We start from the raw sequence: 53,778 nt of genomic DNA, 5'->3' as shown, positions 1-53,778 counted from the left end.
ACATATTGCATCCCACACGCGATTTCTGTAGGCTCCAAAGGCTAGGTCGTCGTCTCTTTCTGAATCCATTGCATTCTTCAGTCCTGCTTCGGACAGTATTTCAGTCGCCTTACTTTTCCCTATCACTTGGGCCAGTATGGCCTTGATATCTCCGATTGCCAGCAGGTGGCCAGTTTTTTCTTCAAACTTTGTTATCCATTTTTGCCCTCCCTGGCATATGTCTGGGAGTTGGTTTGCTAACCCAGTCATATCCATGAATGACCAGGGCACATAACGCACTTCTCCTCCTTTGGCTATTAAGGGGCACTGGCTCACTTCCGGTTCTTCCATCACAGTCGCTGGTAGGTCTTCTTCTGTCCCATATCTTCGTGGAGCCCTTACCGATCTTCCTGACTTTCTCTGTTTTGTACTCTCCTGCTTCTCTTTTTGGCCTTTCCTGCATCTGCTACTGGGCCAGTTACTTTCCCAGCGCCTGCGATTCTCTTTCTTTTCCAGTTCGGTTAGGTTGTCATCTTCTTGTTGAATTACTTCTTCTATTTGTCGCATTCTTTCTTCCATTTCTGCAGAACCTTTTAGCATATGCATCAATTTCCTCAGTACAGTATGTCTCAACTGTTGTTCCAGTCGGTTGAGTGACTTTACCAGTTCTTCATGCAGCTGTTGATCTTCTTTTCTTCTCAATGCTGTGGCTTCTGGCTCTATGTAGAGTGTTCCCTTCACTCTTCTTTCAACAAGTCCACTTGTATTTCTTTCGCCCCTGTTATCTGGTGTTGTCCTGATTCTGGTGTCTTCTTCTTCTGATAGCTCTCCATCGTCCTTGTTCTGTGGAGTGCTCTCCATTTCTGGGTTTGTTAGCTTGACATTCTTCTTCCATCTCGCTTTTTTGGTGGAGAGACCTATTTCTTTCAGATAATTGTTGCTTTCTTCTCTTAGTCCCTCCAGCTGCAACTTTCTTTTAGCTGTTATGGGTGCATCTTGATCTTCTGTTGTACTGTCCAGATGACTTGCTGATTCCACTCCGTCTTCTTCTCCGGACAGCTTCACTCTTCCAGTTATTGTTCCTTCGATTTTCGTCCATTTCCCATCGTTCTCCTGTACCACCATTTGTGTTACACTTGGATATCGCTTTCTGTGTGTCTGCAGTCCACGATGTGTCGTATAGGGTGGGGGCTTTTCCTCGCTGCACCCGTCTCCCTCTTGTCGTCTCTTTTCTTCCTCTTCTTTCTGTATCACTCTCTGTATTTCTTCTTCTCTTCTCTCTATTTCTTTGCCTTCTTCTTCAAACCAGCTAAGTATTTCTAGCCTCTTTATCCTCTTTCCTCTCATCTTATCATCTTCTTTCCCTACTTTCCAATGTCGCAACATTTCTTTCACTTCTTCACACCTTTTAAGCCTAAATGTCCCTTCCTTAGGCCATTGCAACACTCCCTGTGTCCTGTCATGCCATTTCATCATACACTTTTTAATGTATTTCTCATCTGTTTTGTGTTTAGCTATCACCACTTCTGCCTGTGTTGGCTGACTTGTTTTTATTACTTTTTTGTGACACCCTTGTCGCGTCCTGTGGGCACTGCTTCTTTCTCCTAAGTTTTGGTTGTGTCTTGACCAGACCAAATGTACGTTTATCTGCTTGACAGTTATCGCTGGCCTGACTGGTTTTTTCCTCCTGTATACTTCTGATAATGTGTTTATCTTATCTATCAGTGCAGATACTGCCAATCCTCTTTCCCAATTCACACTCCTTAACTCTACAGTAACTATTGCTGTAAGTCCTGAGCAGTAGTTGTTTTGGATAGGTCGAGCTTGATTTAAGTCTATCGCAGGCTCGTCTTCTTCACTGTCTGGATCCTTTAGGAAATCAAACAAAGGGATGGTGGCCTTAGTAGCACTGGGATCTTCCACCAGTCTCCGTAATATTGGGCTTAGGAGTGTGGGTTCCAAGAGTTTTTTAAGCGTTTGCGTCCAATCAATCTCAGGAAACTCAACCTGTAAATTCAACAAGTTATTCCACTTGGTCAGATACCACAATTTAGCAGCAATTAATTCTTTCGACTGCCACCTTTCAACCCCACACTTATCTTTAAGCGTTCGTTCGTCCCAAAAGTGTGTTCTTATGCCTTTCGTCTCTATAAGTATATCTTGTGGTGCCATCAACTATTTAACTTGTCCGACACAAGACTCTCAACCACCAGAGGGAGCCAACAGTACCCAGTGAGAGTTACTCATCATACTCATAAATCATAAGTTGGGTTTTCCAACAACAGCTGCACAATTGGATGATTAGGAGCTACTGTGCGACAGATTTCTGAGGCTACGCTAACGTTATCACCTTCTTCAATGCCTACACAGCATGGAACCAACATGTGAAGTGTCATTCGGGGCAGTTTTTACTCTATCTTAGTTTATTAAATGTATTTTACAGTATTATATTCAACACGTATTTTGTTTAATCTTTATATTATTTTCACTTTTTCTGCAATCTACTACTGGGGCTCCTTCGGGAGTCCCTTTGCTCGGATTACTTTGAGCACTTAAATGAGTGTTATACAGTTCTATGGACCACTATATGTTAAGCAAGGGCTATTTCTACGGCAGCCAACAGAACTGACAATGCTAGGCGGGGGCACTGGTAATACACCAACACCTACAAAAGCAAATAAGACAATATTCCTATGCTAACACACATTAGGAAATGCACTGGTAATACACTAACACCTACAAAAGCAAATACAACAATATTCCTATGCTAACACACATTAGGAAACACAATGCAGGGAAATCAGCTTAGTCATGCAAAATCACACACAGCAGGGAAATCAGCTTTCTGTCATATAAATTCACACACAATAATCAGACATACATACAGTAATGCAGATCTGCTTTTGTCACACAAAATCACACATACAGCAATGCAAATCAACTTCAGCTCTTTTTACACATAAAATCATACACAGCAATGTAATTCCACTTCAGCGCTCTCTCGCGAGCTTTACACATAAAATCATGCACAGCAATGCAATTCCACTTCAGCGCTCTCTCGCGAGCTTTTTTAACACAATATCTTCACACTGGTCTGACCACACCGTCCTGTGCCTTTCACAGCGGTATTTCAGACCCTTCCAACCATGCAGCCCTGGGGAAGCTGTTTATACAGAGAAGTAAACACTCAGATTACTGTCTCGCTCGACAGTCCACAATGAGCCTTTTCACACACTCCTTTCTGCTCACCTTTGCTTTTTCCTTCTCTATATAAAGACAATGAATCTATTTTTCTCCTCTATTCACCTTTGTGCTGCAACGTACCCCAGCGGTGTCAGGACTCTGCCTGGACTTTGGCCATGTGCCTTTTGTTTATGTTTCATGTTCACGTGACTGCCCCGCCCTTGTCTGTTCCGCCCCGCCTCTGCACACCTGTCCCTCATGTTTATTGATTATTTGTATTATTTAGTTGAGCCGCGTTGCATTGTGCAGCGCGGAATCCTCTTGTCTTCATGTCTGCTGTTGCCCTTGTCCTGTTTTGTGTCTTTTATTTATTAAATCCCTGTTTTTGTTTAGCTGTCCTGCATTTGGGTCCGTTTTTACCCCCGCGTCCGTGACAGAAGGATTCCGCCAGGTCAGGACCCAGCAGGACAGCTTCAGCCTGGACCGGCCGATATGGAGCATTTTTTTTTTCTTATTGGATTTTTTTCCCCTGGACTTTGTGGTTTGGTGAACATCGGTCCGCATTTTTTCGGTGAGGGACGCCGCTCTGCTTCCAGTTTTTCCGCGGGGGGCGCCGCCTCACTTCCTGGTTGCGGGCCGTGTCACCAGCCCGAGCTTTGTTCTGTTTTTTCGGTGTCCTGTGACATCGCCCCGCATCTGTCCGGTGGGGGGCATCGCTTCACATCCAGTTTCCGTGGAGGACGCCGCCCCACTTCCTGTCCGCGGGAGGTGTTGCAGGCCCGTGTTTTACCCCCTGGATTTTTTTTATTTTTTTTTCTGTTTTGTTGAGGATTTTTTTTTCCCCTGCCCTCCCTCCCCTTTTCCTGGTCCTCGAGGGGTGGGTCTGGCTGCGGTGCGTCGGGGGCTGTGCTCGGGCCCTCCTGTTCGGCAGTGGACGTCGCTCGGGCCCTCCTGTTCGGCTGTGGACGTCGCTCGGGCCCTCCTGTTCGGCTGTGGACGTCGCTCGGGCCCTCCTGTTCGGCTATGGACGTCGCTCGGCCCTCCTGTTCAGCTTTGGACGTCGCTCGGCCCTCCTGTTCGGCTGTGGACTTCGCTCGGCCCTCCTGTTCAGCTGTGGACGTCGCTCGGCCACTCTGGCTGCGCCGCCGTGTGCCTTGCTCCCCCCACCTGCCTCACCGTGTGCCTTGCTCCCCCCTCCTGGACCCGTCGGGACTGTCAGGACGGTTTGGTGCGTCAGGAACCGTGCCTTGAGGGGGGGTACTGTCAGGACTCTGACTGGACTTTGGCCATGTGCCTTTTGTTTATGTTTCATGTTCACGTGACTGCTCCGCCCTTGTCTTTTCCGGCCCCGCCTCTGCACACCTGTCCCTCATGTTTATTGATTATTTGTATTATTTAGTTGAGCCGTGTTGCATTGTGCAGCGCGGAATCCTCTTGTCTTCATGCCTGCTGTTGCCCTTGTCCTGTTTTGTGTCTTTTATTTATTAAATCCCAGTTTTTGTTTAGCTGTCCTGCATTTGGGTCCGTTTTTACCCCCGCGTCCGTGACAAGCGGTATCTCGGGAAACCTTAACTCACACTATCTGCCTGTTCAGACCTGTCTTTACTTATAGACAGCGGTAGCCACAGATTAAACAATTACACAATCTGCCCATTCAGACCTGTCTTTACTCAAAGACAGCAGTAGCCACAGATTAAACAATCACACAATCTGCCCGTTCAGACCTGTCTTCACACAAAGACAGCGGTAGCCAAAGATTAAACAATGATCTCAATTCTCGAGAAACGTTACCTAACTCACACACCCTGTCCCGTTCAGACCTGTCTTTACTTCAAAGACAGCGGTATCCACAGGTGAAACAATAATCTCAATGTGCACATACATTTATAACTCGCGATCTCACATATACTTTTCCACCAATCAATGTTTGCAAACTTCACACAGTCTCTCCCAAATCCAGTCTTTATATCTTCATGAAAACGCGCAGTAATTTTGTTTTTATGAATCAATCACAACTTTTAGTAAAATCTTTTGAATCTAATTAATCAAGAATTTCTTGTTAATTTATAAGTTCATTTCTTGATTCTTTATAAGTCAATCAAAACTTTAATAAATCTTTTGTTTTTTTATAAAATCAAACTTCTTACTAGGCTCTTTTAGGAGAGTCACGGAGCTGATCCGTCCCAAAAATGGGGCCGCTCCGGCCGTACAGACCACACAAGACTATAGCAGAAACTTTGATTTAACAGGCGTTCTGATTACCTTTACCTATGATGGCCAAAGTTGTCTGGTCTGGACGGTGGCGCTATGCCTCCCCACATCCGGGGTTCGGGGTCCCCGTGGACTCTCCTGGCTGGCTCGCCAAAACAATGTAGGAGAAAATCGCCTTCACCCTACATTGGCCCAGGCTAGCTCCTGCAATCTGACTATAAATTTAAACAATAATTCTAAGTTGAAATTCAAAGAAGAAATGATCAGCCAAACTCACGAAGACTGGATTCAGTTGAGGTAGGTTTATTGACAGTCGTATAGACAGCAATCAACCAGCTGGTACCAGGAATACAAGTTTGTCCAGTAGACGAGACTTGCACCGAAGCACTGCTGATCACAGCAAGCTTATATACAGTTCTGACATGCCCCCCTTTTCCTCATCATCCAATCATAATACATCTCACATTCTTCATGTGGCTCTCAACGAAGGCGGTCGCATTTTCTCTCCCTCTCCTCCCCTCTACTTTCCCTGCTTTGCTTCTTTCGTCTCGTCTACTGTCTTATACTTTGAGAGACTCTCTCCGCACTGCTCTCCAAACTAAAATATCATGGATTTGATAAACTGGTCTCTCAATGCAATTGACACCATCTTCTCGACGAGAAGCTTGGGTTCGGGGGAACCTGACTGCCCTGCCGGAACGTTTGCAGCTGGCTATACGATGGACGCGTGGGAGAGGTGGCGGGTCGTGTGTCTGGCGGCTCTTTCTGTGGAGGACATTGAAGATATCTACCTATTCGGAACCATGATAACAGGAGTTCTGCTGATTGGATTAGGCATTGCCCTGGTTTATCGAGAGAATCAGAAAACGGTAACAGCTGTTCAAAATCTCCCAAAGCTGTCCGTCATGATCGATGCAGTGGGCAGAGCGGTCAGCACTGAGGCTGGGACTAATAACCGCATTATGGGTAACATCACGATGAAGCTCACTGCTTTGGATACTGTTTTGGTTAACATCATGGAGAAGCTTTGGAAAGAAAATCGGATCGATATGGAGACCAGAATGGACTAAGAGTGTAGTCGTGTAAATTGGAATGCGTCTACTCGCCCCAAGACTAAACAATCCCAATCTTATCTGCTTTCGGCTCCTCTCAACCAGCACTGGCCTCGGCCAAGGCCGCTGTTGGAACAACAATTCCCCCGGCAGAGCACTGCAGCGAGACGCTCTTGCGTTCCTTCCCCCACTTCTACAGACACCTGCTGATTGTTGACTCTCTTTGGGACTAATCAAGGTTGTCTCCATGGCAATTTGCTGTGTATCGCTATGACAATCTTGCGGACTGAGGCACACCAAGATTTGATGCCGGGAGCAACGACTCTCCAGGCCTACACTTACATACATACACACACACACACATACATATATAAAGATATGCACTCACCCCCCACCCCCCATCCCACGCCTTCGCCGCTTTGTACCGCCAGTCTGACAAGCGGGTCTGTGACCAGCGCCGAAAGGCCGCAGGACCTGATGGCTGCTTGCCTGTGCTGGATTACCTCCACCCCCCACTCCCCTCCCCTGTTGCAAGTCATGTGTTTATGGCGTACTGTTTATGTGCTTATGTTGCTGAGGTGTTTTTTTCTTGTTCCCACACTGTACTCCCCACCGGAGGATAGTCTGGGGGTTGTTGTTTTTTTTTTCTCCTCCCTTCCCTCATGTTATGCTGTATCTCTTCTCAATCCCCTGTCTTCCTGTCCTGTCCTCCCCTTGTATTGTATGTATTGTATGTATGGGCAGGTTGATGGCTAATTTCGCTGGTACCTGTGACCAGTGACAATAAAGGCTACTACTACTACTCACGTACGCAGTTTTTGCTCGCTTTTGGAAAAATACCATTATCTCCAGATGGTCAATGTTTACCTATGCATTAGGCTATGCATTAGGCCATCTCAATTCCCATTGTCTTCTAATCGAGCGGCCCCATTCCTATGTCTCTTAGCTCACAGCCTACGTCATCAGGTCATAAAGCTTTTAAGTTGGTTTTCTGTGCTTTTAGACTTTATTCTGCTTCATGAGGTCTTTGTCAACACAACTCACTTTCTCCATGGGTACGTATGGGTTTCTTGTACTTTTGTTCTGTGTGCATTAGCCATTAGTTTACTTATTAACCCAGTGGCCAGAGGCTGTATGTGCTTACTGAGGCCTTATGGACTTGTGATGTGTTCTAGCTTCAATCTCTGCATGGGTCGCCCAACTGTTGGATGAAACCAACCTTTCTACACCATCACCAACTGCTGATCTTCGCACTGAGGTCATCACTCACTACATCCAGGATATGGAGAGTCGTGGTCGACCCAGTGACACATCTGCTGTTAAGGGGGTCGATGTCTCAACACAGACTGCTACAGTTGTTACCAAGTCTACTCAGACTCCTTCAGCCTCATCCACACGCACACAAGCTACTCAAGCTTCATGGCGTGTTAACAAGAAGACTCAATATCCTCCTCATCATGCTGTCAAACCATTTTATATTAAGAGTGACTCTTTTTGATTTTGCATCTTCTTATTAAAACTTTTTTTTTGTGCCTTAATATTGTGTGCACATGTATCCTTTCTGCCTTACTGTGTGTGTGTTTCTGTGTGTCTTTAGCCTATAGGGGTGGTAAATTATTCTCTACCTATGTCTGGGACCTGCTCTCCTCTAATGGCCTTTTACCTTTCATGGCCTGTGCCTAAGACCTGTGTGCGTCTAATGGCCTGTTCATAATGTGACATTTGCCTAAGACCTGCGTGCGTCTAATGGCCTGTGCATAATATAACATTTGACTCTTTATGGAGGCTTCTTCTCCCTCTCTCACCTTTCCCCTAGTTCGTGGTGTATTTAGCATTATTTTATTAAAAAAATTCCCACACATGCCAATCTATTGGCTAAGGAGGTCATGCAAGGAAGCGGAGTGCACAATATATAATACATAAAAGGTCATCAGTGTCACATTACTCCATAGCTTCTACTTGTCTGAAGGAAGTGTGACACTTCCGGAGTGTGTCTAAAACCTGAGCTGCCTTTCATCACACAGAAAGCGAGAGACCATAGAACAGGCACATGACTCCCAGCAATGGCTGCCACATATATCTGAATGTAGAGGGAGATAGACATATAGACATGTAGACATGTGTATAATATATGTAAAGTAAAAGAAAAGAAAATTACAAATAAAAAAATCTTCAAATAATAAAACAATATTAGAATAAGTAAAAGTTATTAAAATGTAAAGATGGTAACAAACCAAGAAACACTCTCCAAGTGTACGCCTGTATTTGTTCTCTGATGCAAATTTGATAAGCCATAACAACGTATAATACACTCTGGTTCTGCCTAGAATAATGCACACCAAAATGACATTTCATGAGTCTTATATACACTTTGTAACATTGCTATTGCAAGTTGCATTTTGCTGTGGATTCTGGCAACCTTGGGCCTTTTTAACATCCAAAATCAAATTTCAACCTCCAAACATTTCTGTCTGCGACACTCAGAGTGCTATTCATGTTTGTTCCTCATCTTTAAAGGTTAACAATTCTATATATGATTATATAGTTGCAGTTAACTTCCTGCAGCTACAAAGTTGTGGTTACATATGACTGAAACTTTGTGGTTTTCAGTAACTAGGGCACAATGTTCTCAATTTCTCTCGTTGTCAAATCTCAACAGCAAGAGTTGAACCACTTCATTTGCAGATTTCACCGTGAATGCTGTAATTCGGCACAAGCCAATCTTGATGCGAGTAAATGTCACAGTGTGCTTTTTTAGATTTCACTGCGGGAAATATAATCATCTAAGTTTACAGTAAAAATAAATAATATTAATCTTATCAATTCTACTATAGGAGAATACATGAATATAAGAAAAACGAAAGCGATTCAGAGTTCTCCTGCACTTCTGAAAATAAAACTTAACGCATTATAATCTTCCTTTCTTTTATAACCTTCTTCCAGCTGTCTAGGTACAGCGTCTGATCCATCATTGTCTTCTTTTAGTCACTCATATTTAAATCTTTCAACTCTTTAACCAACTCTTCAAACTTTTGTATTTTTACATCGATTTTCCTTTGTTTATTTGCCTTACATCTCTCCTTTCTTTTCCTATTTTTCCTTCTCTTTGCACTATCTATGTCCGTCTGTCTTCTGACGGATAAGATAACAATTGGTTGAGGTGAATCTTTGTATTTAAATGGGTTTGTTGGATGAGAACCAGAATTGGAGCCTAGGAAGTTTCCTGCAACTCCATCCTGTACCTGCCAGGGTCTTACAACATGAGCCTACCTGAAAAGAGGGCGCAAACACAGATTGCCCTAATGATTGATGTAGAGGACCGCCAAAGGTAGCCCATGAGTTTCAGGAGGAAGTGTTTCAGCTGTAGAAACACAGCCCTTGTCTTCAGGCAATCTGTGTGCCATGAAGACAGAAGCCCTCCATATAGCATATGGGCAGGACGACGGTCTAGGACCACTTCCCCACTTGAGAGGGAGGTGGTCCTAGACCGTCGTCCTGCCCATAGCATATGGGAGGGCTTCTGTCTTCAGAAGATTGGGATTTGTACCCTAATCTATCCACAAGAACCTGGCTCTTTGAGAAGGAAAAATCACACACTTCACATGGTTGATCCTGAGGCCTACAGACCTCATTTGGGCAAGCACAGCATCTCAATACCTGGCTGCCATGTCCCTTGATGAGCCAAGATGAGCCATCTGCTCAAATTGCCATTGTGTGGAGTACCACACTAACTTAACCTGCAGAATTGTAGGACTTTGATATAAGGTTAGCGTAGTTAAACAGGGCCTTAATGGGAGTGCAGACTTTCTTCTTGCAGCTGATGAAGTGTAGAGATAACTTGTAAGCATCTCTTTAACCCTAGGCATACCCATGTTCATCTTTGCCCACAATGGCTGAATAGGAGTGGCTGAGGAAACACAGGTAGAGTAAGGATTATTCAACAATCAAAACTGCATGGAGATGGAAGGCGGTGTGAAGTTAGGTAGCAATTGTCAAGCTCAGAGTGGACAGCACTATCATTTCATCAGACCAATCTAAGTTAAGCTTAGTAAAAGCACATGTGATCCACTCCAGGGGTCTCATTTATAAAGCGTGCGTACGCACAAAACGGGGCTGGAAACGTGCGTACGCCAGTTTTCGCGCAAAGGTTGTGATCTATAAAAAACAAACTTGACGGGAAAATGTGCGCACCTTTAAGCAAACTTTGAGACGTGCGTACGCACATTCTGGAGACAAAGGGAATTGGCGACACAGATTGTGAGGTCGTGAACTGAAGTTTGATTGTAGAAAATACATGTGAGAAGAACGATTATAAGAATTAATGACATTTAATTTTCACCCCATTTCATACGTTATATCCACATTATCATGAAGATTAAATCCAACAGTGTTATTTGTGCCGATTGTTTTAGGCTATATACATCTAGTAAAATCCAAACGTAATTCAAAATGTATTAAAAATAAAATAATAATAATAATCAGCGCTACTCCATCCAGGGTGTATCCTGCCTTGATGCCCAATGACGCCTGAGAATAGGCACAGGCTCCCCGTGACCCGAGTAGTTCGGATAAGCGGTAGAAGATGAATGAATGAATGAATGAATGAATGAATAATCAGCGCTGCCTTACAGTCACATTGTCCACAACGGGAGCGCAGGAGGAGATGGCGCGACTACATAGCATGAAATACCCTTTTTTTAGAGAACTGCAGAGCACAGTGTAAAAACTAAATATTTTCTTAATGTTTATTTAACATTATTTAACTTAATGTACATATATAATAAAATGTCAAAGTCTGCAAATACAGTCATGAAGCACAATCGCTACTCATCATCGGTCCTAACTATTACGGTGTTCATTACAAAACCGTCATGAAGAAGCATGTGTTCACTATAACATTTACGTCTTAAATTTTCGCCCACAAATTAATTCTCTGATTTTGTCAAGGTGTTAACGATCAGTCTAATTGCTAGAAACATATAAATCCTCCGGTGACCCGGGTATGTAATGCTTCATGATGGCACTGCTGGCACTGTTGGAGGATTACGCCAATGACAGAATAAGGAGAGAACGAGTTTTCAGGGACCATGATGATTTCCTGGCTAATAAGCCGATTTAGATTCCCTAGAGCTGTGCTCTTAGATCTATGTGCTGAATTGGGTCCAGTATTAGAGAGGGCAACACGCCGGAACCATGCCATCCCAGTCCAAATACAAGTCCTCACCACTCTGGGGTTCTTGGCAACCACCTGTTTCCAGCGGGAATTGGCAGACAGGTAAATTGTTTATATAAAAAAAAAACTATAAGTAATCCTCAACTTTGTCTCTAAGACCTTTTTGAATATGAAATAATTCTATTGGAATCAAACATCTCACCCTACAGGTCTGGTATATCACAGCCATCCCTGAGTGCCATAATATCTGTCGTTTTGAATGGTATACTTAATATGGGTAGTCGATACATCAGGTTCCCCTACACTGTGCGAGAACAGGCCGAAATTAAAATGCAATTTGCAGCAATGTCTGGTTTCCCGAATGTAATCGGCGCAATTGACTGCGCTCATGTTGCTATAAGTTCACATCTGAAAATGAATTTGCTTATGTTAATAGAAAGCATGTGCATTCTATTAATGTGCAAATCATACTGTATGTGACTCCAACATGACCCTCACAAACATTGAGGCACGCTGGCCTGGTTCAACACATGATTCCTTTATCTTGACACATAGCAGTGTAGGGCACAGACTAAATGCAGGCGCAGTACGTGATGGCTGGCTTCTTGGTGAGTTTAATGATATTAAAAAGTAGAAACTGTAACAATTTTGTTTTTAATATAATTATAACAATGTTGCTTTTAATATAATTATAACCTGCAGGCGACAGTGGCTACCCCCTGAGACGCTGGCTCCTCAAACCATTTTTAAACCCACAGAGCGCAGAGAAAACTCATTATAACGAGGTCCACTCTCGTGCCCGCGCAGTGATTTGCATTGACTATTTATGGTTAAAAATGGGCGTGTACAGGGCGGGATTTCACGTATGCACATCTGTGGATGATCTGTGATTTATAAAGGGAACATTGTTAGAGGAGTGCGTACGCACGGTTTTATAAATCGGATTTTTTTTGCTGTACGCCATTTTTGGCTTTTGGGCGTACGTAAACTTTTAGTAGGGATCCTACGCACAGTTTTATAAATGAGACCCCAGGAGCTTTTCGAACACCACACAATGTGCTGGCAATTTGACTGGCACTTGATCCTCATTGCCCACATCAAGCTCCTCAGCTTTTCGTTCCTTTTCTTCTGACAGATTGTGAAAGTCTTTATGAAATAAACTAATTTAACAAATGAAGGCAAAAGAACCAAAAATTAGAAAAAAGAAAAATAAACAAAGGACTAAAGCAAGACTAGACCAGTCTAGGCTAAACTCAACATAAAAGCAAGATACTAACAATCAAAATTCAATACCATAACAGTAATTATAATTAATACACACAATACTCACCAACAAAGAAGACAAATAGCAGAACATGTATAGATGAACTAAACATGAAATACAAAAGAGGTGTGCACAAAAGCAGGAAGTGATACAGACAACATAAGACATTCAAACTGTGAGTGAGGATTCCTTCTGGTCTGGGGAAATTGGCCATCATGGATGTGACACTGAGGTGTTTTTTGTTTATACAGTGAAAGCTATTTTATTATTTCACAGGTGAAAATCAATTCTAAATCTACTGTGAGTCTTGAAAAGACAAAATCTTTAATTTAGACCTACTAGAAGCTTGGAGGCTGAATCACTTTAAATGTTTTAATTTCCTATGAAATACTTACTGACAAATAATTAGTTTTGACTTCCTCTGTACAAGTACATAAGTTATTCTATTAAATAGCTCACATAAGGACTGAATAATAACGAGCACTTTGTGCAAGATCCTGGAACACACCAGTCCATACCATACAAAACTAAATTTACATTTAAAATTCAAATTTATTATATAGCCACTGAATAGGGAACATATCAAATACTATACTGATAAGAACAGATACTACACTACAGCAAAAAAAGTTACTTAATTTGCAACACATTCTTTGCCACTCATGATGAAATCCCAGTGTTGTGTTTTGTACAACATTATTTAAAGGTATCAGAATAATATATGTGTTAATGTATGAAGACTTTAGGAACTCCCTGAGTTATTTTTTTTTTTTTCTCAATATGTTAGTTTACTACCTCAGTGTTTGTTTTCTGCCCGTGCTTCTCTGTCACCTAATCGCTAGGTTCACTTCTTACACTATGTATTATAATGTGTGTGTGCTTTCTTAATAAACATGCAGTACACCGTCATGTCTAACGCACATGTTGAACATCCATTTTTATTCTCTTATCTCTAACTTTCGTCTCCTCCACATACTGTACATCATCACTCCGCGCTCTCTAGTGCCTTATGGGTAATGCAGTCCCTATTGCTACAGATATAAATATCAAAAAATGAAAGCTGGATTTTATCATATCATTCATCTTTTGATCTCAAATTTAAAAACAGAATAATTGGTCTGTCTGGCATTGACCTCTCTCTTCAACAAGGTGTTTCTTTCTGCAGAACTCCTGCTATCTGGATGTTTTTTTCTTTATTACACTCTATGAACTGTTGTGTGTAAAAACCACAAAATATCAGAACCCGTATTCAAAATGATTCTAAGAATGATCTCATGAATTTTATCTTAAGAGTGATTCAGTACCAATCTCGGAGCAACTCTGAGCAAGGAAAATACAACAATTTTATCTTGGAGAGGAGGCAAGGCTAAACCCTGTTACTAGGTATGACACATTCTACTTACTAATTTTAACCTTATGAGCCGTTTTAAGGGTTACAATGCTTTATGCATATCTTTTATCTTTACTAGAATCTTCTCTTTAATAAAAAGAGCAACTCTTTGCACTAAGAATCTTTATTAATACGGGCCCTGGCCCACAGCTGTTTTGCTGTGTCTGTGCCCACTGCAGTGTACAGTGTATGTAGTCTTAATGTAGAGACAAAGGGAAGGTGTAATGAGGAGTCGTAGGGCTGATGATCCATTTGCAGCTTTAATAATAATTGTAATCACACAGGCAAGGTCAGGGCAGGCAAACACAATAACGTAGAGCAGGCAGAAATCGTAAACGGGAAAACAGGCAAAAGGTCAGGACAGGCAGCAAACAATTCGTGAAACCAAAAACAGTGCTCGGGAGGCAAGGCAGGTGCTCCAACCGTGACAGAAGGCTTATAATAGACCATATTTTAAAAGGTCTTGATTATTTTTTTTACTGGACAACCAATCACAGTCTTCAAAAGAATGTCTCATACCTAGTAACAGAGTATATCCCGCCTCCTCTCTAAGATAAATTGTCCTTGCTCAGAGTTGCTGAGATTGCTCCTGAATCACTCTTATAAGATTCCTAGTTAGGAATTTTTTAGCTAAGTTAGGAGCTCCTTGAGATCATTCATAGAATCATGATGAAGATGGGCCCTGATATTTTGTGATTTTTACACACAACAGTTACTATAGAGCATAGGTCACTAACAGGCGGACCCCGGTTCGGGTCCGGACCCAGAAGCTGTCCAATACGGACCCAGATCTACAGCCAAAACAAAAATTTATGATTTAAAACTTGACGGGGCGCTTCTATTTTAACCGGCACAGCTTTTGCAATCTTTATGGTAGTGGTAGTGGAAACGCACAGACCAATCAAGTCCGTGCATTCCTGAAGTAAACACTGCGACACAACAGTGCAAGACAGATGAGAGAGAATTAAAGTAAAGTTACACGTGAAAGAAAGATAGCGATACATGTAGAAAACAAAGGGAGAGAAACAGTCGAGTGAGACGGAGAAAGGGAGAGAAACAGACGAGTGAGACGGAGAAAGGGACAGAAACAGACGAGTGAGACGGAGAAAGGGAGAGAAACAGACGAGTGAGACGGAGAAAGGGAGAATATAGAACAAATGCCGCTCTCCAAAAAAAGAAAAGTGGACAGCGAAAACATTTAATCCAGAATGGACAGACTCATTTCTGTTCACACTTCCCACTGGGAGCACTAAAGCAGTGTGTCTCATATGTTCAGAAACCGTGGCACTTATTAAAAGTGGCAATGTGAAACGCCATTATGAGACAAAATATAAAGGTTTTGAACAAACATATCCTCTCAAATCTGAAGACAGCATCCCTGAGACAGCTTTCCCAGGTCTGAGGAAAGTAGCCCTATACATCCTGACCATGTTTGGCTCTACATACAACTGTGAGGCAGCTTTCTCTACAATGAACATAATCCAAACTAAATATGGTTCCAGGGTCACTAATGAGCACCTCCACATGTGTATGAGAGCGGCCCTGACTCCATTCAAGCCCAGGTTTAACATCCTGCCAAGCCAAGCTAGAGCTCAGTTCTCTCACTGAGATATAAAAGGGAAAGTTAAGCACTTTATTTAAACATACACAATTTTCACATTTTATTTATTTTCTCTTCTTTTGAAATGTAGCCCTACTTTTATTTATTTAATGAGAGAACGTTATACATATCTACAATCATACATGTGTTCAGTTCTATGTTACATGACAATAAATATTGTCAAAAAGTTTTTGAATTGTATTGAATTTATTTGATTTTACAGTCAGGTATTGATTGCTTGCAGATGTTGATACGACTACTAGGCTCCTTAAATATATATCACACTAACTAGTTAGACATTATGATCTTCCGGAACTTTTGCTTCAAGAAATTTTCTTTAAATTTTAGTTGAATATCTCTGCAATAAAGAAAAAACATCCAGAGAGCTTTCTAACTCAGATGATTTTTAAAGTCTTTATTAATACAAGCAACGGCCTGTTGGCAGCAGCAATCATGCCACAGTCAAAATCACTGATGAAAACATATTTTTCCTCATTCTGATGGTTCATGATTACCTGAAACTACTGAACCGTATCTTTTTGATACGATCTAATGCTTTGCACAACTGCCACATGATTGGCTGAATACATAATTGCATGAATGAGTAGGTGTACAGCTGTTCCTATTATCCAAGTGCTCCATGAGTTTATATTTATACACATGAAAGTTTTTTTAGACAGAATCACAGGTTTATTGAAAGTTCAATTGGTTACATTGATTTTGATTACAAGGCAATAATGTTGTGATTACTTTAGTATTATACCTTCTATTAACTAAGATCTAAGTTTTGATTTAAATGTAATATTTATATAATAATCATATATGCCAGAAAATACACGTTACATAGACTAACAGTGTTGTATGAATATACTTAAACTGATGATTAATGAAACTGAATTAGATTTTAAAGATGGATTTATAAGAAATCAACATTCACATAAACATCCAGTAAGAAAGAGCAATAAAATTTGGAAAGAAGCAAATTAAAGAAACAGAATCATTAATTTGTGAAGTTTTACATCCAAAGACATAATTCTAATTCTTGTGCTTTTCAGTGTCATTGAAATGCACAGTATTCTCTTTGCTGGTTGGAATTTTAAAAGAGAACGCTAAAGGAAAGACAAGTTGTCAGTTGTTGTCAAGGGATGTACTAATGGCAGGATGAGATGAAAGACTCCAATAGCATTTTAAAATCAAGCCAAAGTTTTCTTTAATCTCCTTTATCCTAATGATTTTTCACTAGTATTTATTTGATACTAAAACACTCCTTCAGACTTTTTTCTGCTGCTTCCTTTGTGATTTTTTTCCACACTGGGGGAATATCTGCAGGTTTTGCCTCATACGCATGTGCAAACTGATCATTATATTTTGCCATAACAAATTTCCAGTAGTCTGAGGCCTCTATGCTGGGATCTGCAGGGATGTTCCAGTCCGGAAAGATCTCCCTGTATTTTTTGTACGGATGATCCTCAAATTGGGTCTCTGGGCATCTGAACTGGACTTCAGTGTTCACATCAGTAGAGCAAATGTTGGTGACTAATTTAGCTGAGTGCACATACCTGTATGAACCAAGTCCTTGAGGTCTGTGTACAGAAGCACAGTGATGTGTATGAGCTTCTCCTCCTGCCTCACATGGTGCTTTGCAGAATGGACACTGTTTCCCGCAGCCAAATACACGCTTGAACAGCTCATCCTGTGGTTTGACTTTGAGTGTTTTCAGTTTTCTCAGAATGTCTTCCTTCTTAAATTTAGTCTTTAGCGATTCTTCCATTTCCTCCACAGACTGCATGAGCCAGTGGGAAAATTGTTCCTGTTTGGCGTTGTTCAAAACTATGACTGCTGCATAATTTGGAATGACAAGTTTTTTTCCAAGCTCTCTGCAAATGTTCTGAATAAATCCCTTAATGCTTTCATTTTCATCTGTCTCTTGTTGTGCTTTTCCGATGGCCTCTTTTATCTCCATAATAGCTCCTTTGAGATGCTGCTCTTCCAGCTCAAAAAGTTTGTTTCCTTTAGAAAATTTGACTTCGATTTGTTTTAATATCCACTTTTTAACAAAGCGTTCATAAGAACTTATGTAGCTCACGTAGTTCTCAAAATTACTGTGATCCAGAAGTTGTTTTAAAATAGAGAACTGGAAAAATGAACGTGTGCTGAATTGAAATGCATGTTCCCCTTGCAGCATTGTGTCAGTAATGTCTAGTCCCAGTGAGTTACAGATGAATGTCTCAACTGCAGGGCTGAGGCAGAGCTGTGCGAATTCTGCAGCCTTCCTCTGACACTGATCACGATTACTGAACAGATCTTTAAAATCAGCACGGTACTTCTCTTTGAAATGCTCGAGACATCGACGTGGGTCGTGCTCTTCAATAAAACAGTCATGCATGGCCTGGAATTCTCTTGCAGAGATAGCACAAATGTGCAGCTTTAGGGACAGTTCAAATTCGTCAGAAACTTTCCATTTCTTTAATGAAGTCAATTTTATATCAATTATATGTAGGATCTCCTGAATGTAGGTGTCATGATAATCTGCTTTTCTTTCTTTCTTGTCATTAATTAAGTGCATACATGCATCAATGACACTGTCTGCCAACTGTTGCAGTCTCACTGTTTGTTCAAATTTATAAACATGCATCATTTCTATAGCTTTTTTAAAAAACGTATCTGCTGTTACAACATATTCCTCTTTGCCGTATTGATCCAGATTCCCGCTGTTTAACCTTTGAGCGACAGAACTTCCTTTTTGTTTCATGTTCAGTCGTAACTGCTTAAAAACACTGTCAGATATGATTCGTCTACGCAAGCCAGTAAAGGACAGCTCTTTAACGGTTTCCTCCCAAATGTTTTCAAAGATGTTGTTAAGCTCTTCTTCAGACATACATTCTGAATTTCTGTTTTTCCGGAGCTCCTTCAGAAGTTTTTGCACTTTATTCTCCATTTTGTCAGTATGTGTTTTTTTTATGTTGTCCAAATTATTCTTACCTTTCCTAATCTCAATAACTGCCTCCAGTTTGTTCAGCACTGAGTTTTCTGTTTCCCTCCTGAGAGATTTTGCACTGTTTACAAAGTCTTCTTTGTACTTTTCCACGAGATAGACATGACCCTCTGTTTGCTCATAGTATTTGTTGAGGTTTTCTAAAATGGTCTTTTCCAATTTATCAAGTTCTGAGGAGGCCTCATCTTTCAGGATCCTCAGTAAATCTTGCAGGTTTGTCTTGTCAGATTTGGATTTCATTATCTCAAAATTAGACACTCTGGTTTCAGCAGATGTTAACCACTTAAACATGTCCTTTTTTAAAGACCATTCCCATTTATGGAATTCAGTGCACAGCTTCATGTATGCATCAGCTACCAAGCTGTTCCTAAAGCTGAAAATGAAATTTTCATATTTTACTGCATTCCATAAGCTTTTTGTCCACTCCAGAAATTCTTCAATGTTGTTGGTAGATATCTTTTTGTTAACAAGAATGTTGGTTATGTTCTTTTTGAAGTCATACACAGCCTCAGAGTAGCCTGCATTCACTGGTGCCATTGGTGGGTTTCCGTGCCAGAGCCCAGGTATATACCAGTTACCAGTCTCTGGATCATACTCCATTACATCAGTAAACTTCTTGTACAGTTCTTTGTTTTCCATCTTGGCTGCTGCCTCGGTCATCTCATTCAGCTGCTCTAAAAGAAGCTTCCGGTCTCTCATGTTTTTGTCATGTGCTGATACATCAGCTACATTCTGATGCACGAATGCACACATGGGTTTTTTGCCCACTTCCTTCATCCTGAGGAATGCATGCACCACAATCTGCAGAATGTCCTTCATTTCTGTGGAGTTCTCCATGGCAATATTGATGATGGTAATATCACTCAGCCCAACAACAAGTGTAGCCAGTTCATTGTCATGTTCATAGCTGTCATCAAGCTGTGCCAGCTCAGGCGATTTCAGTCCCTCAGTGTCAATGATCACTAAATGATCACAGTTAAGTGTTTCTCTGAAGCTGTCAGTGACTTTGATCATCAACATGAACGCTCCTCGTGTGCATCTTCCACTGCTGACTGCAAACTGAACCCCAAACATGGTGTTTAATAGGGTAGACTTTCCTGTGCTCTGCACTCCTAATACTGTGACTACCATGATCTTATTCTTGGGTTGCACTAAAGTATTCAGCTCATTCAGTACGTCACTAATCCACCTTAGGGGTATATTTGAAGCATCTCCATCAACTAGTTCAAGAGGGAATCCATCTAAAAGGAGCTTAGCACAAAGTTTTGGTAAGTGTAGCATTTGTTCTCGTGATTGTATATTTTCTGGAAGGGAGACAGCAGCTTCATACAGCTGACCCATTTCCCTCAAAAAGTGTTCAGTTCCTAAAGCACTGTTTGAGATCTGCTTGTCCAGTATTGCAATCTCCTCCTTCTTCTCTGATGATTGTTGACATTTCTCCTTGTACTTTTCTCTAAGTTTGGACAGATTTTCACGGGATAAATTGTCCAAATACATTCGCATCCATTTCAGGAAGAAGGATCTCTCAAGAGTTGAACTTGACAGTGCACTTATGAAGCAGGACATGGCTTCTGACATTTCATAGCTGCTTTGCTGCTTCCTGAGTTTTATCTTCTGTTCAGTAAGTTCACCTTTATATACCTCAATGTTCTTATCCCCAGCTTTACGAAGCCTACACTCCTCTTTCTCTATTTTTCCCAGTTTCTTCCAGATCTCACCCTGCAAAGGGAGCTGTTCTTCCTTAAACTTTATTGTGTCCTGAATCTTGCTGTTAATATTCTTTGCATTTTCTTTTGCATTTTGGCACTCCTTGTTGTCTTCATCAATCAAAATTCCAAATTCATGTGCAAATGTGGTCATCTTCTCAAGTTGTACTGTCATAGAACTGTTTTTAACAACATCGCTCACAGCAGAACACAAATTTGTGACAAAATCTGCATCATTTTGTTTGGTCTTTAGAATGATGTTGTTTTTTTTCAACTTCAATGCAGCAACTGTTCTTTTCAACAAATCCAGATTGAAGGCTTTGGTGTGTGCATTTCCCACCAAAAACAACTGTCCTTTTACACATGTATTAGTGAGTAGCTGATAATTGATTTCAAAATTATCAAAGAAAACAAAAACTGCTGTAGAAATCTGACACAGGAATGAGTACTGAGTCTCAAATGTACTTATGTCCCCTCTCAGGTTTGCAATAGCCAAAGGTTCTGGGAAGATGTCTATGTTTTTACTTCCACAAGGTAAGTACCAGCTGATCTCCACCATACCATTTGATATTTTTCTTGGGATGTCTCCACAGTCCATTTCACGGTGCACAAATGTGTCATGATATTGCTGTGGATTACTGAGCAGTTTGTTCAAGATTTGAGATTTGGAAATGCTACAGTCTCCAAGTCTTACAAAGGACACCAAAGGTAATTCAGCAAGAACAATCCTGTCTTCCACAAACCCTCTTGGATCAGACAAGGAGTGTGGTCTGTATTTCTTTACAATATCTCTTAAGGCCCAAAGCATGAGCATGCTCTGCTGTGTGTCACAATTAGGAAGCAGTAAAGGCACAGAGAACTGGCACATAGACATTTTGAAGGCAATCTCTTGTTGAAGAAAACTGTCTGAGCAAAGGAAGAGTGCAGTTATGATGTCTAAAGGATTTACTTTATGACTAAGGTCCTGGTTGAGGTCAAGGCTCTCCAGATCTCTATACAAATCCAAATTCAAATCTTCATCGTCAGTATTTGATAGAGCACATTTGACACTTCTTGCAGTGACATTGACCATCATAAGTTTCTTAAGGAAAAGCCATGGTAAATCTGATCGTGTCTGTGCTGGATCATCTGTCACTGTGCTCTTGTTTATCTGTAGTACAGAACTCAGTGAGAGTTTATCAGTGAGGTGTTGTTTCAGCCCCAAGTCCCGAAGAAAGCTCTCAAGATTGCTTGCTATTAAGGACAAAAATAAAAGAAAACATTTCAACCACCCCAATCAAAGGTTTAGGTAAAAACTAGTTGCCATTAAATATTACGATTTGCAAAACATATAAATACTTACAAGTACGAGTATCTAACACAGCTGTCTCACTTCTGCTCCCATTTTTGAGCACTGTTGCAATGTGGAAGGAATATGTTTTTCCTGGAGACAGGTTATCGATAACTAGTGTGTTAGTTTCTGTTTCTTCTTCATAAACAGTTGTACCATTGTGGGAACACAGCACATGATACCTCTTCTCTAAGGAAGCAGGTGGATGCCAGGATAGTGTAACTGATGTAGTACCAATATTCTCAACTGTGATGTTTTCAGGTGGGTTTGGAACTGTAATGAAAACAGAGTTGGAGTTGAAATGGCATGGCAAATTATATGGAGATGTTATTAGACATTTGTCAATATAAAACATTAGACTGGTTATTACTTGTATATGCAGACACTTTGGCTGCAGTACTCTGGTTTCCATTTTCTGAGACTGAAATCACAGTAAAAGTGTACTCGGTGCCTGGGCACAGTCCTGACACTTCAGCATAATGCTGTGAAAGGGTCTGGATGATTGAGGATGTGCTGCTGGAGCACCTCAGCTCAAAGGCTGATATGCTGTTTACACATTTCCACTGAAGTCTAGCAAAATCAGTCCCAATGGACTGCACTGAAATGTCATATGGTGCAGGAATGTCTGTGGAACAAAAATAAAATATTTCAACTCAGCAAACATGATCAACTGTTGTGTTTGTGTCAGAAAGTGATCTAAAGATTTTATAAAAAATACCTTCTGAAGTAGCTGTATCCTCTTTTAGCTGTGGCTCTGCAGACTGCTTTTCAGAAAGATTTCTTTGTAGATCTTCTTCCAAAAAATCTTTGGCATCTTCAAATTGCTTGATTTGGGAATATTTAAACATTTTGAATGATGAGTTTAAACAAATATCTATCAAACATCCTGGCATGCCAATCAGGAAATCAAATAAATAAAAAGCTGAACTCAGTAGATACCTCTTCATCAGAACTCTCCATTATGCATAGAATGATGATCAGTCTTCAGTTGCAAACTGTAAAAACCAAACAAAAATTATATTTGAAGTACTGTATTTAGACACAGGAAAGTCATTTTTATAGATGGCAACATGTATAGAAAACATACCAAAGACTGAAAATGTTCCTTATTACATATTATATGGCAGAATGTTCACAATACATATCATTTTTTTCATTTTAAACAGGTCATAACAGTTGTCATTATCCATGGCATTAGACAGTCAAACTACTGACATTTTAAACAAACACTAAAGCGTGACAGAGAATCTGGACGTTGCCCCTATGGAAGCTGCACAACTGCCAATAGCACACACTGTGTTCTAAACTTTCTGATTTACTTTTGTAAGTGGATTTATGTCTGAAATCTTGAAATTAACTTTGGATTACTCTGTGGATGAGTTTTATATTATATATTATTTATACATTTTTAATAAATAGTGCATCTTTACATGGATTATCCAGATTAGTTAATCTGCCCTGTTACATAAAGTATGATCTGTTAATTCATAAACTAAAGTCAGCAATCTATTTAGTGGAACACTTCAAACTCTTATTATCTATTCACAAAATGTTCTATATGCTTCTTTAATTCAGATAAGGTAACAGGTTCACAGATACCACTATAGTACTGTTACAGTGAACCAAAAGAACACAAGCTGATACAGCACACCATTAACGCATCAAGAGAACCTGTAAGCCACTGTTTGGCTCACCATGGATGACTTCCTCTCGTGGCACCACAAAAGAAAGAAACTTATTATAAATGATACAATGGGATTTCAGATAAAAAGGGATATGAAACTCTGTTTATGGATGAATTCAATTTATAGCATGGCACAGTGCTGATATTAACCTTGCATTTCTGCTCCTTCTACCATAAATTTATTCAGGTGAAAGAGTGAATTCATGATCTGGGAAATTCTGTCTCATCACTCAATAAGACAATTTACTACAACCTCAAATCGAACAGAAAATCTCTAATTACAAAACATGAGCTCTACCAACTTTTTGTGTACTGCGTATGCACAGGAAGCCCCACCTCTTGAGATCTATGATCTATACATTAATTGGATACCATGCCGTGGTACATGAGGGAGAATCCTTTAAAAACTATGAGTGTATGAGGCAAGATGAGGGGAAATTAAATATTAGCTCTCTTAGTTTGCATGGGTCTGGGCACTGTATATTTCTGTAATATGTAGTAAAATTTATGTATGATTTCTTCTAAAGCATCAGCACTTTTTGTTTATATTCTATGCAGTCATGCAGCACAAGAGACCACTGTCTGAAGGAAAATCTACTGCTTTAGAGCACCTTGTTTATTTGTTTTTTTCCCCATCATGGTATTTTTTTCTTCATTATTAAAAATCTAGGTTGCACCTTTTTGAGACATTTACTTGCACACAACAGACATTGAAAATATGTGAAAATATGTTTTAAAACTTGGATAATAAGACTGTGAACTTTTTTTTGTGCCAGCCAAGAACGTCTGCACTGAAATTAACACGAGCACCACAACCAAACTAGGCAAACACATTGAAACATATTTAGAGACATTCGTATGATGTATTTATACCTTGAATGAGCTTTAAATTTTGCATCCACATGCTCTTCTCATGTTTGTGGAGAGTTTGAAGATATTTTTAAATATCTTCAAACTCTCCACAAACATCCTCTTTAGCACTTTAGCAAATGTTCTGCTTTGAGCAGTGCATGTGTTATCATGTACTTTGTAATTTACAGCAAAATACGGTATATTTCTGGAAAATGTGTAGTGGCTTAGTGGTTAGCACGTTACACCTGAGGTAGTTCGGATAAGCGGTAGTGAATGAATGAATGCAGCTTTTGCGTCCAAATGCCCAAGAAGTATTCCGAGGTACTTTTTGCTTTAGTTTTATTCAAATAATTTTTTTTAATTATATGTACTAATCATGACTGTCACAATTAATTACGTTTTACAGCCATTATATTACAGTAACATGTGATATTGATTGTATTCAAATCAGGTCTAGCATAGGCTACACACTGACAACTCCTCCGATCGTATAGTTAGCTGTTAAATGGTCTTAAAGATGAACCAATTTTACTGTAATTTTTTAAATAATACCTCCTCCATATCTGTAAATATAATTATGCCAGAAAGCACTCATTTTTATTCCATTATAAAATGAACATTTCAAATTAATAGTTGATCAAACTGAATTTCACTTTATGTTGAGCTACTCTATGCTCACAATAAAAAAAAACGAATTTTACTGTGGAATTTTGAAGTAATTCCCTTTCAAATTCATTACATTGATTATATCATGGGGGGCACGGTGGTTTAGTGGTTAGCACGTTCGCCTCACACCTCCAGGGTTGGAGGTTCGATTCCCGCCTCCGCCTTGTGTGTGGAGTTTGCATGTTCTCCCTGTGCCTCGGGGGTTTCCTCCGGGTACTCCGGTTTCCTCCCCCGGTCCAAAGACATGCATGGTAGGTTGATTGACATCTCTGGAAAATTGTCCGTAGTGTGTGAGTGTGTGAGTGAATGAGAGTGTGTGTGTGCCCTGTGATGGGTTGGCACTCCGTCCAGGGTGTATCCTGCCTTGATGCCCGATGACACCTGAGATAGGCACAGGCTCCCCGTGACCCGAGGTAGTTCGGATAAGCGGTAGAAAATGAGTGAGTGAGTGAGTGAGTGATTATATCATTAAATCAGTATGATTCAGGGGGGCACGGTGGCTTCGTGGTTAGCACGTTCGCCTCACACCCTCAGGGTCGGGGTTCGATTCCCGCCTCTGCCTTGTGTGTGTGGAGTTTGCATGTTCTCCCCGTGCCTCGGGGGTTCCTCCGGGTACTCCGGTTTCCTCCCCCGGCCCAAAGACATACATGGTAGGTTGATTGGCATCTCTGGAAAATTGTCCCCAGTGTGTGAGTGCGTGAGTGAATGAGTGTGTGTGTGCCCTGCGATGGGTTGGCACTCCGTCCAGGGTGTATCCTGCCTTGATGCCCGATGACGCCTGAGATAGGCACAGGCTCCCCGTGACCCGAGGTAGTTCGGATAAGCGGTAGAAAATGAATGAATGAATGAATGAATGAATGAATCAGTATGATTCAGTCAGTGGGCAGTTTTTAATCATTATAGAATTTTGATCGTTATAGTCATCATAGAATAGGCCATTATGATATTATCTGACTTGGTATGATCAACTAACAATTTAAACTGTCCATTTAAAAATGAATCAAAATTTGAATTACAGTGAAAGATAGACAGTGAGTTTGAAAAGCGATTACTTCACAATCCCACAGTAAAATTGTTTATTGTGAGCATAGAGAAGGGCGTTCTTAAATTATATGATTTGGTTTGATCAACCAACTTCTTAAAATGTTTATTTTATTATGGATTAAAAAGTTCTTCCTGTCACAACTTTATTGACATAGTGAATTTGAAGAGATTTTTTTATTCTAAAGTACTATTGCTTGATCTTTATATGAGCATAGAGTAGGTCGTGCTGAAGTGATATGAAATAGTTTTATGAACTATCATTTTGAAATACATATAATGGATTAAAATATTGCCAGTTGTGCAGAACAAATAACATTTCTAATCATGTTTTATAAGCCTTTTACCTTTTGCCTCTTCACCTGCCTCTCCACCTGCCTCTCAACCTGCCTCTCCACCTAGGCTATAGCTTGGCGAGACTGTTTCTGACACCTGAAGAAGTCACAACTGGTGCATGGCTTCTGAACAATTTAAAGCTCTTATTTCAAACACACCCTGAAAAACTATACTGTAGATTGTCAACCTAACATTTGGCATATTTACACTGAGGAAAACATTTATGGCTTAGCTAACTATAATTATTATAAAAGCCATAAAGGTTACTTTGCTTTGTTTTAAAATAACTCTGAAAGTCTCTGTTGCCAAACACACAAACAAATAAATACACAAATATAAACACACACACATAAATAAATAAAAACACAAACACACCTTTAAAGAAAGGCACATCAAATCATAATGTGACGTGATTAGAGAGGCGGGACACAAGAAAGGCACAGCCAATCATAAAGTGAAGTGTTAACCCTTTGTAAACCACAAAGTTCACTATTTTACAGAACGCGGTTGTGCATCTCATTTAAATTATTCTTGTATAAAGAATGTAAATGTTAAATATAATAAATAATAGTAAAAAAAAACACAGACATCGAGACACAGACATCAGTAGTTATATATAAATATAAATTAATTGTGTGGTCGAATATGAGCTGGATTCAGTTCATTGTTCAGTTAAAATAACTCCTCCACATTCCACCCTAATCACTGCTCATTGTACAGATGTAATGTTATTTTTATATTTTGTTGTCTCACATTTTCATTGTATCTCTTCTTTGCACACAATTTACTGCCTTTTTTCCTTTATAGTTATACTTCATTAAGGAACAGTTTTAATACAAATGTCACTACATCATACTGTGTATGTTTATGTATGTGACATAAAATCTAAATTATATATTTTTATATATATTTTTGTAATTGCTCGTTTATAACCTTATAAGATATAAAAGTGCAGGTACACACACGTCCTCATTTATACATGTAATAAGTATTTAAGCAGTTCGCTTTTTTAAACCTTTTAGTGCCTAAACAACTCGTCTGATAAGAAACCAGATATTTAAAACAGATAATAAACCAGATATTTACCAGGTCTCTACTCACGTGTTTGTCTTGAAAAAGTGATTGAAAGCAGCATTATATTAAAGAGTCACGGTGATTCTATCACGGTGATTCAAGCACCACATGCTAGAACACTCCTTTATACAAGCTTATACGATTCTCCTTAACACTTGACACAGTTGCTCTGGTTATGGTTTCGTCGATATCGAAAGTACATCCAAAGTTTTGTTTCCCTGAAAGTGAAAAAAGCGCGTGCACGCGAGGGGTATTCAGGGAGTGTGTCGCGTGCACGCGCTTTTTTTTCATTTTCAGGGAAACAAAACTTTGGATGTACTTTCGATATCGACGAAACTCATGAGGATCAAATTAAATTTTATTTGTCACATACACATACATACAAGTAAGACATACACTGAGTGTCATGAATACAATATCGTTTGTATATTTATTTTACCCGATAGTATCTTCAAATAGATAATAAATAAAATACCACATCAAATTCAAATACACTCGGGGACGTGACATGTCTTTATTATTCCTTCCTTTATTTTTCTCATTATTAAGCTTTCAGTACAAGTTTCTGAGATTTTGTCAATGTCCTGATGGCAATAATGAGAATCATTGTTATGTTTATGGCAAACAAAGATTATAGAAGGAGCTCAGATCGAGAGATTGAACTCTCCTCCACGCCACCCAGCCATTCTTTTGCAGAAACTCCTTGTCCAGGACAGAGCCGTGTTGTGAAAAATCCTTGAACCTTAGGAGAATACACATTACATTATAATATTATTATAATTATTATTATTACATATATATATAATTATTATTATTATTAATATATATAGATATATATATATATATAAATAAGAACCACATTGGAGTCAGAGGGAATGGTTATAGGTTTATTGGTTATTATAAACATTCTCAGTAATCGGAGGGCGAAGTAGGGGAATAGTCTGGGGATCCAGGGCCATAATCAGAGGGAGAAGAAGGAATGTAATCTGGGGTTCCAGGGCCGGAATCAGAGGGAGGAGATGCCAAGGCAGGACTGAGAGGACGGATATAGGCATGAGGCACTGGAGGAGGAGGAGAAGCGGGAGTCCCGAGCTCAGGGTTGCAAAGCTCAACATGAGGACAGCCATCAGTTTGGGTTCTCTGATCCACGAGGTTAGGCAGAGGGGTTTGAGTCGAGGACGTGCTAGTAAGAGGCCCTCTCACAATATGGAACAGCAGATGAGGATGCTCGGGGAGGTCAGGAGAACAGAGCTGTTCCAGACACGTAACGAGCTCATGGGTGATATGAAGTAGCTGGAAGCGGCGATAGCTTTCCATGACATCAGCGGCCATTGGCCTTGGGTAGGGAGACGGACGAGGATGGTGAGGTGAGGACATGATGGGGCAACCAGGATGAGCTGGCTGATGCGGACGGATCTGAAGGGGAGATAAGAGGAGTTAGAGGAGATAGAGGAACGGGAGCTTGAGATAAGTGTAAACAAGCCCAGCCTGACCAAGGACAGGCTGAGATCATAGCATGAGATCATAGTATGAGATCATATCAAAATTCAAGCAGTTAACAGATTAGAGGAGTCAGCAAAGAACTCCATTGTTTTTGTACACAAGTAACATTATAGTAGCAATAGCTTAATAATAATGACAACAGTATAGCAGTAAGAGTTTAGCAGGAGTTTAGCAATAGTGACAATATAAGATGACAAATAGATAAGAGCTTTCTTGTATGAGAAATAATTTAGATAAGAGCTTTCTTTTAACATAATAACTTTTGACATAAATCAGACTCATAGAGTGACTTATAATTATTAAAAATCATGTGTAGTAGAAAATAGCAAAGGAGAAACTTACCCATTGTAGTTGAATGAAGGATTAAATCTTCAGGACGTCTGGCACGGGAAAAACTGAGAGGCAAATGTAACTTTGACCAGGGAGTGAAGCTCTTTTTTTGAGCACACTTTTTAATAACAAAAATTGTTGTTTAGGCATAATTGTTATGGCGAATGAAGAAGACCCAGGGTCACAGGCCTGGGCTCCCGGGCCTGGGTCCCGGGGAACTAAGGGGAGGAAAATCCATAAATGGGCATATGGGCAAAAGGTGAAGGAAAAACAAGGGGACTGCAAGGAACAGGACGTTACAAAAACATATGAGATGATTCCGGTAAATAAGATGACATAATGAAAAGGTGATATGAAAACCGGTCTGTGAGGGGGGGGGCCGATAAGGAGGCGCGTGGAAGCGTATATATAGAGGAGAATTTTTGGGGCCAAATGTGTATGCGTAAAAAATCCTGTAACTCTGCAGGTCCGTCCGGAGGGTTTTTGTTTTTTGCATGCCGATGCTCTTCATGAAGATGCTTTTTTCTTTTTGGGTTTTTTGGGATTTCTTTTGTTACTTTCAAATTGGCAATTTCTCTTAGAGAATTGTTGGCTGAGTGACCACAATAAAGAAGTTTGCTCATTCTCATCCAGGTCTGAGGAGGTTTCCCATTGTTTTAATTCGTATTAATGTTAGTGTTATTAGTAAATTAAGTTTAAGTAACAATTATATAGTATAAAAGCATTATAAAGTATATCAGTATAATTCACCCTGATATGTGCCGACTTGGAGACGGGCTCTAAGTTCCGACATATTTAATGGCGACCACGAAGCGACCTCTGTAGGGACGCCGTGAACTGCCTCCGGAACCGGGACCGCTCTCTCTGACGGGCTACAGAGGCCGGCCATAAATAACAAGGTGAGCAGACGCCTGTTAAACTCAAATGTCTGTGTATAGTGAATCTGTGGCCTGAACGGGGGGGTGGCCCCGGGAAGGAGAGCGGACAGCCGCCCTCGAGATAAGAACTCCTAAGGGTGAGATAAAGAGCTGGATGAGAAAAAGCAAAGGGAAAGCCCCATAACTATATAAGGTTTTGATATGTGACTGTGTGTGTGTGTGTGTGTGTGTGTGAAAAATCTCATGAGTGTACTATGTTGTGGTTAGGCCTGGATAAAATTCCTGGAGCGTATCCTCCGGTGTGAGTGCTATTAAACTCACGGACCGGGGCAGGACGGCAGGTGGTAAAGTGCACGATAAAATTCCTGGAGCGTATCCTCCGGTGTGAGTGCTATTAAACTCACGGACCGGGGCAGGACGGCAGGTGGTAAAGCGCATGGTAAAATTCCTGGAGCGTATCCTCCGGTGTGAGTGCTATTAAACTCACGGACCAGGGCAGGACGGCAGGTGATGAAAACGCATTAGTCCCTAGATACCGCTGTTGGTTGAGACAGGTCTGCTTGGTAGGGACGGTGAAAAAAAAAAAAAAAAGGGAAAAAAAAAAAAAAAGGGGGGCCCCCGGTATTAAGTGTATGATAATCTGTATATGATAATCTGTATATGATAATCTGTATATGATAATCAGTATATGATAATCTGTATATGATAATCTGTGTATGAGAATCTGTGTATGATAATAAGTGAATAATAAGTGTACGTGATAAGTGTACGTGTGTACAGAGATAAGTACACAATATAAGTACACAATATAAGTACACAAATAAGTACACACGTGATAAGTGTACATGAACCCACAAGCACAAATGAACAAATAAGTACACACGTGATAAGTGTACATGAACCCACAAGCACAAATGAACAAATAAGTACACACCTGATAAGTGTACATGAACCCACAAGCACAAATAAACAAATAAGTACACACGTGATAAGTGTACATGAACCCACAAGCACAAATAAACAAATAAGTACACACGTGATAAGTGTACATGAACCCACAAGCACAAATGAACAAATAAGTACACACGTGATAAGTGTACATGAACCCACAAGCACAAATAAACAAATAAGTACACACGTGATAAGTGTACGTGAACACACAAGCACAAACGAACAAATAAGCACACACGTGATAAAGAGTACGTAATGAGTGCACGGTAATGTATAAACTGTGTTTGAATAACTCATGTGCATTGTTGAACCTAATGACGATTCAGGTTGATGTGTGATGTAGAAAAATTAATCCCATAATTCGTATGGAGGATGAATTACTCTTTGTAGGTACACTGATTGGACAAGTTAAACGGGATCTGGGAACGGCATTGACTGTACAAAGAGGTAAGTAACGTAAAACACAACAAGTAGAGCATCTATTTATGACAAGGGACTGTGTGAGACACAGAGTGGTACACTGAGTAAATGATAAGAAGGGTTACTTGCCGTTAAGCTCTTCCTTTTCCTCACTGGAGTGATTTCTTTCATAACAAATATTATAGATGTTCATATTCTTAGATTCCCAAGAATCCATGGGAGTTGGAAAATCTCAGCCGTATTATTCACATCACTTTGCTCGCCTCACAATCATCACTGTTCTGACTGAAAACCGTAAGTTTATTTCTCACTTCTCATTGGAGGATCAGAAAACTACAATTCGGTGTCAGATTTGTAGTCCAGACTCCTAGGAATCAAACAAGGCCCCACAAGAGCCAATAGGTGCCCGTAGAGTAGAGATAGACAGTTTGAAGGCCAATGACGGTTTTCCACTGTATTCAGAACACCTTCCGTTTGTTGGCAGTTGTGTGTGTGTGGTAGTGGAGGTGCGATAAGGGCCAACTGGCGGGGGGGGCTGCTAGTGATAACAATTCTTAAGGTGTATTGCGCAATCCTAGAACACACACACAGAATAGCTTTCCTGTGTTTTTGAGCAAATACTACTGCTTAGTGTAAAATATTCATATAAAATCCACTCTTGGGTCTCTTTGAAACGGTTTTTGGAAGCTAAGACGTATGGTTATAATCTCGAGTTCTTCATAAACTCTTGACATGTGTTTACCGTAGTATCTTGTAGTATTTTTACAGCAAAATTATTTTGGTGGAAATGAAACCTCCATTCTAGCCTCTGTAACTCTGTGCCAGTAAGGCCTTGAATCGCCCTGATACGTGTAACCAAAACAAGAGATTGTTTTCTTTCCAATCTTGGGCATTCTCTAACTGACTAGAGGACACACTATTATATGATGTTATAAATGAGGCGTTAGAGGAGGAATAATAAACCAGTTGGGAGAAATTACCGAGTGACTGAAACAATTTAACTTTAATCTGGATTGGATTAATTAATTAATTGAATAACTGGTATTTATCTGATTGATTAGTGAATTAAATTATAGGATGGGTCAATACTTGGTTGATTATGTAGCTGGTTGATTTTAATCCATTTTTAAGTATAACTATTGAATTAAAAGTTGTATTTTTTTTTTTTTTTTTTTTTTTTTTGTTTGTACGTATACTTTGAGATCCTAATATTTGCCTTGTTTCTTTTGAGAGCCATACTAGAAGGACTCCTGCACAACCACGTTTACCAGAGAGAGAATAAACGTTCAGCTGAAGTAGTCAACAGTACACAGAAATCTAGTACCACGTGACAGTGCCACAAGGGCGAGATAGGGGTGCATGATGGAGAAGGGAAGAGGTCTGATTACTCCAGCTGCAATTATAATAATGAGGCACAAGGATGCTGAAAAAGAAATTAGAAAATACATGAAAAAGTGGCAAGACCGGACAAAGGGAGAGTTGCAGTGGCCTGAAAGTGGGACATTTGATGAGGGGAAATGTAAAAAGATGAAGGAAAGAATAGAATGCTGGGGGGAAGCGAAAAAAGAGAGTATAGATAAAACTATGAAGAAATGGGAAATAGTGGAGTGGTTTGAACAGGAAGGAAAGAGAAGAAGGGAAGAGAAGCTAAAAATGTCACAGGGACAAGAAGGTGAAGCACAAGAAATCGAACTGGAAATCACGGGTGGACAAGTCAAAGGAGTAATCCGACAAATGTCAGCAGAAAAAGGAGATATTAAGAACAAGTACGAAGGGTCCTATCATCCTTCCTCAGAAGAAGGGAGCCAGAGGGAGGAGAATGAGATTCTAAGACACAAAGATGAGCAAAAGGGGGGTTCAGAACACCCAAGAGGGACTACAAAAGAAGAAGGAAAAGAAAATCAACAGGAAAGGGACGAAGGCGGTGGATACCAGTTGCACTGGGATGATCAGATAGAAGATATTAATACCCAGTGGGGGAAAGAACATCCTCACCTATCTCACCAGCAGACAGAAGCTATAAACACGGAATGGCTGGCAGGACATCCCCAATCTCAATATATGCGAGCACACAGCACACCAGCCTCAAGAGAATATCGGATGAGGAGGATGGACGAGGCCTACTGGGCAAGTAGAAGGCGAATGCAGGACATAGTGGGAAGAACAGAGTGCACTGATGGATAGACTGCACGAATCTCTAGATAAGCTGGAAATTCATGCCAAAAGGGCCCTCATAGCGGGAGGACAAGGAGAGCCCCGCCAAGAGAAGGAAGAAAAAGAAGGAGCAGAAACGGTGGACGAAAGGGTGAAAAGATCTGCTGGACAGCAGTCACAGACCTCCCTGGCTACAGAAAACGAGGAGGAAGTATCCCAAGGGATGGGCCCAGAAGACGAGAAATAAAAAAAAGAACACACATCTCACCTGGAAATGCGAGTGGAGGAGTTGAGAGGAGACCTAAAGGAAGAACAGAAGCGTGCCGAGCAAAGGATAAGAGGCCTACAATATGAAAAAGAAGAAACCACAGCTGCAATATGCAAAGGCTTGGAGAAAAGGTTGCAAGAACAAGAAGAAAAGATAGCAAAAGCAACCGAAAGAGTAAAACGAGGAAAGAGGGCCAAGCCCACCATGAGAGACAAAAGAGATGAAGCGAAGTGGAAACTACTACAGGGCCGAAGATGTGTGATCACACGGTCACAGGCTCAAAGCCAAAAAAGGGAGGTGGACAAAGAAGAAACTGAAACCTCCAGTGACGAAGAGAGGGAGATAGATGAGCCTGAGTCGCGTGGAGCAGCCGCAGCCGAGCCGGACAAATACAAAATGCCAAAGATGGCAGCACAGTATCCTCTAATAGTCAAAGGACAGCAAATACATTATGTGCCATGGACCTTCATGGATGTGACTGGACTAGTAAAAAGACTGCCAAGTGTGTGTGAAGGGGCACAAAAATGGATCACAAAGTTTGAGGAACAGACAATGGGACAGAGTCTGGCCTTGGGTGACCTGAAGGTAATCCTGTGCCAGACAGTTGGGAAGGCAAAAATGATGGAAATGTTTGGCCTCGCTGGACTAGGAAAAGAAGCGAATGACTCAAGAGCAGATGGAATAACCTTTGGCCCATTCAGAAACCGTCTGTGGGACCAGCTAAGGGAAGCATACCCAACTAAAGCCGATCTGGGCAAAGTAGAGAAACTAAAGCTGGAGGAAGAAGAGGGAGTTGCCCAGTTTGTATTGAAACTCCAGGAGTCTTGGAGGGATGAAATGGGAGCCTCGTGGGATGAAACGCCCGCAAGTATGACTCTGTTCAAGCTCATGTTAAAAAGGGCTCTTCCAGCAGAAGTTCAAGACCAGCTGGAGACGGTAGTGGGTTTGAACACTATGCCATGGGCCACCTTCGAGGCAAATGTGATACACCATACAGAACTTCACAGGAAAAGGAAAAGGGAGGCAAAGAAGGCTGAAGAGAACTTGCTGGTGCAACTGCACAAGGCACAACTGGGGGAACTGACCAGAAACAAACAAGAAAGCCACGAAGAGAAAAAGAAGGAGGACAAAGAATGCACCAAACAGGCGGCAGTAATGGTTGCCCCAGCTGTAGTTCAGGTAGCACCACCCCAAGAGGGAGGAGTGCCACAGGTGGTGACACAGACACAGCCGGTGCCCCCAACTATGATGCAGTATCCTATGGGATACCCAACAAGTTATCCAGTGAATTCTCAGTATGCACCTCTACGACGTGGATGGGGACCAACCAGAGGTCGGGGAAGAGGAGGACAAGGAAGACAGCCTCCACAGAGACCGGCCTGGGGAGCAGGAGGACAGGAAAAAACCTGCTGGAATTGCAATAACCTAGGTCACCTAAGATATGAGTGTCCTTACCTACAGTATGGAGCACCAGGAGGGGTCATGGGAAACCCAGGAAGACAACCGATGCCGGCACAGATGCCTGCTCCAATGTTTCAACAAGGAGCAGGGCAGTCAGGGATGCAACAAGCACCTGCAGCAACACCACTAGGAGCTGGAAATTGGGCAGGCCAATGGATGGGCCCAGGGTTTCAAGGACAAGCCCCAGTACCACCTGGAGGGAGCCCATTGGGCTCAGCTCCAGGAGGAATGTGAAGAGGCCTAGAGAAGCCAGAGGGGAAGCTGGTGCAGTGTACCACCTCACTGCACCCTGCACAAGAACCCACAATTATGGTGGGAATTGGAAATGAAGTACAGGCCCCATTCCTGATTGATACAGGAGCAACATTTACAAGCATTGGAAAAGAAGGTGCAAAGCTTCCCCTCACACGTAGAGCAATAAAGACAGTGGGCTTCTCAGGAAAAACTCAGACTATGGATTACTGTAGAAGGAATAGTAGTGCAAGCACCTCTACTTTATTCCCCAGACACTCCAGCTAATCTTCTTGGAAGAGATGTGCTCTGTAAACTAGGAGCCAAAATACACTGTGGGCCAACAGGAGTGTGGATAACACTTCCAGAAATGTTAGCTCGGCAATACCTAGTAGTAAGCCAAGAAGAGGAAACGACAGAGCTGGACAAAGTGTATTGGATGGAAGTCAAAGACAAAAATACATCACAAATATGGAAAGAATATTCGGAATGGAAACCATGGTTAAACTACATACGCCCAGATTGCCGGGAGGCTAGAGGACCATGGCATTGTACCCTGAAATATGATGAAGGGGGAAAAGATGAAGAGTACGCATCGTTATGGGAAGAACGACTAGAAGGAAGAAAATATGTCATCAGCACGGACAGCATAATACTTGGTCGGCAAGGAGTAGCTGCATATGCCGTACTGCCAGAACAGATTCACGAATGGTATCAAGTTGGAGACGCAGTCTCCCACATCTCCCTGATGATTGGGCAAGATTTTGAATCAAAAGATTTAGGGCCTATGATGAGAGAAGCAAGAAGGGTAGAGAAATGGAACACGACGAGAAATTCTAGGGTATATATGTCAGAAGACAAAACGTTTCTAAAGATAGAGTATAAAGGGACAGAGCAGGTAGTAGCTACTACTATGTTAGTAAGTCAGCAAACAAAGATACAAGTAAGAGTAGGAGTAGAGGTACAGATGCCACAAATAGCAGATGAGGAAGAGTTGACAGAAAACGATGTAGTTAAAGCATTAGATGAAGTTCCGAAACAACTATGGACTAAGCACGCAACAGATGTAGGACTAGTCAAATCAGCAGGGCTAGCAAAAATACAAATCAGACCCAATGCTCCACTACCCTATCAAAGACAATATCAGTTATCCAAACAAGCGGAAGAGGGGATAGGGCCAACTATTAAAGGGTTACTAGAAGTAGGGGTTTTAATCCCCACTAGGAGTCAGTGCAACACTCCAATTTTTCCGGTCAGAAAGCCCAACTCAGACAAATGGAGATTGGTCCACGATTTGAGACCAGTCAATCAGATAGTGGTGGCCGAGACTCCAGTAGTCCCCGATCCACACACTTTGTTATCAAATATTCCAGTGGGAACGAAATGGTACACTGTAATTGATCTATGTTCGGCCTTTTTCAGTGTTCCATTGCACCCTGACTCTCAGCACTTGTTTGCGTTCACTTATCGTGGGCAACAGTATACTTATACTAGGCTGCCCCAAGGGTATTGCGAAAGCCCATCAATATTCAACCAAGTACTGACCAGAGATCTGATAAATGTACAACTGAAAAGCCTTATGATTATGTACGTTGACGATTTACTGATTTGTAGCCAATCAAAAGAGCAATGCGTACAGGATTCAATAACAGTATTAAAGGTCCTAGCAAACAATGGGCACAAGGTTAGTAAAGAGAAGCTACAATTCTGCCAGAGAAAGGTGGAATATTTAGGACGAGTTCTAGAAGGAACAACACGAAAAATATTACCGGCTCATGTACAAGCTATACGTGATGCACCACGACCTCAAACCGTGTGCCAGATGTTGTCATTCCTGGGCATGGCAGGGTTTAGTAGACCATGGATATGTGACTTTGCCTTAAAAGTACAACCACTTAGAGACATAATAAAAGCTACAGATCAGGCTAAACCCAATGCACAGCTGACATGGACACCAGAAGCACTAGCAGCATTCAAGATGTTGAAGTGCATACTAGCCTCAGCCCCAGCGCTGGCTAGTCCAGATTACAGCAAACCATTTCACCTATACGTGTCAGAAAGACAAGGTTTTGTATCGGCAGTACTAATGCAGCAACAGCAAGGGGTAGGAAAGCAGCCCATTGCTTATTTCAGCACAGCGTTAGATAATGTAGAGAAGGGTATACCGCCATGTTATCGTGCCATATCAGCAGCAGCATTTGCATATCAAAAAGCTTCTACAATTACGATGGGTCACCCCGTGACCCTGTACACAGCACATGCACTGCATGCATTATTGACAAATCGAACATTTGTAATAACCAATGCAAGGCGCACAGGATATGATGTAATACTGTCGGCACCGGAGTTGACAATCGAAAGGTGCAACACAGTAAACCCAGCCGAAAGAATGGTGCTGCCGAGTGAAGGGACTCCACACAATTGTACAGAGGAATCTGAAAAGTTCCTGAAAGCGCGACCAGATTTAGAGTCCCAACCTCTTTTAGGGGCACAACGAATCTTCTTTGTGGATGGATCCTGTTATCGCACCATCGAGGGAAACAAAGCAGGTTATGCAGTGATCGAATACGACCTTATTGAGAATGTATATCAAACAATTAGCGAGGGGACTGTCCCACAACCATGCTCAGCTCAATTGGCAGAGATAAAAGCATTGACAGCAGCGTGTAAGCTAGGAGCAGGAGAAGCGTGTACAATTTACACTGACTCAGCTTATGCATATGGGGTATGTCATGTTTTTGGACCAATCTGGGCACAAAGAGGTTACCAGAGGGCTGATGGTTCTGCTATAACCCATGGACCAGCCATATTTGAACTGTTAACAGCTATACAGCTACCTGAGAAATTAGCTATTGTGAAGTGTAAAGCTCACAAAACAGATGGAACAACAATAACTAAAGGAAACGCTGCAGCAGATGAAGCAGCCAAAAAGGCAGCATTAGGGGATAGATGCATAATGGCAGTTATGCAGGGAGAAGAGCCAGATGCAGGTCCAGGAGAGATGTCGATAGAAGATGTCAGGGATGCACAAAACACAGCCAATCCGGAAGAAGTAGAACAGTGGAAAAAGCGAGGTGCTTTTCAGGACAAGGAGTCAGGAGTATGGAGAGGCGGAGAGGGGTTGTGGGTAGCACCCACAGCCCTATTACCAATGTTGATAAAGGAAGCCCACGGGATAGACCACTGCAACAAGAGGGTGATAATAGACATTATCCGGAAAAATTGGTGGTCTCCGTATCTAGCCAGTTTCGTAGAAAAAACACTGAGAACATGTGAGTTATGTGCTAAAAGAAATGTCAGGAAGCATTTCACAGCCCCAATAGGACACATTCCAGAACCTCGAGGGCCGTTTCGACACTTAATGATGGATTTTGTGGATATGGCAGAAAAAGCAGAAGGGAAGCGTTACATGTTGGTAGTGATTGACATGTTCAGTAGATGGGTTGAAGCAGTGGCCAGTGCCAGGAATGATGCCAAAACGGTGGCAAAATTCTTGTGTAGGGAAGTAATCCCGAGGTTTGGTATTCCAGATCAGTTGAGTTCAGATAATGGACCTCATTTTGTAAATAAAGTAATTGAGTCCCTTGCGCAAGCATTGTGCATTAACCATAAGATGGGATGTGTCTACCACCCAAGTTCACAAGGAAGAGTAGAAAGAGCCAACGGCGTGTTGAAGGAGAAAATTTCAAAAATATTAGCTAGCACCAGTCTGAATTGGGTACAGGCTTTGCCTTTGGCTCTGATGAAAATGCGTTCACAGACGAATCGTACAACGCACTTGACACCTCATGAAATGGTGACAGGCAGGCCAATGCCCGTGGCTTTTATACGAGGACCCTATAAGGGCCCATCGCTTGAACAGATGGAAGGCGAAATGTCAAGCTATGTGAAGCATTTAACCCATATCCACAGACTCTTGTGTTCTCAGGTGGGCCCGGCCACACATGGCACAGCAGTAGAGGAAAAGGAACCACGTAACCAGGTAGAACCAGGTGATTACGTGTACATCAGAACGTTCAAGAGGAAACATTGGAGACAACCAAGAAGAGAAGGACCTTTTAAAGTGGTGTTAGCTACCCCCACTGCAGTCAAGATCGAAGGTAAGGAATACTGGTATCACCTTAACCACTGTTATCGTGCGACAGCTGCAGTAGACACTGGGGAAGAGCCCTCAACCTCAAAGGCAGGGGTACACAAGCAGCCACTTGCCTTGGAACAAGGAACCAAGGAACAACCCTCCACGTCTAAGGAAGGACAGCAGTTGGCGGGGCAGTCACCCGCCGCAGAAAGGAAAGGAAAGGACTGGGAGACATTGCCGAAAGTAAAACAATACACGACTCCGTATTCTGACGACAAGGATGATAATGATCCCTATGGTCCAGACTTAGTAACAGGCCCGGCCGCTGGAACACGAGCCAGAGCTAGAGCGCGCACACAGCAAGGACCGGTTATTGTCAAACCTGCCAAGGAATGTCGAGACATCCTAGCCCCTGTAGATGACATTGTTGATGTTAGCCCGAGTGTTCACACAGGCTCAGTGGAGGAACTAGATGTTTCACAGATCTCACTAACCACGCTAGACGATACACCTTAGAATCAGCAACGGGTCCAAGCACGGATCAACCAGGTCCACTACCTGGTCAGTTCAAAACTGTAGACTTTGGGGTACTCGACTCCTTGTAATGTTTATTTAAAATTATAGCTAAACGACTGTAAATCATGGTGCAGCTAGCCGCACCCCAGAAGAGGGGCACTGATGATAAACCATTAGATGAACCCGATGGAACCGATAAACAAAATAAGGATAGATTAACTGTACGAATATTTTATATGGCATGTGTGGTAGGGGTGATCTTAAATCTGGCAATCATAGTAGGAGTTCTTACAGTAAAAAGTTATGCCCATATCTCACAACCAGGCTCCACGCATAATGACTCAATGTCCGTTAATACTCCCAAATCAGGCTCACGGCTCAGACGTAGTACAGGCACAGGTTCTGCCACTATAGGAGGACGCACAGTTTTTCAGGGGAAAAGCTCCTATCCCATAATAGTGGGAGTTGACAAAACATCAGCAAAGACGGCTATTCAAAATCACATAAAGTGTGCTTTAGGATCATTTGCCCATGCTAGCCAGCAAAAGAAAGTACTAAATGGCACGTTGTATTTTGTGATGTATTCCATTGACTACGCTGGCCCCTTTCCGGCGGTAGGTTCAGACCCAATACAGTGGGCTAAAAACCAGTCATCTTCTCACTACACACTGACCCTAGAGATTCGAATTAAGCGACCAGGGGATGTAACCCAAGATTCAGCAACCAGCATTATTGTTAAGGGACAACCTGCCAGTGATGACAAGGGCGTGCAGTGTAAATTAATCCATGCCTTCTGGTATTATAGTCTTCACATGAACTCGGTTTACCCGTCCACACTGCAGAAAACGTCATTCTTTGAACCATATGAAGCCCGTGTCTACGTCCCTGCCTGGAGTCCAGGTTTCCAATTTCGCCAAGCGAGAATAGATTTTTGGGCTGAATGTGGCGGTTCAGGCAGTAGCGGGTGCGTGACCCGTCACTCCAAGGTGCAGGGGGAATATGGGGCGCTTCAGAAGTACATCAAAATGATCAAACAATTTAATGTAGCCGAAGGCACTGAGGGAAACCTCTATCGCCAGTGGCTGACGGAATCCGCCCGTCAGGTCACGACAGACAGCACCTGTGTAATATGCCATGACCGGTCTAATCAAATCCCCTATGTAATGCCTACTAGAGGCGTGGACGAGTGTGACAAATCCCCATATAATGATACACATTTATGTCCGGCTCTTTGCCTGTTGGGATCAGCAGCCAGAACACATGGGCCGAACTGGATGGGCAACATAAGTATATCTTGTGCGTATCGGCCGGTAGCCTCGCCAATCCCCACAGATATGACAGTCCAGGTACGGCCTAACCAGAAGTTCCCATTATGTATAAAGGCAAGAGGAGCAGTGTATGTCGGATTTCTTTCTAAAGCAGCCTGCAAAGATATATTAGATGCTCATCACCCTGTAGTGAATGTGCTCCCACGTTGTAATACGACAGAATATGGATGTGAGAAATCCATTCCAGGACAAATGACCGCCCCTAGTCTAAGGTTTGGCACATTGCCACTGGCAGACATTTTTTGGTATTGTGGAGAGAGCACAGCGCTTCAGACACTTCCCCGGCTGTGGCATGGACTGTGTGCTCCAGTTGTGCTGGAGGGATATCTCACAGTGATGGCCTTAAATGACTCCCTCTTAGACCTCCTTTTGACCCCAGTACTTACCCGTGCCTCACGATCCAGACGTGATGTCTCACGATACCTACAGCCCAGTAACGCCTCCGTGCTTCCTGCCTGGTCAGCAGACCCTGATATTTACATTGACTGGAAAGGTGAGCCGGTGGGTGTTCCAGAGGAGCACAGAGCCTTATCCGACGCGACCTCGACAGCGTGGGCAATCCTGCTACCTCATGTGCAAGTACGCAGAAACATAAGGTGGCTAAACTATATATGGTATAACCAACAGCGTTTCATTAATCACACAATTGCGGCCTTGGGACTCATAACAGAACAGTTACATGCCACAACATTGATGGCCGTAGAAAACCGCTTTGCTATAGATCAAATGCGCGGACCAGATCAGGGAGTGTGCGAGCTGATCGGCACTGACTGCTGTGCCGTCATCCCACTTCACACAGGCCCAATAGGACCGCTAAATACGATACTCAAACGTATGAAAGAAGCCCGAGACCAGATGGTCCGGAACTCAGGGGCCCCAGATCCGACTTGGTATAAATGGTTGCTCTCAGGAGACGGGATGGCAGGATTAATGCGCATTGGCATGATTTTTCTAGTGGTCCTGCTGGCCATTGGCTTTATCATATGCTGTGGGATTCCTCTGCTATGTGCCCTGATCGACAAAACAATCCACTCCCTTTTTGGACAATACATGCAAACGCAGTTGATGGAATTGGACCCAGACTCGTTCTCACTGCTGGATGAGAACAAGAATGATTCGGACAGGAACTAGTGGCGCATATACAGGACTGTAATATATATATATATATATATTAGTGTGAGTCCCTGTTTGTTTGTGTCCCCTGTGTGTGTATGTCTTGTTCGTGTTGTGTACAGATTATGGAGTGTCTCCCATTCCGGCGTTCCCAGCGCCGGCGAGCGCGACGACATCAGACGTGTGCCTACCGTGACCCTGACTCTGGGTCAATAATAATATTATAGAATAATAACCCGTACCTAGAGTGTTGCTTCTCGTGCAGAAAGTTAGCCCTGGAGGTAGATCTTTCTGCTTACGAGTGGATATACCAGAAGCTCGGTAGGGAACCACAACGGTCCTGGCGATCTTTTCCTCCCTGCATAACACAGTATCAATGGGTCACCCTGCTGGAAAAGTTGCGCCCTATTCCACTGATACTTTCACACGCTGATATTATGCTTGAGGGGGGGGTCATGCGTAGCAGCCAGATATAGACTACCAGCTTACAGACAAACTTGTCCTGCGTGTACATACCCATGAACTTCGACGCTGCATTACGGTCGCGTCCTTTTATGGCCCGAAAACAAGACATGCCTATCTTATTTCACGGAACATTCAACAGAGCTCCACCCGACAGTACTACTCACTTTTCTTTTGTGGCTACCAGCTGTGGACCACATACACTAAGGGACTAGTTACAGCCCTGGTCAGTCTGCCAACCTCACCCGAGTGGGTGTTCCGAAGCCTGCAGCAAGGCAGGGACTCAGAAGTAGTCGCTATTTTGCCTGGTACATATTTCGCTCGGACTTTTCCCCATGTCTGGTTCTCACTGGAAAACAAACGGCGAATTAAGGCACCATTGCCACGTTGGATATACGCAAGGCACTACAACCATTACTGGTGGTGGCCGTAATTGTGACTGAATCCAGGCCGACTATACATAGACTTTTTGTACATATTCTTGAGTAATGGGTGTTGGTATTTGTGTCTATTCGTTTTGTCGTCTCTATGCTTGTTTCTGTGTTGTTTGTAGAGCATTGTGTGCAGGCCATGTCGCACCCACGGAGAGGCTGGCGACGAATCCAGCGACCCCTCACCTGTGCACGGTTGGAGGCAAGCCCGCGGGGTGTCGCTTGTCGCCTCGATGACGCTCCTGGCTACTGCTACACATGCATCCAACTGGACATCGAGGTGGACCAGTCTGACTTCGTCTGGAGGGACTTCGACCTGGGTGCCGCGCCGCATCGTACCTGGCTGACATACCCGTCCCCGCCGACGGCTGACACCTGGTTCACGTTGCTGGAGGACACACGCCCCGTGTCACTTATCCTTGCACACGCAGATCTAGTCCTCCCTGAAGGACTGTGGGTTCATTCATGCTACAGGAATGACTATATTCTTGACAGAGGACTGCTTTTGCAGGTGCACACATATGAGATACATCGTTCCTTTTGTGTGGCCTCAACGTATGGACATGGACGTAAACATGCGTATATTATTTCTCGCCATATACGGCAAGCCGCCATGCGACAGTACTGTACTCTATTCTTTTGTGGGTATAAACTTTGGACGTCTCATACCAAAGATGTGCAACAAGGACTACAGGATATGCAAGAACCACCCATGTTCATGCACTCATGGACAGGAGGTGATTCGGATGCGGTTGTTCCTGTAACTCGAGACTATCACGCTTATCGCAACAGAAACATTTGGGGTTCCCTACGCGCAGGCCGTCACATTTGGGCCCTCTTGCCACGGTGGATTCGAACCATGCATCGCAATCATTATTGGTGGTGGTCATGAGGAGGACTCCTATGCCATGGGAGAACTGTTTGATTTTCATGTGTTTATGCTGTATGTTTCGGTGACCCTGGTGACACTGATTTCACTGTCGCGCTATGTTTGCGGGCAGAGTGAGAATTTTCCCTCTAGGGGGCATCCAGAGGGTTTTTCACTCACTCCTGGCTCACCTTTTTGAGAAGGGCACGTGTGTGTTGTGGTCTACTGTGCATGTTGTTTTTGTTGGGGGGAGAGATGTTGTGTGTTTTATGTATGTTTTTGTTTTAGTTTTATGTATGTTCTGTTTTCGTTTGTGTTAGGGTCGTCGTGGTTAGGTACTTGGGTTTTGATGAGACTTTGCAGTCTCAGAGGGGGAAGATGTTGTGAAAAATCCTTGAACCTTAGGAGAATACACATTACATTATAATATTATTATAATTATTATTATTACATATATATATATAATTATTATTATTATTAATATATATAGATATATATATATATATATAAATAAGAACCACATTGGAGTCAGAGGGAATGGTTATAGGTTTATTGGTTATTATAAACATTCTCAGTAATCGGAGGGCGAAGTAGGGGAATAGTCTGGGGATCCAGGGCCATAATCAGAGGGAGAAGAAGGAATGTAATCTGGGGTTCCAGGGCCGGAATCAGAGGGAGGAGATGCCAAGGCAGGACTGAGAGGACGGATATAGGCATGAGGCACTGGAGGAGGAGGAGAAGCGGGAGTCCCGAGCTCAGGGTTGCAAAGCTCAACATGAGGACAGCCATCAGTTTGGGTTCTCTGATCCACGAGGTTAGGCAGAGGGGTTTGAGTCGAGGACGTGCTAGTAAGAGGCCCTCTCACAATATGGAACAGCAGATGAGGATGCTCGGGGAGGTCAGGAGAACAGAGCTGTTCCAGACACGTAACGAGCTCATGGGTGATATGAAGTAGCTGGAAGCGGCGATAGCTTTCCATGACATCAGCGGCCATTGGCCTTGGGTAGGGAGACGGACGAGGATGGTGAGGTGAGGACATGATGGGGCAACCAGGATGAGCTGGCTGATGCGGAGGGATCTGAAGGGGAGATAAGAGGAGTTAGAGGAGATAGAGGAACGGGAGCTTGAGATAAGTGTAAACAAGCCCAGCCTGACCAAGGACAGGCTGAGATCATAGCATGAGATCATAGTATGAGATCATATCAAAATTCAAGCAGTTAACAGATTAGAGGAGTCAGCAAAGAACTCCATTGTTTTTGTACACAAGTAACATTATAGTAGCAATAGCTTAATAATAATGACAACAGTATAGCAGTAAGAGTTTAGCAGGAGTTTAGCAATAGTGACAATATAAGATGACAAATAGATAAGAGCTTTCTTGTATGAGAAATAATTTAGATAAGAGCTTTCTTTTAACATAATAACTTTTGACATAAATCAGACTCATAGAGTGACTTATAATTATTAAAAATCATGTGTAGTAGAAAATAGCAAAGGAGAAACTTACCCATTGTAGTTGAATGAAGGATTAAATCTTCAGGACGTCTGGCACGGGAAAAACTGAGAGGCAAATGTAACTTTGACCAGGGAGTGAAGCTCTTTTTTGAGCACACTTTTTAATAACAAAAATTGTTGTTTAGGCATTTGTTATGGCGAATGAAGAAGACCCAGGGTCACAGGCCTGGGCTCCCGGGCCTGGGTCCCGGGGAACTAAGGGGAGGAAAATCCATAAATGGGCATATGGGCAAAAGGTGAAGGAAAAACAAGGGGACTGCAAGGAACAGGACGTTACAAAAACATATGAGATGATTCCGGTAAATAAGATGACATAATGAAAAGGTGATATGAAAACCGGTCTGTGAGGTGTGGGGGGGGGGGACCGATAAGGAGGCGCGTGGAAGCGTATATACAGAGGAGAATTTTTGGGGCCAAATGTGTATGCGTAAAAAATCCTGTAACTCTGCAGGTCCGTCCGGAGGGTTTTTGTTTTTTGCATGCCGATGCTCTTCATGAAGATGCTTTTTTCTTTTTGGGTTTTTTGGGATTTCTTTTGTTACTTTCAAATTGGCAATTTCTCTTAGAGAATTGTTGGCTGAGTGACCACAATAAAGAAGTTTGCTCATTCTCATTCAGGTCTGAGGAGGTTTCCCATTGTTTTAATTCGTATTAATGTTAGTGTTATTAGTAAATTAAGTTTAAGTAACAATTATATAGTATAAAAGCATTATAAAGTATATCAGTATAATTCACCCTGATATGTGCCGACTTGGAGACGGGCTCTAAGTTCCGACAGCCGTAATAGTGCAGGTCCATTATAAGCAAGTAGCTGCCTTCTTTTCCGGTGCACACACCCAGAATGCATTTGGATGAGTTGTCCCTGTCTCCACCCATCATGACAGGTGATCCATGGGTGAGGAAATGAAGGTGCAGGTCCTGAGCCACCTGCTCGAGCTCTGTTGCCCCACTGCGCACGTGCACTAGTCTGCAGGGGACATCATACATCTGGTCCAGAACCAGAGCAGCCTCACAAGTCCCTATCCACTCTTTAGAGCCCAGAAACGAGGCTGGTTTGTCTCCTATTGTAACTAGTGCTTGCTGGATTTCATGGAGACTCGGTGGAGGTCTGGATTTCCCACAGTGAGATACATTATTGATCCAAGAGCACATGGTCTGAACAGTCCTGTATCCACAACCCCAGCCTCTGTCGTCCTGTCCATCACAGCAGTAATGATAATACACACACTGCCCTGATGTAACTGAACATCTCTCATACACTGTCAATGGTAAAGCCAGTCCTTCATGTGCATTCTTCACTAGAAAGTCTTTAACACTTTTGTTTACATTAAGCGGATCCTGTCTGTATCGCTCTCCCCAGTCTATATCTTCTCCCTGATTCCTCTCCATGAAGACAAAAACAAATTAAAAATATTATGCAGTCTTTTTCGGGATGTATAAGGGCATAACCGATTCATTAATAAATGTAAACAATAATGTCGGGATGTTCGTCGACAAATTATGTCCCTACAGAGCAACGGGTTTTGTTTAACAGTTCCGCAGTAGATGTTACTACAAGGTACTGTAATAGTTCAGAAAAAAAAAATACTTCAGAAAAACAGTAGTATATATATGATATATATGAGATACTGCTCTAAACACATTTTGAAGACCAGATAAAGTTTTTAAATCAAGAGTGTTAAAATATATTCTCAGGACGATTGTTTTCAAAAGTTGAAATTCTCCCCTAAGCTGTCATTGAGAGACTGGATGTAAAATGTGAGGAGAAGAACTGGACAATTGTAATGAAAAAGCAGTACTTTAGCTCCCATATTTATTCATCCATTCATTCATCTTCTACCGCTTATCCGAACTACCTCGGGTCACGGGGAGCCTGTGCCTATCTCAGGCGTCATTGGGCATCAAGGCAGGATACACCCTGGACGGAGTGCCAACCCATCACAGGGCACACACACACACACTCTCATTCACTCACGCAATCACACACTATGGACAATTTTTGCAGAGATGCCAATCAACCTACCATGCATGTCTTTGGACCGCGGGAGGAAACCGGAGTACCCGGAGGAAACCCCCGAGGCACGGGGAGAACATGCAAACTCCACACACACAAGGCGGAGGTGGGTATCGAACCCCGACCCTGGAGGTGTGAGGCGAACGTGCTAACCACTAAGCCACCGTGCCCCCTGCTCCCATATTTACATTTCGGTTATTTAGCAGACGTCCTTATCAAGAGTGACTTACATTTTTATGTCAATTTATATGTGACTCTCTCTCTCTCTTGTGTATGGTTGTGGGTGGTGGTAGAGGAAAGGAGACACAGAGGGGTTCGGGATTGTGGCTTGACTGTTTATTCCACAGCACTGCATCTATATTGTTGATAACATAAACTGAAGAAAAGTCTCAAAGCTACGGTACGGTACGCACGAGGCTTAAACCGTGATAAAAGTACCTGAATATGTCTTAACACAACAATGATATAAAGACATCTTGTGGACAACTCAACACACTCCCTTACATATACAACTGAGTAATTGAGGATTAAGGGCCTTGCTCATGGGGCCAGGAGTGGACCTGGGATTCAAACATGACCTAAACTAAGTCATGTTTATAATAATAAATCATTTTTTGTCCTATTCTGAGTTCTGGGAGTGAAAGGGTGGAGATATACACTTTTGTCTACAAGCTTATATGTGGATGAACTTATTGACTGCTGCTGTAGCTAAATGAGACTGAAGTGTGAAACAGCACAGTGCATTGTAACATATAGAAATGTCCATAGCATTGCCTGAATAGAATACTAGTGATTCCGAATGCTGGACAACTTACTGGATTAGAGGCACACAAAACATCAGTACATAAATAACAGACTGTTTCATGAGAAAAACAACTGTGAATAATGATTCAGAGTTTTACTTGTTGGACTGCTCTGCCCACGTGATCACTATTTGTGGTAGGAAACATGGCCAACCTTAACAAATCATACCAGAGTGGAAATGGACATGAGATATACAACAACAACAAAAAAACACTTTATTTCTGAGTTTTTCTTATGCTGAACCACTAGAGGGCGACATTGTGAACAATGGAGACTTTCTCCTCCTAATGAAGCTCCTGGTTCTTAGAAAGCATATACTAAGCAAAGATCATATACAGAGAAGAAGACTTAACTGTACATTTTTCAGTGTAAGAAAAAAAAAAAAAAAAATATTTGTAAATATTCTGTTTATTTGTTTGTTTTATGAGTGAATGAAATGCTTACTTTTTTGAACAGGACAAGAGGTTCAAGTTTAATTCAGCTACCACAGAGATCAGCATATAAATCTTTCTTTCTGATCTTTATTCAGTTTAAAGATTTAAAGAATTTACAAGGATCAGGAAGGTTGTCTGCTCTTTAGAAAGAACCAAACTGTCCAACCCCTAACAATCTTATTCTGGCTGTTCATTCAGTAAGTTATAGTCACTGGTTTCAGTCACTGTGTGTAATGGAGGATAGTATGAAGTCCTCACACACAGCATTTTGAAACTTGCCCAAATAAAATCATTACTGGGTCACACTCAAGCTTTGTATGGCTTTTGTTTTTTTGTTTTTTTGTTTTTTTGTGTTGATTTTTGAAGGATGGCCTTGTCTAGCTAGTATTATTGATCAACTGCCCTAATAATGTAATTTTCTTAATTTAACCCTAAATTTAGGGTTAACCTGGTAACCCGATTCCCTGAGAAGGGAATGAGACACTGCATCATGGATGATGCTATGGGAATGCTCCTCGCAGAAGAGTTGTCTGAAGCTCTGTGTGAAATCACACCAATCTATTGGCTAAGGAGTGCACCGGCAAGACCCTAAAAGGTCATCTACGTCACATTACTCCATAGCTTCTACTTGTCTGAAGGAAGTGTGTCACAGAGAAGAACTTGGCAGTGTTGATTACACAAGAGGCAAATGTTCAACATAGTCTCCACAACCTCAGTTGAGACATAGGGGTCTAGGAGGTTCTGCCTGACAGAAATCTTTTCAGGAGAACTGTCCAGAAGGGAAATTGTGTCCAAAAGTCAGAATTAGGTGGGCCAATGAGGAGCCACACAGCATACCCTGGCTAGGACACCTGTGAGCAGAGCTGTTAGGAAAAGTGTTTCAATTTAGGCTGGTAAAAAAAAAAGAAAGCCACAGGTTACAGTAAGAGGCGAACAAAGCCACTTCCACCTAACCAAAAATTGCCATATGCATTTAACCAACTACAGGTGTAAATGCCTTTTACTGAGCCCAGCCTCTGCCTCAGCAGAAACCTGCATCCTGAACATGCACTCTGGAGTGTAAATTGCATACATATACGTATATGTATGTCTATACGTAGTACAAGATCTGGTGCGCCTACCTGAAAAAAGGGAGCAAACTGCCCTAATGATTGATGTAGGAGATAGGCAAAGGTAGCCCCTGAGATTCAGGAGGAAGTGTGTCAGCAGTAGAAATACAGCCCCCGTCTTCAGGCAATCTGTGTGAAATGAAAACAGAAGCCCTCCCATATGCTATGGGCAGGAATGCTGTCTAGGACCACTTCCCCATCTGAGAGGGAGGCGTCCATCGGAATAGCCTTGTAAAGGTGACAAGCCCTAAGATGGGGCCGAAGGTGAGAACAGGGGTTTGTCCACATTAGAAAGGTACGAATCCCAAAATATCCACAAGAAAGTGGCTCGTTGAGAAGGAGAAACACACGCTTCACTGGGTTGAGCCTACAGCCTAGAGATCTCATGTGGGCAAGCACAGCATCTCAATACCTGTCTGCCATGTCCCTTGATGAGCCAAGATGAGAGAGTCATGCACTTAAGGGTAAGTGATAAGACTAGGCCTAATGGGATAACCTGGAACTGGTACACTTTGCTCCTGCAAGCGAACCTGGAGAGACTGTGCTCTGGCAAGATGCCTATGTGAAGATAAGCATTTTTCCATAATGCCAGGGAGTCTAAGAGAAGTGTTAACCTTTCATTGTGCTCACCTCACCTGGTGCCCTGAAACAGCAAGCTGGCAGAGGTTAACCCAGGAGGTGGTGATACACAAGGAGCAGTGGCATGGGTGGTCATGGCTGAACCCCCGATGCATATGAGGTGGCATTGTAGGCAGCAGTGGAGAGGTCCTCAAGGGGCATCCATGAAAATCCTAGGCCTCGGGAGTAAGGATTCCTTTCTTACAGCAGACAAGTTTCTTTAGCAGGTCAAAATTGGCATTGTGTGCAGCACCACACCAACTTAACCTGCAGGATTGAAGGCCTTCGATATAAGGCCAGCGTGATCAAATGGGGTCTTAATGGGAGAGCAGACTTTCTTCATGCAGTCGATGAAGCGTAGAGATAGCTTGTAAGTGTCTCTTTAACCCCTGAAATACCCATGTTCATCTAGGCCCACAATGGCTGAATAGTCAGGAGTGGCTGAGGAAACACAAGCAGAGTAAGGATTATTTCACAATCTCGACACCTCAGTGTGGAGGTTTGCGAAATATGGAAGACAACTGCATGGAGGTGGGAGGTGGTGTGAAATTAGGTAGCGATTTTTAATCTCAGAGTGAACAGCATTATCATTCCATCAGACCAATCTACGCTAAGCTTAGTAAAAGTACGTGTGATCCACTCCACAAGGTTTTCTAGCACCACACAATGTGATGGCAATTCGACTGGCGATTGATCCTCATTGCCCACATCAAGCTCCCCAGAGTAATAATAATAATAATAATAATAATAATAATAATAATAATAATAATAATAATAAAAAGTCCACATTTGGTTTAGAAAAAATCACAAAGCGAGCTCCTGGAGCCAAATCAGAGGCATTAGAATCAGCAAAGAAGATTAGAGAAAGAATTCAGCCATCTCCCTTTTCATTTCCGCTAACTTAACCTGCAACCTCCACAAACGAAGCCGGCATGCTGCCTTGATGGATGGCCACAGGCATAGGTGCTTGGAATGCAGCCAGGAGAGAGTGGAGATTGCGAAGAGCAATCACTTGCAATGCATGCCATGATAAAGAAGAAAAGACCCTAGCCTTTATATATCTTTTTTTGCCTAGTCTTAGACAATAACACAGACAATAGACACCAACATAAACAGAACGCTTCCTGAAGACAATGAAGCTGAAGTAATGTGACAAAAATGCGCTTTTATGGTCTTGCTGGCATGATCCGCTTTATTACATGACCTTCTTAGCCAATAGATTGGGGTGATTTCACACAGAATTTCAGACACCACATCTGCAAGGAACGTTCCCATAGCATCAGCCATGACTCAGCGTCGAGCTCTCTCAAAATAACCTTTGTCTATTCAGCAACAAAGGACAAGGGAAGCTAAGCTGCATCAGAGAAAGATGTTGCTCTGCTGCAAGACATTCAAACTGTGAGTGAGGATTTCTTCTGGTCTGGGGAAATTGGCCATGATGAATGTGACACTGAGGTGTTTTTTGTTTATACAATGAGAGCTATTTTATTTCACAGGTGAAGGTCAATTCTAAATCTACTGTGAGTCTTGAAAAGACAATATCTTTAATCTAGACCTACTAGAAGCTTGGAGGTTGAATCACTTTAAACGTTATAATTTCCTATGAAATACTTACTGATCAATAATTAGGGGTCAAGCCCCGAAGGGGCGTAGACACCTATTGTTATCGTTAGTTTTATTATTATTATTATTATTATTATTATTATTCATCTTCCGCCATTGAAGTCAATGGCAGCCCATAGAACCGTACGTATGAAAGTTATGAAATTTGGCACACATGTAGAGGCCAGTCTTAGAAGTTACTGTAGCAACTTTGGTGTGTCTAGCTCAAACCGTCTAGCGCCACCAACAGTCCAAAAACCCAATTTTGTGCTGAATCGTAAGGCCTAGAGGCAAAATTCTTGCAACATCAGAATCAGAATCAGAATCACAAAGGTCTTTATTGCCAAGTATGTTTAGGCAAAATTCTTGCAAAATCAGAATCAGAACCAGAATCAGAAAGGTCTTTATGAGGGACACACACACTTACACACACATTTACACACACACACTTACTCACACTCGCACACTCACATACTCACACACACACTCTCACACACACACACACAGACACACACAGACACTCACACACACACACACTCACACAGACACACACACAGACACACACACACAGACACGCACTCACACTCACACACACACTCACACACACACACACACACACAGACACTCACACACACACAGACACACACACTCACACAGACACACACACTCACACAGACACACATACTCACACACACACACTCACACACACACACACACTCACACACACACACACACACACAGACACTCACACTCACACTCACACAGACACACACACTCACACAGACGAGGAACACACACACTTACACACATTTACACACACACTCGCACACTCACATACTCACACACACTCACATACACACGCATTTACACACACACACACTCTCTCACACACACACACACACACTCTCACACACACACACTCACACACACACACACAGACACACACACTCACACACACGCACACACACACACGCACACAAACACACACACACAGACGCACAGAGACACATACACACACACACTCACACACGCACACACACACACGGGGTCAAGCCGATCAGATGCGCTCAGAACATGTCGCTGATGAAACATACCAAGTTTCCACACTCGCACACTCACATACTCACTCGCACACTCACATACTCACACACATA

The 53,778-nt window shown here is 42.2% G+C and overlaps 2 protein-coding genes across 3 annotated transcripts; both read right to left on the bottom strand.

Moving 5' to 3' along the window:
* Positions 1–16,252: 16,252 nt before the first annotated feature.
* On the bottom strand, positions 16,253–27,709 carry LOC132848777 (interferon-induced very large GTPase 1-like). Of its 2 annotated transcripts, none has more exons than XM_060874773.1 (6): positions 27,564–27,709; positions 22,823–22,878; positions 22,602–22,707; positions 22,254–22,508; positions 21,896–22,156; positions 16,253–21,786 (listed from the first exon to the last, which is right to left on the bottom strand). In XM_060874773.1, the coding sequence occupies exons 2-6, from the start codon at positions 22,841–22,843 to the stop codon at positions 17,099–17,101; spliced, it is 5,331 nt and encodes a 1,776-aa protein (XP_060730756.1). In that variant the 5' UTR covers positions 22,844–22,878; positions 27,564–27,709; the 3' UTR covers positions 16,253–17,098. The 2 variants fall into 2 exon arrangements, with proteins under 2 accessions (XP_060730756.1, XP_060730757.1); XM_060874774.1 differs by having other exon boundaries at positions 27,549–27,645.
* A 365-nt stretch (positions 27,710–28,074) lies between these two features.
* LOC132848775 (ufm1-specific protease 1-like) lies at positions 28,075–47,551 on the bottom strand. Its single transcript, XM_060874768.1, has 2 exons — positions 46,827–47,551; positions 28,075–28,259 (listed from the first exon to the last, which is right to left on the bottom strand). The coding sequence occupies exons 1-2, from the start codon at positions 47,430–47,432 to the stop codon at positions 28,152–28,154; spliced, it is 714 nt and encodes a 237-aa protein (XP_060730751.1). The 5' UTR covers positions 47,433–47,551; the 3' UTR covers positions 28,075–28,151.
* Between the last annotated feature and the right edge of the window lie 6,227 nt (positions 47,552–53,778).

Source organism: Tachysurus vachellii, chromosome 7, assembly GCF_030014155.1.
Source record: "Tachysurus vachellii isolate PV-2020 chromosome 7, HZAU_Pvac_v1, whole genome shotgun sequence".
Lineage (NCBI taxonomy): Eukaryota > Metazoa > Chordata > Actinopteri > Siluriformes > Bagridae > Tachysurus > Tachysurus vachellii.
The sequence above is the reverse complement of the archived record's forward strand: the minus strand, read 5'-3'. Positions and strand labels throughout refer to the sequence as shown.

Coding starts and splice junctions, on each gene's coding strand:
- LOC132848777 (XM_060874773.1), bottom strand. CDS start 22,843: ATGGAGAGTTCTGATGAAGAG. Junction 22,509..22,601: donor GGATACAGCTACTTCAGAAG/GTATTTTTTATA, acceptor TTTGTTCCACAG/ACATTCCTGCACCATATGAC. Junction 21,787..21,895: donor TGTGTTAGATACTCGTACTT/GTAAGTATTTAT, acceptor TGTCCTTAATAG/CAAGCAATCTTGAGAGCTTT.
- LOC132848775 (XM_060874768.1), bottom strand. CDS start 47,432: ATGGAGAGGAATCAGGGAGAAGATATAGACTGGGGAGAGCGATACAGA. Junction 28,260..46,826: donor TTATAATGGACCTGCACTAT/TACGGCTGTCGG, acceptor GATTTTTCACAA/CACGGCTCTGTCCTGGACAA.